Source organism: Lactuca serriola, chromosome 2, assembly GCF_051521515.1.
Source record: "Lactuca serriola cultivar US96UC23 chromosome 2, Lser_US96UC23_V15, whole genome shotgun sequence".
Taxonomy (NCBI): domain Eukaryota; kingdom Viridiplantae; phylum Streptophyta; class Magnoliopsida; order Asterales; family Asteraceae; genus Lactuca; species Lactuca serriola.
In genome coordinates this window covers 165,379,132-165,451,220 of record NC_136409.1, presented here as the reverse complement: position 1 = coordinate 165,451,220, position 72,089 = coordinate 165,379,132, and the positions used below count along the sequence as shown (strand labels likewise).

Here is a 72,089-nt window from a genome sequence, read left to right as displayed (position 1 = left end):
ATCGAATCGAGCTTTGTTAAACGATTTTGTGAACAAATCTGCCACATTATCAGAAGTGGGAACTTGTTCCAACCAAATGAGTGAACACTCATAAAAATATCTGATAAAATGCACCTTGATATCGATGTGCTTGGTTTTTGAGTGTTGGACAAGATTTTTGGCAATTTGAATTGCAGCCTCAATATCGCAAAAAATGGGGGTTTCTAGAAAATTCAAACCATAATCCGTGAGCTGATGTTGTATCCAGATAATTGAGAGCAACAAGCAGAAGCGGCTACGTATTCCGCTTCTGTTGTTGAGGTAGAGACGGTATGTTATTTCTTGCACTGCCACGACACCAGCCGATCACCAAGAAATTGACATCCTCCAGACGTTGATTTCCTATCAAGCTCACAGCCTCGATAATTACTGTCAGCAAAAGCATACAAATCAAATTCAGAATTTTTCGGATACCAAAGACCCAATTTTGGGGTGCCTTTGAGATACCAAAAGATTCTTTTGATAGAAATAAGATGTGAAAGTTTAGGATTAGACTGATATCGTGCGCATTGACAAATCGCGAACATGATGTCTGACCTACTTGCGGTTAAATACATCAACGATCCGATCATTGATCTGTAGTTAGTCTGATCTACAAATTCGCCTTCAATATCTGGAGTTAGCAATGGTCTCTCATCTATTGGCGTCAGTGCAGGTTTTGCATCTCGAAACCCGCACTTCTCTAGCATATCTTCAACATACTTGGCTTGATGTAACTGGATTCCGGTTGATTCTTGTTTGACCTGAAGCCCCAAAAACATGGTCATCTCCCCCAAAGAACTTATCTTGAACCTCTTCTTCATAACATTTTCGAACTCTTTGCACAGTTTTGAACTCTTTGACCCGAAAATGATATCATTGACATAGATTTGAACAAGAATTTGATCGGAACCAACATGATTAATGAATAAGGTTTGATCGATTGTCCACCGCGAATAGCCATGCTTGAGCAAATGCTTCATAAGAGTAGCATACCGAAACCTTGGAGTTTGGTGTAACCCATATAAAGCTTTGTCCAACTTGTAGATGTGATTCGGAAATTTTGAATTGACAAACCCAGGAGGTTGATCAACATAGATCTCTTCCTTCACAGCGCCATACAAGAAGGCAGTCTTGACATCCATCTGGTAAACCGTGAAGTTTATGTAAGAAGCATACGCAGGGAAGATGCGAATAGCCTCCAAGCGAGCACTGGAGATAAAACTTCGGTGTAGTCAAGACCCTCAATTTGACAAAATTCGCGTACAACCAATCGGACCTTATTTCGCACAATAAACCCTGAATCATCTTGCTTGTTTCGATAGACCCAACACGTGTCAAATGACTTCTAGCCCTTAGGTAATTCAACTAGCTTCCAAACCCCAAGCTTCTCAAATTGATTCAATTCCCCATGCATAGCATCCACCCAGCTAGGCTCATTCAAATCCATTTGAACATTCTTCGACTCTATTTGAGATATGAAGCAAGAATAGAAACATGTATTAATATCCCCACTCCGACTTCGCGTTCGAACACCATCACCCAGCTGGCCAATGACGTTTTCGATTGGGTGATCGCATTGAATTTTGGAAGGTAGCTCCTGGCTGATGTCATTATGCATTTCGGGAAGATTGTGAATATTAACAAATCCATCATCTGCTAATTGATCCACCTCAGACGTTCTAGAATCGTGAGATGGTCTTGCCATGAACTCGTTAGCAATTGGATCGGGAAAGAGAAGTTTCATAAACGTTTGAGTAGCAACGAAAGCATCTCTAGACATAAACTCTCTTTCATCAGGAGTAAGAGGAGTGACATCAACATCTGTATTGTTTTCTTTACTTTGAGAATCAGACAAATTACTTGGCACAGATGTATCCACTGGAGGAGTCTTAGAGGACACCACCGGTGGTCTGTAAATAACTTATTCATCCTCATCTTAAATCACAATCTTCGAGTTAGAACAGGAACCATATAGATCATTTGAAAACACATTGAGCGATTTGAACAAAGATGTATAGTCAAACAGCCAATCTGGACCGACTCTAGCATCCATCTCATTCTCTTCCAACCAGCGCACGTCGTAGGATTCCATAATTTACTTTGTCTTCTTATTATAGACCCTATACACCGTGTGGGCAGTATACCCCACAAAGTAATAGTCATTGGCTTTGGCATTGAATTTTAGGTTGGAATCCAGATGAAGGAGGGTGCATGGACAGCCAAAGATACGTAAGTGACTAACAGATGGTTTGTGACCATAGAGAATTTCGTACGGGGTCTTCATATGAGCTTTATTGATCAGTACACAATTTTGGACATAACACGCCGTATTGATCGCCTCAGCGCAAAAGAAAACTGGAAGTTTGGAGTCACATAACATCGTCCTCGAAGCGTCTTTTAATGTTCGATTTCGTCGCTCAGCAACACTATTTTGTTGCGGTGTGTGAGAAACACTATATTGATGCACGATCCCTTTTTTCGCACAAAAATGATCAAGGACAGCATTCTTGAATTCCATCCCGTTGTCAGTTGTGAGTGCTTTCACCCGTTGGTTGGTTTGGTTCTGTATCATCACAATAAACTTCTTAATCAAGTCAGCAACCCCAACTTTGTTGGACAGGAAGAAGGCCCACATGAAACACGAGAAATCATCGATCACAACCAGACAATATGAATTTTTGTTAATGTTGAGGATGTTGATCGGACCAAATAAGTACATATGTAACAGTTGGAGCACCTGGCTGATTGAATTGACCTGTTTAGGTAGGTGTGCCTTTCTGTGATGTTTTCCTTGGGCACATGCCACACATTTTTCAAATGTGATGAAATCTTTGATAGGAAGCCCACACACTATTTCATTTTTAGCAAGTTGATTCAAGTTCTTTGCATTGGCATGTCCGAGTCTTCGATGCCACAACATAGCATTGTGCTCTGCAACTTTTGAGAATAGACAAGTGACTTGTTCAGGAAGATAATTGTTCATGTCAATAATATATGTATTGATATCCTGTTTGATTTAACAAGAATCCACTCATCTGGGATAACAATGCCTGGCTTCAGAATCAGACATACTTTATCTGTGAAATGAATAGCCCTTATCACATATCTGAGAGACACTTAACAAACTGTGTTTTAACTCGGGCGCATAATTAACATTCTCAAAGCTCAGCACTCCATTTGAAACTGTTCCTTTCTGAGTGATTTGTCCTCCATCTCCTCCCGCAAAGGAAACGTATCACCCATTAAAATTATGAATGTTGTACAGTTGGGAGATGTCTCTTGTCATGTGCCTGGAAAAACCGTTGTCGACATACCAAGGTCTGGAGACATTGCTCCGCAGTTGTTCCTGCACAATGAGCGAGATTATTTAGTTTTGGGAACCGAGGTCATTATAGTCTTGGGTCTACCCTTGACGTTGACAGATTTATCTTTTTGAATTTTCAAATTTGCATCAGATACACTTTCAGAGGATGGAGATGATCATACAAGTGCGGATTTGGGCACCCATTTGTAGTGAGGTTTTAAAAAATTTACAGGTGAATTAGAAACATTTTTCTTCTTCTTTGGGTGTTTAGATTTTCGGCTACGAGTAGTCGAAGATCCAAATGCACCCTTTGACGAAATTGACCTTGGCTCAGCCATAGTCGATTTCAGCAAAGCACCTGTGACTGATTTATAGAAAACCTGTTTGTTTGGTTTAGGATCTGCCCTTTTCTTATTATTATGAATTTTACGATCATCCTCATGAAGATGAGATCTCAAGGACTTTCTAGTTAAAGACCTTCCTCAATATTCATTTTCTTTCCTCGGTGTTGAAAAATGCACAAACATTCGGTTGGAATAATTTCGAGCAATATGACCGGAAGTACCACAGTTAAAACAAATTTGTTTATTTTCACAAGACCTGGTACTGCCCTTAACAATTTTCACGCTCTTATTGACCATCCTACTATTTCCACTAGTGCAAGTGCATGATTCAGGTTGTGTGACAGGCGTGGATGAGGTGGATGTGCTAGTGACAAATTCAGTTTTAGTTGGATTCACAAAAACAACACCACAATTATTAGAAGTATTAATGTTTGACACCACATCATCACAAAAAAAAAACATCAGTCTTAATATCAAAAACAAGTTCATGATCTTTTGAAATAGGAACACCAAATTTTGACACAAAATTATTATCAGATTCAATTCTTCCATTCTCCTGCTTTTCTTAGCTTACTGATGAAACTGCATTGAAAGTAGAAATGTTAGTATCTAAATTCCTAGCACTACAATATGTTGCCTGTTCAGTAGCTAATTTACCATAAACCATAAATGGTTCACTGTCCATCTCATCTTGAGTTAATGGAGACGCAAAATAATTGTGATTAAATGGGGGAGGGACACTCTCATAACCTATTCATACATTTTTTTCGTCCTTCCATTTCATTTGGTGTTCAATCATTGTTGCAACCATTTCACTTGACACATCAAATTTTTTAAAATTAAATTCAGCATTTGCAAAACAATTCTTCAATGTGTCAAGCTCCGCAGTCACAACTTCAAGTTCTTTCTTAAGATATTTGTAGTTGACACATTTGTTGATGTACACTTCTTGCAATTTATCAAAATCACTAGTTTTGGCCTCTAGTTGTTCTTTTAAAGGTTTCTGACCTTTTCTAAGTTGGCACCCCTCATATTTCAAGTCCTTGTTCTCTGTCTTTATTATTTCAATTTAATCACACAAAAATTTGATGGTATTAATACAAGATTGAGAGCAAATATTTTCACTGACCTCTGGCTTTGCAGGCTCTAGGGTACTTTGAACCATGAAAGCAAACTGGAGTGCCATCGTTTCCTCTTCCGGATCCATCTCAACTTCTCTTTCTTCATTTTCATTGATCTGGGCAAGATGCGCATTTTCAGGTTCTGAGATGTTTAGAGCCTGAATTTGGTCATCCCAGTCAAATGACTGTGCTACCACAACAAGATTTGCAGTTTGATTGCTAGTTGTAGCTCCCCTGTTGTTACTTACTGGCACCATTGTTCCTTCGTTGCTCTCTCTTCTGTCGGGTTTTGGGCAATCTCTGGCAAAATGGCCAGGTTCATGGCAGTTAAAGCATTGGAGTTTTGCTTTGTTGAAACCCACTTTCTTTTCGGCATTCATACCCCAGTTATTTTTGCCAGTCTTTTTGGAGAATTGTTTTGCCAGGAACACTGCCATAGCAATTTGCCAAGTTATATCCATTTCCTCAACATCTTCAGGATGAATTTGATCAAAATCAGCAAAAGACAATTGAGGAGGTAGCTCACCTGCTACAAAAGCATTATAACAATTGACAAGACCGGTCGCAAGATCCAAATTTTCGTCATTCTCCTTGGGCGGAAGATTTGAAGCAGAGATTGGAGCAAAAACAGAAGCATATTCCTTTGATGAAGAAGCAAATTGTGGATAGGATACTGGACTTTGAGCACCTTGCATAACATATGATGATGATTGGGGAGCAACAACTGGTTGGGCTTGAGGAGATGTGAATGATGAGAAAGCATTATTGGATTGAATTCCAAGATTAGTAGTGGAGTACGCATTGACATGATTGATTTCTCTTTGCTTGTCATCCAAATCAAGAGCTTTAATTATTGCCATGGTTTCAGCTAGACTAAGACAATTGAGATCCTTTGTTTTCTTGATAACAACAACATTCATATCCCATGTTGTGACATCCCCAATTTCACGGCCAGAAAAGACCGATTTCGTTTATGCTTTTTAAAATAAAAACAGAGTATTTCATTAAAAGTGTTGCGGAATTTGTTCCCAAAGTCAAACATGATAAAAATTTATCAAAACCTTGCTTTAAGAAATATATATTTTTATTTCATAACAAAACCTCGGGATGTCATGTTCTGATACAGATCAAAAGCATAAACAAGACATTATAAGCCTTACAACAGTTATTTATAACTAATGGCCTATAATCCAAAATCACTCATCATCATCATCCGACTATGCTTGGGGTCCACTACCTGTAATCATAAAAAGCTGAGTGGGTCAGGCTTGGAAGCCTGGTGAGCATATAGGGTTTTCAACCCACAATACATAAATTTATTATGTTTAAACATCAATCAGTCAACCAAATTACCCCAATTACCCATTCCCGTTATCCTTACGTTACGTCCCTAAAACAACTATCACAAGGAACCTAGCCTAAGGATTTTCATTAGGGGTGACAACATTGCTTTCTCAGCAATTTATGTCAAATAAAACAAACACCGGGGTGACAACATTGTTTTCCTTCAACAATTTATGTCAAATAGGCACGAAGTCACATTGTCGCCAAGATTTATCTAATCGGCACGACGTCACATCGTCACCAAGATTTACTCAACAGGAACTAACAACATCGATCCCCACATACTAACTTTATACAATGATCTTACTAGATCTAACCTAAAGAATCGATATGAACAACTAACTAACTAAACTGCTTCAGAAATCCTCTAGCAGTAAACAAGGATCGATAAAGATATTGAATGAATGGACTAAGTTTAACTACGAACCTTTGTTCATAAAAGAAAGAACCACAAGACAATTAAGTCAGGGGTAGTTATCAATGCCTAGGCTGTGGTCTGAATATTGTGAGGTATATAACCCCCAGACGCACCCTATCCAGCATCGAACTTTGCCTAGGCTGTGGTCTGAATATCGTGAGGTATATAACCCCCAGACGCACCCTATCCGGCAATGGAAACACTAACTAATGCCTAGGTTGTGGTCTGAATATCGTGAGGTATATAACCCCCAGACTCACCCCTATCCGACATCGGAAATGAAAACACTAACTAATGCCTAGGCTGTGGTCTGAACCCCCAGACTCAGCCCTATCCGGCATCGGAAAGGAAAACACTGACTCATGAAGCTCGTCCGATCACTTCACAAAAGAAACGAAGACTCCAAATCTCTTCAAAATAAAAGCATAGGGAAAATACTAATAAAGTACTCCCGTACGCTCCCGTACCCCGACACGTAATAGTGTCAAAAAGAAGAATTAACGGATGAACACATAGTTCAAAAACACCTAAGGAACATATAGTTCAAGAACACCTTATGAACATATAGTTCAAACATATGTACCGATTACGAGTCTACTAACGTTCCACTGGACTATCTAAAATAGTCTGTGGCCGTTGTCTATACTCTGTTAGATGACTAGATCATCTTAAACATCGATACCTCTCATCACTTTATTTTATCACACACCAACTAACTACCCATGTTCTACCCAACATATTTGTAGATAAAAATATATATATACAGTTTAAAACTTGTATAGAATATCAACACAACAGTCACCTCAAATAAACAATTAACATATTTACACGTAACACGTATTTTAAGGTAAATACTTCATATCTATGTGTAAATTGAAAGTGAATATACACTCACTTGATTTGATGATAATCGGGCAGCAATTCGTTTCCTAAAACGATCGTTTTTAATAAAACCGGGAGTTTTATTAAGAAACCGGGCTCTGCGAAAGGTTGGGCTTCGAAACCGAAAAGATAAATTTTCCGGGCTTCTCGGGCACTTTGTGGAGTATTCCGGGCTTTACAATCGATACCGGGGCTTTGCGGGATGTTAAGGTGAAGAAAATATGAAGAAAGGGGTGAAAAATGGCAAATTTCCAAAGTTACCCGGGAAGGCTCGCAGCCTTCTATTTATAGGGAAGACCTTCTGATCGGACGGTCAGGAGTCTTCTGATCCAACGGCTGAGAAGGCTCGCAGAGGGGGAGGCTCGCATGAGGGTTGCGCGTGCGAAGGAGCTGTTGGCGGCCTGTGATTGGACCGAAGTTCGGATCCGATGAGGGAAGCACGTGGCTTCTGCGAGGGCTCGGACACGAGGGAGAAGGCACGCGTCGGATCTTCACTAGACCACTTCGGATAGGGCCATGTGCTCGGATGACTCAGCAGCTTCGTGACTCAGCAGCTTCAGTGACTCAGCAGGACACGTGTCACATGCGAGGCGAGGGTGACGTGGCAGAGTGTGACTATGCGAAATTTCTCGGTTTTCGCGCCAAAACTTCTAAAATCCATAACTTTCGCATACGAGCTCCGTTTTTGACGTTCTTTATATGCACGCGTAGCTAAAATTACGATCTACAACTTCTGTTTAGACTTCGTCAGCTAATTTTGACTTTAAATTTTATATTATTATTTTTAACAGACCGGGACAGGAAATCCGTTAAAAATTCATAACTTCTTCATCCGACGTTCGTTTTCGTCAGACTTTTTACCGTTGTGCTCCTAATGACGAGACCTTCCATTCTCGTTTAGGTTGTGTCGGCTAAAAATCGCTCGATCTAAAATTCAAGTTTTTAGCTGTCTACTGCTACGCTGAAACTTCGAAAAATCATAACTTCCTCATACGAAGTCAACTTCCTCATACGAAGTCAGATTTGGGCGTTCTTTTTATCGAACTTCTCGGTTTAATGAATACTACGACTTTCGTTTAGATTACTAAGGCTAAAAAGTAGTTTATCAAAAACTCACTTTTTACGACATTCAGCACCGTGCCGGTTTTGTCGCGGAACTTCGACAGGTCATAACTTCTTCGTTATAACTCGGATTTCGGCATTCCTTATATCCCCGAAATCCTTGTTTCGACCACTACAACTTTATGTAAAGATATCGGGCTTATCTCACACTTTAATTTTGACGCTTATTTTTATTTTTAATTAATTAAACCCTAATAATTAAGCATAAAACACATAATTCACATAAAATTCACATAATTCCTTTTCATTTCTTCTAAATGAGTTACAAAGGTTAACTTAGACCATTATGTCAATATTAATGCCTAGCCTAGAAACACGGGCGTTACACATGTCTTAGGCAAAGAATTGAGAAGCTTCTTGTTGATTTTGGATTTGGTAACCAATATTCTTGAATAATTCATCTCAGTTATGAGAGTAATGAACCTTTGCAGTTGAGCTTCAAGAGATTCTCCCAAGATATAATTAAACATATTGAACTCCTGTCTTAACATATCTCGTCGAATTTCTTTCATGTATTCATTTCCTTCATAGACTTCAATTAATGCTTCCCATAGAGCTTTGGCAGATGTATATTCCAGAAAACCCTAAGCAATATCTGGTGAAAGAGCCATAGTGATTGTAGCAAACGCTCTTTCTTGCTCTTCAACCTTCGCAAAATCTTGATCAGTATAGTCTTCAATATCTTTATCAACAACTGTTCCATTTTCTAGAGTTGTGGTGATCCTAACAGGTCCTTTTAGAATGCTTCGCCAAACCGTGAAGTCCTTCATTTTGGTATATTTTTCCATCCAATACTCCCATTCTGGGAAACCTTCAGTAGATAACAGAAGAGGAATACGAGTGGTTGTTCCCATTATTGAATCCAGTTCATGATGAATTGTTGAGGTTTGTGAGTCCATTTTATTTTTTCTTATTTTTTAATTAATTTTTATTATTAACTTGAAGAACCAAGAGTTAAACAAAAATTAATTCAAGAAGACTGTTTACGAACAAGAGTTTACGGCCGTAATTAGTGTATAACTGGGGTGTTTACGGTCGGAAGCTTGTTTACAGCCGTATATGAGTTTCTGGTCTTTGCAGTTTACGGTCTTAGAGGAGGAGCAGTTTTTGGTCTTTACAGATTTAATAGATTACGGCCATGAAAGGTGTTTACAGCTGTACTCTCTTCAACAATCTCGACCGTAAACGTCCAGATGTGATGAAAACACGAATCTTTCTAGAAGTTTTTATCCCTTTAGTTGTAAAATCGTAGAATCAAGCCTTGAATGATGAAGAACCTGAAAATCTTTTAACCATGACCACGACTAAGATTTGTTTTGATATCGGATTGCTCTGTTACCAATTGTAAGGTCCCTAAAACTGAGAATCCAAACCAGTGATCAAACAAATATCAATCGAACATATCAAGAATTGAGTAAAAGAAAGATTAATCAAAGCATGCACACATTTTATATCAAATAAACGTCAAATACAACTTGGTTACACACTCGAACCGTAAACTCTATAAGACACTTGCTGATTTGTCAACAACTCTGACACGACTCTGACAATCACTATATATAGGGGTAGTTGGTCGTAAACAGGTTTACAGCCGTAAACCTGTTTACGGCCGTACACACATACACAACCGTAAACACAATTAAAATACGCAGAACATGACCATGAACTTAATAAGACCTATACATATGATTTCCTAGCCCAAACCACAAGATAATGACCTATCACAGGATGTTATAGGAACCAAGTAACCAAACACCAAAATGAGCTCCCTCTTTCTTCATTCTTCATAAGAATGGCTTCACACACTCAAACACATATATGAAGTCTAGGTTTTGGAGGGAAATTGATCTCATAGAATGGACACTACCAAAATGAGAAACCCTTGGAGTTAATCCCCTTAAATAGGTCCCCAATCCCGAAATTAGGGTTTTGGCCCAAAACAGCCACCACGTCGTGTCGAGCTATATGTCACGTCATGGTGTTGCGCAGATGCACGTTCTTCCTCATCTAATGTCATGTCTTGGACCACCCAATTCCATGTGGTGGCCATACAAAATTCCATGTTTTAAAATTATTAACTTTATAAAAGAATTCCTACAAATTAGATGTTACACCAAAACATCTAGAAGAATTCCACACGAAATTACCACCTTTCATGGAACATTCGAAACTCACATCTACATCACAACCTCTTTCTAATTTCGTTTCATACGAGAAATTCTATAAGTGACATAGAGCTTTTCTCTTATCAATTACTACTCATGATGAACCCACAAATTTTGCTCAAGAAACTTCAAGTCCGAAATAGAGGGGGGCTATGAATAAAGAATACAAGATTTTGAAGAAAATGGGACATTAATCTCAACTGAATTTACACCCGGAAAGAAGACAATTGATTCAAAATGGGTATAAAAAATAAAGTACAAATCAAATGGAGAAATTGAACATTATAAAGCTCGTTTAGTTACAAAAGGTTTCATGCAAATTGAAGGAATTGGTTTTCATAAGACAATTGCATTGGTTGCCAAACTGGTTACTATTAGATGTGCTCTTCCATAGCATCAAAGAAAAATTAGGAAGTTCACCAATCGGATGGTAATAATGCTTTCATACATGAAGATCTTGACGAGGAGGTATATGTGAAGGTTCCACAAGATTTTGACAAGAGGCTTAAAAATCGAGTCTGCAAGTTACAAAAATCAATTTATGCATTGTGACAATCATCCACAAATTGGCATTAGAAATTCAATTAAGCTCTTGTAAGCAATGATTTTCATCAATCAAATGTTGATCACTCCATGTTCATATTTAAGAAGTGTGATGTTCATGCTGCGACTCTTATATATGTTGATGATGTTGTTTGGTGCATTTTATGAACCTATTTTGCATGTTCGTTTCTGTCTTTTTATTTCATTTTAGTTCTTAATCCTTGCATTTAGTTTATAAGTGGGGACTTGCATGTTTTATGCAGAATGACCGGTACTTCACTATTTTTGATTTATTTTGTAGGCATTAAGGAGCTTGGAATATTGTAGTTATGGAAGTGAGCACGAAGCATGGAGCCTGGATGATGGACCATGGATCATAGAGAGAAGATATATCAGATGTGTCATGAAAGAAAACTTGAAGACATAGCCCAAAATATTTCTGTTTTTCAAACATTTTATTTTTTCATTGAATTTCTAATTTACATTTTTTTTAACATTCATATGTGTCACGAGGCTTAGAGCGCTGGCAAGTTCTGGTCACCAAAAATTTCTATCCATTATATGTTTTCCTTGAATTTGGAATTTGATAGTAGTTGAGAAATTATGAAATATAGAACAAGATGTGAAGTGGAACCAACAAGCAGTCCTATTTCCTTTTAAGTATGATGCTTCGTGAAATAAGTTTTCAACCATAACTACGAGTCATTGCGTATTGACATCAGTTCCCCGAAAAATACCTTACAAGTATCTCACAGTTATAAGATGTGAGATTTCCCAGTGGTAGAAAAATTCAAGGACAAAAATATAAGAAAAATAGGCTGAGAAAATAACTTAAAGATGTAGATATGTACACTCCCTTTGCAATTGTACTCCTCTGTTTATGTCATAGTAGCACCCTCCTTGTGAGCATCATCATGGTATGTTGCAGCAAGCTGACATTTAAGCACATTTAAGCATGAGTATATCTTCGAAGACTTTGAAAGTGCGCCCTTGCGAACATAACTTCAATGGATTTGTGTATAGAAAAAAAGATATAAGAGTTAGGAAAAAAACAGTCAAGAAAAGAGTCAATAAATGAGCAATTCCACAACAACATGTGTTGCAAAAATAAATATGATTAGAAAAAGTGCTCGGCTATCAAAAGATTCCCTTGGATTTGGAGATGAACAAAAGACATTGAGGCTGATTGTTGATAACTAGGAGGAGTGTGGGTTGAGTGAAGTAAGTAACCAATCTGAGTAAATTTTGGATAAATTCTAAGAAATCCTTAAAAAATGACTTTTTTAAAAAGATTTTCGTAATTCGACAAAACAATTCGGTTTAGTCACCGTTATAGTTTGTGAAAATAAAATTTCATTGACACTTGGACACGACGAGTTGGAGGACCAACTCATCGAGTAGACTGGATATTGGATGCGGGTTTTAAGTAATCTACTCGACGAGTCAGGAGCCCGACTCGACAAGTAGGCCAGTCTGGATGAAACCCTAATTCTAAGGGTTTGCACCCTATTTAAACGACTTAACACCACCATTATGGCCTCCCTCATCGCCTCCCTTTGTCCTGCAAGCCCTAATTCGAAACCCTAACCTTGTTTGAGTGTTCTTGAGCCACTTTCGTGTATTTTTGGTGGTTGTGTGTAACGACGTAAATTTTCAAAATAATTTTACATTTTTAAAACATTCATTCATTCATAAATAATGTCAAACACAGTGTATCAAATGTTATTATCACAAAACATCTCCCCAGAAACTCTACAAAACTCCAATGCATGTGTGTACGAATCATGTCGGCGCCTTCTCGCGCTCATCACTAGAACCTGAAACACATAACACAACAACTCTAAGCATAAATGCTTAGTGAGTTCCCCAAAATACCACATACAGCACATACGCCACTCGAGGCTATAATACGACCCTCCGGTCGATGTGTCTCAGCGGGACCCTCCAGTCCCGTAGCTCGTTGGACCCTTAGGTCCGGTCATAGCTCGTTGGACCCTCTGGTCCGGTCTATATCATCATACAACATACAAATATCACATAGCACATAATCTCATACATAACACATAAGACCCTCTGGTCATCGCGTAGTACCACTCTAGGTAACATATAGTGAGAAGACTCACCTCGATGTCTCGGTAAATATCTGACTCGGAAGAAGTGTGATCTAGCCTCCGCCTAATCACATAAAGTAATACTCTCATAAATACAACTGTACTCAACCCTAAAAGTCAACAAGGTCAACGGTCAAACTTTGACCCGACTCGGCGAGTCTACACGTGTCCACTGACTCTCTTGGACCCTCTCTTGGTACGTCAAGTGCCTCCCTGACTCGACAAGTTCCACCTAGCATGAATCGCGGGGCCACCCCGACTCAACTCGCCGAGTCTCAAGAACAACTCGACGAGTTCCAACTTGAACTCAGTCCCCCTGACTCTCCCTGACTCACCGAGTCATTCCCCCAACTCGGCAAGTCCACTCACTGAGTGATTAACGGGCAACCTTCATGCTACTCACCGAGTCTGTTCTTCGGACTCGGCGAGTTCATGCCATGCACAAACTCAAAACAACTTCTGAGGTCAGATCTGTTCCATACAATCATAGATCTGGCCTCCCCAAGCATGATAATCATGTAAAGTTCGGACCTTGACACACATGGTCCAAGATGGTGATTTAGCCCCATAAATGACATTTCAAGACTCCCCAAATGACTCATAAAGCTCCAAAGGTTAAGGTCTCTGGACCTCTTTGGGTCCAGATCCATAACACAAACTCGAGAAGGGACCAAATACACCACTTAATCAACCTCTAAAAGGGTTAGAAAACCCTAACATTATGAATCAACACCAAAACTGAAGAAGGTCCAAGAATAATACCTCAATGCAATCTCTATGAGCTCAAAACCACCAAAAACGCTCCTCCTTCAGCCTCCTCTTGCCTTGAACACTTCCCTCTGGGAATCCGGGTGTTACATTGTGAAGCTTGATAAGGAAAAAGAAGCTTGGGAGTTCAAGATGAAGCAGGTAGATCCAGAAGTTGTGTTCTATTTCTAGCTCATTTGAGGTAAAAAAAACTTTAATCTTGACTCCCCATTTGTTAGATCCTCTTTAGGGCTTGAATCTTGTCATTTTTGGGATATTCTAAGTCACCTTCGGGTCTAGAGCATGTCATGGAGTAATGACTTCAGATCTTGAACCTAGGAGGGTTCTCATGACATAAAGGTGCCAACTTTACTGCCATGAGAGCCCCATGCATCTTGTAAACCCCATTTCAAGGCCTTTTGAGCTAAATGGCCCATACATGGACGTAAAGTTTGTAACTTTACGTGTATTATGGACCCTAGGAGGCCACATCTATGTTTTGGATGCAATAAGACCAACATAAATTGATTGTATGGTTTTGGATATAGAGGGACTCGGCAAGTCACTCATGTGACTCGGTGGGTCAGGTCGTAGTTCCCAACAAATCTCTCCTAACAATAGACAAGGTGTTAAGTTAGAAGAACATGCAATCAGTTGGACTCATTGTAGATCTGGAAATCATGGAACTCGGCGAGTTCAAGAACAGAACTCGGCTAGTTCAAGGCAAGTCCCAACTACATGAAGACGAACTCCACGAGTTCATAAGGAACTCGGTGAATCCAGGGCTAAATGTGCCTTCTTGCATGAAGGAGGACTTGACAAGTTCAAGGATGAACTCGGCGTTTCAGTTGAAGAATGTCCCAGCTTGGTATGAAGGAGATCTCAATGAGTTCATGCAAGGCTCGACGAGTAGGGTCGAGGTTTTATTGTTTTGAGGATTTGAGTACTCTGCGAGTTGTTGGGTCAACTCGGCGAGTCAAGTCAACCAGCGTTGACTTTGACCCAGAGTTGACTTTGACCAAGGTGTTGACCTTGACTTTGGCTTTGACCTGAGTAGCCCTTGTAAGGGTTAAGAGTGTGTATTGGTAAACTAAGGAAGGTTGTTACATGTAGGAATTGAGAGGAGTTGATCCCAATAGTGAGGATAGTTCAGACACTTCACGAAATTGAGGTGAGTTACCTTCCAGTAGAAGTGGGTCTAAGGCACCAAGGCTGGCCCATTAGTAAGAGATTGTAGTAAAGAGAATTGTCTTTGTGATAATTGTCTGGTATGTTGATATCTGTTATATTTATGTGCTAGGATGCTATGACATATGTGTTAGTAGTGGTAGGGGTGAAATAGTCCCTGGTTACCGGTTGAAAGATACCGAAGAGGTAGATAGTACCCATGCATGCCTAACAATATGATCATGATATATTATTATGTGATAGTGTTAGGGTGAAATAGTCCCTGGTTACCGCTTGAAAGACACCGAAGGGGAGGTTAGCTCCCAATGATCGGTTGAAAGATATCGAAGGGGAGGTTAGCTCTCGGTTACCGGTTGAAAGATATTGAATGGGAGGTTAGCTCCCGGTTACCGGTTGAAAGATACCGAAGGGGAGGTTAGCTCTTGGTTACTGGTTTAAAGATACCAAAGGGGAGGTTAGATTCTGATTACCGGTTAAAAGATACCAAAGGGGAGGTTAGTTCCCGGTTACCGGTTGAAAGATACCGAGGAATAGGCATTATATGGTATGTGGTATGATGGGGAAACTCACTAAGCTTTGTGCATACGGTTTTCAGTTTTGGTTTCAGGTACCTCTTCATCGAAGGGGAAGGAGCCGGCACGGCAGTAGCGCATCGCACACACATGATTCCGTATTTTGAGATCCATAGGATTGTACTCTGACATTATTACTATTGATGATATGATTTTTGAGACTTGTGATTATTATTTTATGGAGTGATATGATATTGAGGATGTTGTCACACCCCAAAACCAGAACAGCAGAAACGTTCTGGGGCGGAGGATGTCATGTACTGTATCATAAATATGCATAATAGTAAACAAGCAACAACATCATCCATTACATTAATAGTATAATGCAATACATGTGTTATGTGTTAATGATATAAGACACCAAAAATGAATAATCAAAATAAATATGTGTCTTGAATGTGCTCCGTCTTCTCAAAATGACTAGTTATCTGTACCTTTCTACTGGTGACCTGAGAATACAAGTTATTTTGAAAGAGTTGATCAGCATTTAAGCTGGTGAGTTCATAAGTACTTTAGTGTCATTTGTTTGTATATGTTTGAAGAAAATGTTTGTAAATGTGTAATGTAAATGTTTGTAAGTGTTTGTAGTAAATGTTTGTATCTCCTAGAAAATCCTAAATTTTCTACTGATATGTAGTCTTCTACCAAGACCCGACTGTTCTATATGTTTGTTCCTTTTTGTAAAAGTATGTGTTTTTCCCAAGTATAATTATCATTATAAAAATATAGTTTAAATTATTGTTTATGTGAGAAAATCATAAAGTGAATGCAAATGGGAAAATAATGAAGTACTGTAGTATTTGTATATAGTAACTACGGTTGTACTAATTACCTTAAACCTTATGTGAATTAAGGTATAATGTGATGAGCTTGTAACCATACTTCATCGACTAGTAAAAACACGACACATGAAGACGTCAAAATGGTACGACATTCATCACCCGTAGACCTGCAGGTCCAATTGTAACTAGTAGCAAGGTGTAGGATAGTCAGTCCAGTATAGATCTATACACAAATTCATGCTCTCCCTCCAGGAGACTCTGGTTACAAAACGTGACATAGCTATAGGTTACCATGCCATGTAGTAGTGGCTCACATTAGTGTTATAGTATTCTTGTATTTTTATAGTATGCTCTGGCTGTTCTAGTGTAATGTATGTTCTCTTTGTATAGTGTATAATATGCTCTTCCTTGCTTCTCATTATAGTATATTCTTCTGTTTCTCATTATAGTATGTTTGAACTGAATCATGTATGAACTGACTCCTGTATGTTTCATTGTACTAGAAATAGTAAGTAGTAGACCTCTAAACTATACCTATTATTGTTTACTAGTAATGTTGTTTGGATGACTGAGTATGTTTGTACACCTTTGCTACCCAAAGGTGTTGAACTGAGATAAAAGCTTTTATATCTACACACATATACACAATATATAACTAAGATTCAAACGACACTCAAACAAACAACAGGGTACTCTAAGTCCATAACCAAACAAGGAACAAGAAATAAAGTGAGTTATCAGTCCTAATTCCTTCCAACTTTGTTTATATAACTATATCTATATAGACATGGTTTCAATAATGTATAAGTTTAAAAGAGTTAAATGAAAGGTTTAGCATATAAAAGAGTTTGATAAAGATTTTAGCATGTAAAAGAGTTTGATACAATGTTTTGAAATATATTTGTTTGATAAAACATCTTGAAGTATAAGAAATCCATTTGTTTGATAGTTATTAATCACATGTGATTGATTCAATAACTATAATGTTCAACTTGTATCCCCCCCTATAATAGCATTTAAAATCATTTAAAAAGGTAGATTAAGGGGTATGAACTCACCTGATATGAATGATCTGAATGTAAGATCGGTTGTATGATCGCTAAGTGTCAAGTGAAGAATCGAGCACAATGGATCCTATTAAGCATATAATGATACATATATGGGTATAATTAGTGTTTATAACAACTAATCATGATAGGGAACCACCTTAGGGACTAGGAAACACTTATATTGAAGTGTTACAATCACATATGATTGCATACAAGGGTTGTACGGCTACACAAAGGTGTGTATGGCCAAAATGCATAAGTTTCATGTGTGTACGGCCAAGGTGTACGACCCAAGTGTGTGTAAGGCCGTACACTCACTAAGAAACATTCCAAAGTGTGTTTTGAGGTCCTATGAAGCTTCTAGGGAGTGTGTTCTGACCCATGCTTAGCCTTAAGGAGAGTATATTGCTACTTTAAACCTAAACAAAGGTGTGTACGGCCGTACACCCTTGATGTTCTTGATATAATGTCGATTTTTATGATGAACATCATGAGTTTCTAGTAGATAACAAGCTATAGAAGGAATACTTACTATATAGAAGCTTGAAGAGGTGCTTAAGGTCCAAAAACTAGTGTGTGTTCTTGGTGTTCTTGAAGATCTAATCCAAAAAAGATGAATTTCATAGATGAAATCAAAGGGTGATGCTAGATATAGCCATGAATCAACTAATCAAAGGATGAAACATTTACTTATTTGAAGATCCAAGTGAAAAACTTGATGATAGTTAAGAGAGAATCCAAGATTTTGGCTTGAATGTGTGAAAAGTGATTAAAAATGGCCAAGTCCCACTTAAATAGGAGAGAGTGTACGGCCATAAGGGGGTGTGCGGCCGTACACCCATGTGTATGGTCGTACACTCCTCTTGAAGGAGTGTTTGGCCAATATTGCATGCTATGACTTAGGGTAACTCATCCCCAAACTCAAACCTTGATTGTACTTGGCTTAGAACACCCAAACAGACCCTAAACAGTGCTAAAAGATAGTTGAAATGAGTCTGACTTTGATTGAAGTGAATGGTTTGTACAAGATAGATATTTTGGGTTATCACAGAGGTTTTTAAGTAAACTATTTTATGAGCAACTTAATTAAAAACAAAATTTTTGGACTCGAAAATTAGGATGTTACAAGTTGGTATCAAAGCCTTGGTTTGAGGGATTCGGACACATCTTCGGGGGTGTCTGGACTCAAATTGAGGACTTGAAGGTATTTTTTAGAAAATAAGTTTTTCTAAAAGTTATAGTAAAGAGTCTTTGAGAAAGAACAATGTGTGTGATGCGTGCAACCGGCCGAGCTCAAGTAAGTTCTCCCCAAGATGCACATACATGTTATGTTACGTTATGATTTGATTATGCGAACTGCATGCTAGATTAGGGCTAAGGATCTAGGAAGGATGCCTTTTATGCCTACTGTATGCGAACTGCATGCTAGAATAGGGCTAAGGATCTAGGAAGATGCGTGTTATACCTATTGTATATGCTTATTGAGTTGCATGATAGCCTGGATAGGATATGCTTGGTTTGGGTTGCTTAATGCCTGAATGCAAATTGATTTGTGCTAATAGGATTCCTAACTACCTTTAGCTAACTAATAAACAAATACATTACATTACATATTGCGAGGACCAACTAATTTCAGAAGGCTAGGTTTAGCCCTATTTCGCAGCTCTTGTTTGAGTCCAACCGTTGTAGGGCAGGACCTCTCATTCGAAGAATTATTTGGTCTTAGTGATATGTAATGGTATTCACGAGTTAGTTAGGTGAAGGTAGCAGGAACTTATTACGGAGCTGATGGCAGAGAGCGAGTTGGAGAGTTACCCTAAGGTAAGACTAGAATGAGATTAGCAAAGAGTGCAACAGTAGAAGAAGGGATTTGGTGAAGTCGAAGCAATCCTTGAGGAAAGTACGGATAGATGTGGAAGGTAGTATGGGCCCGTACTACTGAAAACAGAGGATCCGTACTCGATTCAAGGAAGGCCTAGATAGAACCAAGGAACTTGTAGTATGTGAGACCTCCTGAGGTTACGTATGACCCTGACGATTATATATTTTGTTTCAAAATGGTGATGATTACACGACACGGAGTAGGAGGATTGGGATCAGGATCAGGTTTGAGGTCAGGTGACGAGCTAGTTGATGAGGGACTACATGAGTTCATCGCGTCAGAGATTATAAGAGGTATCCTTGAGGCAACCCCGGTGATTTTCGGGTCAATCAAGGAAGGCATTATCGAGCTAATGGAGGATCGCCTCCGTGCGTTCAAGAGTGACTGGGCGTCTAGCCAGTTGGGGTCGTGCACACTATCTTTTAAGGACTTCAGGAGGAGTGGTGCACTGGATATCCGTGGGGCGAAAGAATCCATCGTGGCCAGGAGATGGATTGCAGACATCAATTCTGCACAGTTGACGAGCTCTTGCTTTGAGGGGTTGAAGGTTCGATATGTTGTAGGTTGCTTGAGGGACAGGGCTAGAGATTGTTGGGATTCTGTCGGTGACTCTGTAGGAGCATCAACTATTAAGGCTATGACCTGTTCAGAATTTGTGAATACGTTTAGGGCCGAGTTTGTGTCGGCTGTGGAGCTTCAACAGCTGGCCAGGGAGTTTCTCGACATGAGACAGACTACAGAGACAGTGGCGGAGATTACCGCCAAGTTCCGGGAGAGGGCCTTGTTGGTGCATTAGTATGCGGGGGATGAGGAGATGCAGAAGACCCGCTATCATGACATGTTGAGAGCTGACATTTGGGAGCATGTCAGCTACTCGGCATGCCCGACCCTGGATTCTATGATTGCCAGGGAAAGGGAGAGGGAGATTGACTTGGAGCACATCAAGAATATGAAAGCGGTGGAGGGGCAGGTGACAGGGGTTTCTAGGAAGAAACCTAAGGGATTCAAATCTTGGTCGAAGGGCCAGCAGGGACGGGGCCACTGGGGGAAATGCGGCAGGTCACATGAGGGAGTTTGTCGTATTGGGTCGGGATCAGGCTGCTATAAGTGCGGCAAGATTAGGCACTTCGGTAGGGATTGTACTTCCCTTACCACCACCATTCAGACATCAGACATGATTTGCTTTCATTGCAGTCAGAAGGGCCACAAGAAAGCCAACTGACCGAGATTGACAACAGCAGCGCAGATGGTGGCGCCAGCTCTAGTAACCCTGCGGATTACTGATGGCTGGCAGGGAAAGTCAGAGGCTCTACTAGTGAAGAGACGAGCCTTCCAGTTGACTACCGAAGAGGCACGAGCCGCAGCTGATGTGGTGACGGGCATGCTTTCTTCTCCCTATCTCTTATTATTTGTTGCTTATGATATTTATGTGCCATGTTCTATGTTTTGTTTAGGATTGTTCCATGTGAATGGTATTCCTGTTCAGGTGTTGTTCGAATCGAGGGCTACCCGATCATTTGTCTCTCTTGCCCTTATCAAGAGCTTCTTTGAGTCTTCGGGCATGTTGGATTGCCCTCTAGAGGTCGAGATTGTTGACGACCGATCACTGCGAGCATTAGAGGTTTTTAGAGATTGAGTCCTGAGGTTGTATGAGGAGCGCTATCTGGTGGACTTGGTTCCCATTCTGTTGCATGGGAACAAGGTTATTATAGGTATAGATTGGTTGAGCCCCAATAGGGCAGTGATGGACTTCGCGCAGCAGTTGGTCCAGGTCAGGAACCCAAGTGGGGAAGAGCTGGTGATTTAGGGCGAAAGGCCACAGTATGGGCCAACTTTATGTTCAGCAGCGATGGCTAGGTGCTATCTCCAGCAGGTATGCGCACAGTATGTCGCCAATGTCATGGATACTCAGGAGACGGGTAAGGCGACGGTGAGTGATGTACCTGTGGTGCGAGAGTACACGGATGTATTCCCGGAGGAGCTGCCTGGGATACCTCCAAAGAGACAGGTAGAGTTCAAGATCGACCCGGTCCCTGGTGTGGCTCCAATAACTAAGGCACCATATCGGTTGGCTCCTCCTGAGATGCAGGAGTTGTATACGCAGCTGCAAAAGTTGTTAGACAAGGGGTTTGTTAGACCGAGCAGTTCACCATGGGGAGCCATGATCCTATTTGTGAAAAAAAGGACGGGTCGCATCAGATGTGTATAGATTACCGGGAGCTGAACAAGGTGACGGTGAAGAAGCGTTAGCCACTCCCGAGGATTGATGATCTTTTCGACTAGCTTGAGGGGGCATCTTTATTTTCCATGATAGATTTGCGGTCAGGCTACCATCATATGAGGTCCAGATATGAGGGCATACAGAAGACTGCTTTTCGGACTCGCTATGGGCACTATGAGTTCATGATGATGCCCTTCGGGCTCACCAATGCTCCTGCCACATTCATGGATCTCATGAACCGTGTCTACAGACTGATGTTGGATCGGTGTGTGATAGTTTTCATTGATGACATCTTCGTTTATTCCAAGACGGAGGAGCAGCATGAGGAGCACTTGCAAGAGGTTTTGGATATCATGAGGAGGGAAAGCTTGTACACCAAGTTCTCCAAGTGTGAGTCCTAGTTGCGCGAGGTGCAGTTTCTTAGGCATCTTGTCAACCAAAATGGTATTTTGGTCGACCCAGCCAAAGTAGAGGTCGTGATGAGATGGGAGGTTCCAAGGTCGCCATCTGAGATTCAGAGTTTCCTGGGATTAGCTGGCTACTATTAGAGATTTATTCAGGACTTCTCCAAGATAGTCGTACCCTTGACCCGGTTGACGAAGAAAGTCGCGGTCTTTCACTGGGGTCCTAAGTAGCAGGAAACGTTCGATACATTGAGGCAGAGGCTATGAAAGGTGCTGATCCTTAACCTGCCAGAGGGCGTGGAGGATTTTGTGGTATACTATGATGTGTCCATCTTAGGTTTGGACACGGTACTGATGCAGAGAGGGCATGTTATCGCCTACACCTCGAGGCAGCTGCAACCTCACGAGCTGAACTACCCAACGCATGATCTAGACTTGGGGGCGGTTGTTTTCGCCCTCAAGATTTGGCGACACTACCTCTATGGGGTCCGATGTACCATTTACACAGACCACAAGAGTTTGAGGTACCTCATGGATCAGCCGAATAGGAACATGAGGCAGTGTCGGTGGCTAGATATGGTCAATGATTACGATTGTGAGATCCTCTACCACCCAGGGAAGGTCAACGTTGTGGCCAATGCGCTTAGTCGCAAGACAACCCCGATCAGAGACATTTTCTTGAGGATGATGGTAGTGACTCCACTGTTGGAGCAGATTTGAGAGGTGCAGGTCGAGGGTTTGAAGGAGGAACGTCGAAAGTGCGAATGGGTCATAGGCCAGGTGGCCTCGTTTGACTACGTTAGTCAAGGGCTGCTGACCCTGCACGGGAGGGTCTGGGTCCTGTAATGGGGAGGAGTACGACAGATTTTGATGGATGAGGCCCACAAATCCAGGTTTTCTATCCATCTCGGGGCGACAAAGATGTACAGAGATCTTCGTCCTGATTACTGGTGGCCCTGCATGAAACGGGATGTAGCCTGGTATGTAGAGAGATGCCTGACCTGCATGAAGGTCAAGGCAGAGCATCAGCAGCCTCACAACAAGAGGCAACCAATGGACATCCCCATGTGGAAATGGGAAGATATTACCATGGATTTCATCACCAAGCTTCCCAGGACCGCACGGGGAGTGGATTCCATACGGGTCATCGTGGATTGGTTGACCAAGAATGCCCATTTCATACCGATCCAGGAGAGCATTTCAGACGAGAAGTTGGCCGACATCTATATTTGAGAGGTTGTATCCCGACACGGAATGCCAGTCTCCGTGATTTCTAACAGCGACGTGCGGTTTACTTCCAGATTCTGGAAGAAATTTCATGACGAGTTGGGTACTTGTCTGCACTTTAACATTGCTTATCACCCGCATACAGAAGGTCAGAGCGAGCGGACCATCCAGACATTGGAGGATATGCTTCGGGCATGCTTATTAGACTTTGGTGGTAGTTGGGATACCTACCTTCCCTTGGCAGAGTTTTCCTAAAATAGTAGCTACCACGTGAGTATTCACTGCCCTCCCTTCGAGATGTTGTTTAGGAGGAAGTGTAGGGACCCGATATGTTGGGGTGAGGTTGGGCAGCGGGTAATGGGGAGTACCGAAGTGTTACTCAACAGTACGGAGAGAATCTAGCATGTCCAGAGTAGGCTTCAGATTGCTCAAAGTCGGCAGAAAAGTTATGCCGAAAAGCGTCGTTCGGACCTGGAGTTCCAGGTTGGGGATATGATCCTCCTGAAGGTGTCACCTTGGAAAGCTGTCATCCGTTTCAGGAAGCAGGGCAAGTTAGGCCCCAGATATATTGGGACTTTCAGGGTTGCAGCCCGGGTGGGTAAGGTGGCGTATAGGCTGGATCTGCGAGCCGAACTTAGCCAGATTCACAGTACCTTTCACGTCTCCCAGCTACGGAAGTGTCTGGTCGATGACTCCGCGGTGGTGCCTTTAGAAGACATTCAGGTGGACAACAGCCTGAACTACATTGAGCGACTAGTAGCTATCCTCGACAGGAATTCGAAGGACCTGGGGAACAAGCGGGTGGAGCTGGTAAAGGTGCAATGGCAGCACCACAAGGGCTCGGGATCGACTTAGGAGCCGGAGGATGAAATGATAGAGCACTACCCCGAGATTGTTCCGGATGCAGCAACAGACTTCGAGGACGAAATCCAAAATAAATGGGGGAGAGTTGTAATACTCAGTTCCGGGTACATATTTTCAATTTGAGTAATTGCATGTTTCATACTTGGACTCGACGAGTTAGAGCCTAACTCGTCGAGTAGACTGGATATTGGACGCGGGTTTTAAGTGATCTACTCGACAAGTCGGGAGCCCGACTCGATGAGTAGGCTAATCTGGATGAAACCCTAATTTTAAGGGTTTGCACCCTATTTAAGCGACTTAACACCCCCATTGTGGCCTCACTAAGCACGGTAGCAGTGCATCGCACACACATGATTCCGCATTTTGAGATCCATGGGATTGTACTCTGACATTATTACTATTGATGATATGATTTTTGAGACTTGTGATTATTATTCTATGGAGTGATATGATATCGAGGATGTTTTTAGTAAACTATTTTATGAGCAACGTAATTAAAAACAAAATGTTTGGTCTAAAAAATTGGGATGTTACAGACTTCTAGTTACATTCCTCTCTTTTCATCTTAGTTTTCTTTTAGTCACATATTGTCTTCTATAGCATTACTCTTCATTTTTTTTTCTTTCTTAAGGACAAGAAATGTCTAAGCTTAGGGATATTTGTTAGCTGCATTTTATGAACCTATTTTGCACGTCCATTTCTGTCTTTTTATTGCATTTTAGTTCTTAATCCTTGCATTTAGTTGATAACTAGGGCACTTGCGTGTTTTATTCAGAATGTCTGATACTTCACTGTTTTCAATTATTTTGTAGGCATTATAGAGCTATGGAGGAGAGCATGGAGTATGGAACTTGGATGATGGACCATGGATCATAGAGAGTAGATGGACCAGACATTTCACGAAAGAAAACTTGAAGACATAGTCGAAGTCATTACACATCATCATAGAAAATTATTATGTTTAAAACATAGTATGTGTTACCCTAACACGAGTCATGTTTGTCCTTTTCATCATATATTTGAGCAACACGACTTGGGTTGAAGTTAGAACGAAGACGAAGTCATGTTTGCAGGACTATTGAAGTTTAAGCAAAAAGCACAGTCAAAAGGCACAATCTAATAAAAAACTCACAGTCATTTGCCAAAAATCACGGTCAGAAAACAAAACTCATGGTCTAGTAGAAAAAGGCGCGGTCTGGAGCCTAACCATGCGTTTAAACCGAGAGTTGTTACTCTTTGAACTAAAATGGAGGAATTTTGGCTCAATATTGAGATGAACGGTTTTTGGAACTTCTTGAGGCAGTTTTGGGAAATTTTTGGAGGATTTTGAAGACTTTTAATCATTGAAAACACTTCTAATTTCAATTTGTAAGCATTAAACATTTCCAATTCCATCTTTTTATTTGATTTGTTTTTATCTACGTGTGGCTAAAAACCCTAGTTTCTAGTTCTTGTTCAAAACTTGTTGATTATTTGACTTGAAGCATATGTCTTGATGTTTGGTTTATGATTTTATTTTAGTGATTATGTTCCATTTTAAACTAGAATCCTTGTATTTGATTTTGTGTTTGATTGACCACTTATATGAATTGAATTCTTATGTAGTTAATTAACTTTTAGGACACCTAGTCATTCTATAAAGTTAATGTGAGGTAACAAGTAATATGATTTCTTATTGTAGATCATATATCACATGTTTTCACACTTCTAATCGTATGAGAAGAAATGAACATTGTTGGAAATCTTGTACAAAACTTAATGTGGGTTTTCAATACAATCTAAGACCGTGTCTAGGTTGAATTAATACAGCTAGGTCTAGTCAAAGAGCATGTGTTGACTAGATAATTTGGCAAGTGAGAGGTATTAAAGTGTGTTAGTATCTTTTAGTACCAACTTAGAATAGTAATAATGAATTGCCTCAAGGCATAATCAAGTTAAATGACAACATTAAGAACTGGAACTTGAACCGTTTAATTCATTGTTTACAACTCTATTTCAATTTATGCATGTTTTCAAAGTATATTGTTATTTACATTACTTAACATTTTGAATACAAAACTCTCGTTGTGACCAAAGTACCTTACGCAAAGAGGTATATAGATTAGCCATGAGTCTCGATGGATCGACCTTGCTTGTCGTGTACTACTTTTTAGTGCATTATAGTAGTGTATTTGGAATATATTTGTTGGGTTTATATTCAAAAACTAGCTTCAAAAACATGATTGTTAGCAACAGAAGACTTGCTAATTTTTTGAATAACATAAACAAGTCAAACCCACCAAGGATTATCTTGCAAATTATAGAAATATTAAACACCAACCAAAGGAGAATATGATGAAATAACAACCTTTGTAGTTCTTTGGATCCTCTTGGGAGTCTTAGAAGTTGATGAACAATGATGAACTTAAGATACACCAAGAATGACTCAACTTAATGTAGAATACTAGTTATTTTGTATAATACTCTTATATGACTTTTAAGCTTTGAACCAAACCCAAGAATGGTTTAAAGAGGGCATAATATAAGCAACAAATCTTAAAATGTTCAAAGCAAAATAAGAGAGAAGGGCGGAGAAGAGAGCTCACGACTTTTCTTCACTCTTACAAGAGTGACCAGAAAATGCAAGCAACTAACTAATTTATAGCATACACTTAATCTAAAGGTCCTTAACCATTAAGACGTTTAAGCAAGCTTGTCCCCCATGCTTTCTCCCATGCCTCTACTTTTGAATAAACTAATTGAAAGACCATCCCTTCTTAGATATCTCCAAATTTTGGCAATGGTGATGAAAAAGAGAAGAAGAGTTTAAATTTTATAAACTCAAGGTTTATAAAATATAAACATTGTCTTTAGGAAAAAGACAAATGATTTCAACTAGTCCAAAAGTTTTTGCATGACTTATTAATTCATACCATATGAAATAATATGTTACTTATATTTGTAAAATAAGTACTTCCAGGAAATAAATATTTTTCCAAGTAATCATAAGAGTTTTTTGAATATTTATTAGAACCAAATTCTAATAGATAATCAATTGTATCAAGTTGTTATTAGTGTGACCCATTAGTATCATATGTTAAATAGCAATATCACTTTAATATGATTCTTGAGCATACTAGATCTTTCAAAATTGTATCCTGATTATTTGTTGGGTTTGACATCCTAACAAATTAGCACTGTTTTCAATGACACGATGTTGCTAATTATGTATGTCAAGATAGTTTTGTTAGATTAAGGTGTCTATGGTATTAACTAAATTGGTGTATTCTTATGAATAAGAGCAAAGTCCTTTTTAGGTTTCCCTTATATCCAAAAATAGTTAGGAATAATATTAGAAGAGAGAGTAAATGATTAATTAATTTATTATACGATTTATAATTTAATAACAAAATGATTAGAATTAATTTGAAATTAATTATGGGTTAATTTAAGTTAATTAGAGGTGCAAGGGTTATGTTGCAATTTCTTACAAGTTGAGAAAATGAGAGATTCTAGAACCTCATTAGCCTGTACGGTTTTTAGAGGCTTTCTAAGGAGTTCTGGAAGCCTCCAAATGCATATAAGGAAACTATTTTGAATAAAGATTAAAATGAATTATTTTAATATTCAAATTAGGGTTTATCTTTGGACATCTGGCAACTATATAAAGACCCATAAGGTTGTAATTTTTTACCATCTGTCTCTTGAAAATCCAAGGCCAAAAACTCTATTCCCTATCTTTCTCTCCCCCCCCCCTTCTTTCTCCAAATCGATTCAATAGTTTCTAAGGTTTAGGTGTATGACATTAGAGGCATCCATAGTTTTAGAGCTAGCTTTTTGAAGACCAATTGAGGATCAAGAGTGATACATACAATTGAGAATTTCGAGTATACCTAGGGTTTCTAGTAATTTTAATAGTATGTTGCTATAATGTGCAAAGACATAGATCTATAGGTTGCATATGCCCATAATTAGATTATGTGTTAATTCCGCTATAAAAGTATGTTTAATGTAACCTATAAAACCCAACACTTTTCACATTGTTTCTTTTTTGCCAGTTGATACATAAATTGAGAAAACATTAAAAATGATAAATAAGCAAGCCAAACTTCCAAAGAACAACCAGATTTTGAGACTTCTTCTTCATATCCTTCTTCATCTATACCTTCGATGATCAACATTTGGGAGGAAGTTCCTTTCTTAAGTGATTAAGAGATAGAAACCCCCTCATCACCACCTCAACCATCCTCACTATAACATCCCAAAAATGTAGGCCAAAAATTTCATTTTTAAATATGTCATTATAAAACCAACAGTGTAATAAAACATCTGTAATATTATGTCATGTCAAAACCAAAGTAGAAATAATCAAACATGTTATCATAAAACAATATCAGAGTGTAATCCCAAAGATCTCATGTGCGGAAAACCATAGTGTGATGCGCTGCGATCAAGCCGACTCCTTTCCTTTAAACACGAAGTACCTGAAACCAAAATTGAAAACCGTAAGCGCGAAGCTTAGTGAGTTCCCCCATCATACCACATACCATACAAGCACATAACATATATACTGCCGGACAATTTTGGGGTGCCCGACTTACTCGGTACAACTGTTCTGGGGTGCCGACTTACCCGTACGACCATTCTGGGGTGCCGACCTACCCGTGTCAAGCCATTCTGGGGTGCCGACCTACCCGTGTCAAGCCATTCTGGGGTGCTGACCTACCCATGTCAAGCCATTCTGGGGTGCTGACCTACCCGTCGGTCCTAACAACCGACCCTCGGGGACTATTCCACTCCTACTGCTACTATCACACATATCATAACATAAACATACTATCAGACATATCTGGGGTGTCTGAACTACCCTTCGGTCCTAACAACCGAACTTGGGGACCATTCCTCTCCTACTACCACTATCACATATAACACACCATGCCAGCATATAAACATATCATCTCATACTGTCAGACATATCTGGGGTGTCTGGCCTACCCTTCGATCCTAACAACCGAACTCTACTACTATCACATATAACATATCATGCCAGCATATAACATATCAGGTAGTAGCAAACATAGATGATATCACAAAGACAATCATCTAACATACAACTCCTACTGGTGGGCTGGCATTGTGGCCGTAGACCCACCGCTACTGGAAGGTAAGTCACCTCACATTGCTGAAGTCCCGTAGACACAATCCCACACTTGCTAAAGTCCCGCAGACTCAACCCCAGCTGTTGGATGACAGATTCCCGAACTATCAACACCAAAACAACACCCAATTAATAATTGGGTCCCAACAGATAACCATAATACATACTTGTATAATTACTTCATTACCCCAGGCTTGGCTTATATAAGCCCAAGGCCCAATCCATAGGCCTGAAGCGAACTAGGAATCAAAGCCCAACATATGGCTCGATTTTCCAAATTGGGCCCAGGCCTATATGTGGTCTTATTCTAAGGCCCAACATCATATAATCGTTAAGGCCCAACTATGGCCCAATTTTCCAAATTGGGCCCAACCCTTACATGGGACTTACCCTGGGGCCATTAAATTATTTTAGTCCATATAATTATTCTTGGATGGCCCATTAATAATCCAATCATCAAGGCCCAATAGAAAGGCCCAACAATAAACCCAAGTGAAGTTAGGGTTTCACATAAAATGCTGATTAGGGTTAAGTTTCCTACTTAACCCATTAATGACTTAATCCATTAAGTCCAATATCACTTAGATTAATCTTTACCAATGATTATTATTTAATATCTCAAGTTATTAAATAATTCCCGTGTGTCCCGATTAATTCCCAAAATTAAGATTTACTGGCATTAGGGTTTTTCCAACTCAAATACTAGCCCATTATTAATTTGTTGGACATTTAGGTTATTTAGGGCTTTATTGGGCCTATCAAGCCCACTAGAATGTCATCAAGCCCATCAGGGTTTTATTGGGTCCATTAGAGTTCATTAAGCTTCATTGGGCCCATTAGAGCTCCTTTGAGCCCATTAGGGTTTCACTAAGCCCATTAGGGTTTCTAGCACCCCAAACGGATCAATCACAAGAGGCAAAACGCACCGCCACCCGACACGGCGGCCGGTGGCGGCAGCTACCACCCTACGGTGGTGGTTTTGAGATTTCATTTCATTATTCAGACACTATTACAGTTACAAAGTAAAATATCCAATACCACACACTCACACTAATGCTAACATACACCCAAAAACACAGTGGTTCATGGTGGCAACCACCACCTCACGGTGGTGGCGGTGGTTGTTCTTGGTATTCCAACTAGACAAAGCACACGCACATAAACTTCAGATTGCATCCAACACTCCAGCCACCCACCTGGTGGCTCAGGCGGTGGCAACAACACCAAAATGGCAGTAACAACAGCGGTTATGACGGTAGCCACCACCTCACGGTGGTGGAGGTGGTTTCTTCTTTGTCCCCAGCCAAGCAAACATACACATGCACTCGTAATCAAGAACTGGACACCAAATTACTCCCAACCCAGCCACTACGGTGGCAGGTATCGATCGAAAACACCAACAACGGTGATCTAAAACCACTGGCAGCCCCTGCCGACATAAACTATTCCAAATCACAGAAAGAACGAAGAGAAAGGAGTAGATGAATGGGTACAATCATTACCGAGAACTTCGTATCCACACACACGCCTTGCATAGTGGCGAACATTGCTCGTTTCACCGGAGGAGGGCGGCGACAGCCCGCTGCTGGCATCCTCATGCTGCTCTTCGTCGCTGGCAGCAGCTTCGCCGACAATCTTGGGTGCGGTGGACTCCAGCTTCAACGTCAAGGAGGCGGCGGTCGGACTCAACAAGGCAGGTAGCGGTCGAACTTGTCTTCATCAATGGTGGCGGCTAGTGAAGCATTAGGGTTAGGCGTGTTTAGAGAAAAACGAGAAGGAAGGGAATGACGAGTTTAAGTCCCGTGTTCCTTTCAAACTTTCATCCTTTTGACAAGTTTAGTCCCTCCCCCACATAGCCTTTCCAACTTGAGTCCAATATTTACCCTTTCTACCCTGGCTTTGGAATGCTTCTTCAAATTAAATCCGATAATTACCATCTAGACCCTCAGCATTAAAATCATTTACACCTTAGGTACAAAATTTACCAAACAGCCCCCAATATCATAATTATGACATAATCAACCATTCCACCTCATTTCCTTTTAAATTAAATCCAAATAGTTACCACGGAACCCTTGTCTTCATAAATATTTACAAACTGAGTCCGGAACTCACACTTTTAACCCCTGACTTCTAAAACTGTGCCAATTAACTCCTCGAAACCAACACCCTGCATATATAATTATTTGTTTTAGGGCTACGAGCCATTCATTAATTTATTTATTTATTTATTAAATAAACGGGATTTTACACTCACTCATAAATCCCACACCACCTTCCTCCCCCTCCTTCAATACTTCTATGAGAGCATGTTACCATGCGAAAGGAAGCTCCTTAATTATTCAAGTGGAGGATCTATTGGTGACAAGACCCTAACATAAATTAAGGCATTGATAAAAAAAAAACATGGATAAAGATTTGAATCACACTTCTCAAGAAGATTGTTGGTATACTGATGCACCATGAGGTGTAAAAGAGGTGAACACCCCCTCCCAAATCAAAGCCTAACTATCCAAATTAACGAAGGTGGTCATGATGCTCACAAAGGAAAAATGTGTACAACCCACACCCCGTCCTTGTGGTATTTTCACTCAAGTGGGACATCCAACCAATATGTGCCCACAACCACAAGAAGACATGGAATAAGTGCAAGCAAGGGGAGGTTACACCGGGCCAAATCAAAGGAACTAAGATCATCCCTGAAGAAACCAAGGGTTGAATAACAACCAAAATATGGGCTATCAACCAAGTCAACTACCTCAATACCAACCAAGATCACCTTTTCCACCACAAAACTTTCAGCCAAGGTAATTGCAACACACTCCTCAACAAGCGGGATCATCAAGTATGTCCTTGGCGTACACAATGAAGGATATAGCCCAAACCTTCCAACAAGAGACAAAAGAAAGCATCAAGAACATAGTGCAACAAATTTCACAGCTTGCTACTTCAATTAGTAGGTTGGAATCTCAAGGTAAACTACATGCTCAACCCGAAAGTACCTGAAACATAATGTTTGTGCAATTAGCCCGAGGAGTGGAAAAAAGTATGATGGTCCAAAGTTGTTCGAAGACGAAGAAGAAGAAATAATTTTGGAAGAAGCACCAAAGAAATATGAAAAAAAAAAACTATGAAGCAAGAGAAGCTTGCCACCACTAAAGTCAAATATAGTTGCTTATTATGATCCCAGCTGGTTAAGATGTCTTTTTTGAATCATGTGCTATCTTAAATCCAAGCCAAGTTAAGGATATTTTTGCTAGCTACATGAGATCTTGAATTAGTTGCTTATATTGATGCCATATGGTTAAGCTGTCCTTCCACCAGAAGATCATGTATTGGTTACTCATTAGCTTAGGTAGGGCTTCAATATCTTGGCATACTAAAAAATAGAGTGTAGTGGCAAGATCATTTGCTGAAGCAAAATACAGGGCGATGGCCTGTATTGTTTGTGAAGTTCTATGGATTTGATGGCGTTTACAAAATCTAGATGCAGTACAACTAAGTGGGAATATTTTGGTTTGTGATAATGAGGCAGGTAGACACATAGTTGTCAATATGCTCTATCATGAAAGAAAAAAACATGTTGATGTGGATTGTTATTTTGTTCGGGAAAGTGTAAACAATGTTGATGTGATACCATGTCCTATTTGGTCCGAGTTTCAATCTGCATATATATTTACAAAGGCATTAGGGGATGATTGTGTTAAATTTATGTGCAACAAGTTGGGTGTTCGTGATCTTCACATTCCAACTTGAGAGGGAGTGTTGAGATACTTCTGATTTCTTTTTCTTTTAGTTTCCTTATTTACCAAGTATTCTTGCTCCATATGTAATGTATTTAGCAATAAATTAGGAGTCTTATGTCTTTCCTTTTTCTAGTAATATCCTTGGCTATATATAACAAGATGTATTTATGTTTTTATCAATAAGAAAGGAAAAAAATCATTCAAATTTTATAATGTTAAGCATCCATGATTTCCTATATGAGGTCATAGCCTTAAACAAATCCATTTACAAATACAAACAACATTATAACTTAGATCTGTTGAATTTTATTCATGAAACATACTTTGAATACAAGATGTGACACATGATATAAATTAATGATCCTTTCATCTCTTTTGGTCATATTTCTAAACATCAAGCCCTTTTCAAAGTGCTAAAATTTATTGGAGTCACAAATTTCGGATCTTCACCAAAGACCAACTCACGAGCCGCTAGTTTGACAGCCGCCTGAGAAGGGTGATATGCATCCCAGAACAAGTATTCATCCCTATTTGGACACACGTAGCCTCCTTTTTTGCAGTCACTTATTCCTTGTTGTGTGTGATTCCCACAACATGCTGTTTTAACATCTTTAAACCCTATCAAACAAGCTACTTTAGAACCCCAAATATGTAAGCATTTGCATGCAAATAAAAACTTAGGGACTAGTTGTTGGTATGATGGAGTGAAATCAAAATGATAAGTAATGAACAAAGCTTAGGCTCTAGTTGGTATGATGAAGTGGAATCACAATGGAAAGGAATGGACGATGTAATGAAATGAGCAAAGTAATTGAATAGATCATAAGCCTGAAGGAATGGAATGAACTATTAAAATATTTGGTTTGTTATGCACAATTTTAGAAAAAAAAAAAAAGATTGATAAATTAAAGAAATTAATCTTATTTTATGAAAATAAAATGTAATCAAAGAAAAATAAAAATCTAAATAAATTGCATATAAACACATCTTATGCTCGTTTGATATATTATTTGTGCTTTAAATAGTAAAAGACTTTATTTATCACTTTGAAAATTGTTTACAAAATAAAAAAAAATACCATGAAATTTTAAAACATATCTACAATAAAAATATAAGAAAAAATAATTTAATAGAAGCATTGAAATTTTCTTTATATATTATTGTTATTTTATATATATATATATATATATATATATATATATATATATATATATATATATAGAGAGAGAGAGAGAGAGAGAGAGTTAAGTTCATGTGAGAGAATGAGACTCACTTGTGGCCAAAGGATGCCAAAAAAATAAAATAAAAACCGAAGAAGAATTAAATAAAGGAAAAAAAAATATTTTTTTGAAACTTTTTGCTTAAAAAAACTAATAATAATAATAATAAAATCTTCGTCCATATATAATATTTTAACATCATGTGTGTAGAATATTACTTATAAAAATTTATTTTGCATAATATTTTATTAGAATATTACATATGATATTACACATGATATATTTGTATGATATTCTGCACACATGATGTTAGAAAATTAAGCATGGACAATGATTATTTTATTTTATTTTTTTGAAATAAAAGTTTGGAAAAATATATATATATATATATATATATATATATATATATATATATATATATATATATATATATATATATATATATATATATATATATATATATATATATATATATATATAGGAATGAATAAAAACACACCTCCCCTACAAAATGAAGATCAACCAAAGACAAGTAATCACATTACCATTATATTTCAATATGACAAACAAACATAATATTTTCATTCCACCCTACTGCTCCATTCTATTCCATTTTCGATTAGTGCACACCAAAGACTAAGTTATGCTTACCAATTGGTTTTTCAATGATATTCATAGTCATATTGTATGCATTCCCAAGAGAATACTTGAATCCTTCAACTGTAGAGCTCAAGTTTTTCAAAAGGGATTCAAGTGGTGTATAGAACGCAATAGCCAAGTCGTTAGGCTCCTTTGCACAATCACCAACGGGAGAGAATGAGCGGGCAATTGGGCAACATCCAATTGGTGGAACACTTATTACTCCAAACTTTCTTGCCCCTAGGCTATATAAGTTCTGTTATTTTAAAAATAAAATAATATAATATGAGTAAAAAGTTTAAAATCAAAATCTCCAGATGGTTTTGACAAATATCATGGAACCTTTAGATGAATGGCATATGTGGCTGTAAGGTTGGCGATGAAAAGCTCAGGAGTTACAGGATGAGTGAATATGTAGGACATGATGTCGTTACTTCCAATACTCATGATGTACATTGAACCTTGAAGCAAAAGTTGACCATTTGACTCACCTAGTATTGCGGTTATGTTTCCTTTAACAGTTGCAAATTGTTGGATTTGCTCTTCCAAAGATACAACTACCCCCTGTATTAGCATCGTACTTTTGTCATGGACATCAAATAGTAGTTGTAAACAAAGCCCAAATGATAGTATATGATAGAACAAGACGTATTGTATTATGTTTGGTATGCATTAGAATAAGAACGATCGATGTTAATAGGGTAAAAATTGCAATTTTCTTAAGAACCCTCTAATTAGTTGTATTCCCTATTAATAGAGGAAAGACTTACATAAGGATCTTTCCCTGTTTCTTTATCAAGGCCACAACCTCCCGAAGCAAAGTTCACCCCATGAAGAATTTTTCCCGTAAAGCTGGAACTATTTTTAAGGAGTGCAAGAAATGGAGGCGGGCTATGTTTGTAGCCACCCAAAAGTGTCACTGCACATTCAAGTAATAATTATATTGAATTTGCACATTAATAAGTTATATAAGAAAACGTGAAAAATATCCTCTACACGGCCCACACCAAACCTCTTCCAAGGCCCATTGTGGGGGGTAAATTGTTGTTATCACAACTTTTAAACACTTTTTGACAGGAAAGATATTTTACACCCTTATAAGGAATCCTTTGTTATCACCTCCGACTGATGTAACACTAGTTTGTACTATATATAGAAATTGATTATGTACCTATAGTGTCAGCAGCATTTTGTCCATTGCTAAACCTTCCAGTTGGTTTCGACTGTAGATAATCGATCCCATAATATGGGTGATTGGCTCTTGCGGTGCAGTTTTTGAGGTGCTTGTTTGTGCCAACATCTACTGTTGAATCACCAAATATGAAAACGGGTTGCATGGGTTTACTCGCTGCCTTGTTTGTGGGTATTGTTGACACACTAAAAAGGATTAGGCATGCAGTGAGTAGCACTGTTTTTTGAATTGTTAATGGCTTCATAGCCATGTTTGTTTGGTTAGTTTGTGAGAGAAGAGGGCAAGTACTTGTAGGAGATGGGGCCTTTTGGATCTTGAATGTACAAGAGGAAAAGTTTGAGATTAATGAAAGTATAATCCTTGGCTTACATCAATTACTATGATCGTCATCCTAGTTTATGACCAAAATATACCATGAAAAAAATGGGATTCTCGTTTTCTTATTATTATTTTTATTTTTATTTGTAATATAATGGGATTTGGGAGATATTGCGTTTGGTTTTGGACTTGAACTTGCAGAAGTTCGGATTGGTCCTGGCTTGAACAGCTTGATTTTTGGCTGATTATTAATTGTAGTGTTTTCTACCTGAACAATAAACTTAATACACAATGCAAGTAATTTACAACTTTTTAAGACATAAGTTTATGTAATTCTTATAATATTATTCTGGAGAATGATTCTTTAATTTGCAGAAAAATAAACTTGGTAATATATGTAGTGCTCAAAACAGAGCCACAGGTGCATACGAAGAAGTTGCGGAAAAGTTGCAACAAAACTATTAGTTAATTAATGTAAAACTACACATTTTTTTTCAACTTTAATCGCTTTTCTGACTATCTAATTTGAAAAGTTACAATAATGATCTTATAAACACATCCAAACACCTTAAAAAGAGTATACTTCCAACTCAGGCCATTATCATGTGGTGCATGCTAACGAGTTGATAGAAGTAGCAGTAATCACGATTTTTGGAACAGTCTAACAAAAAAAAAAGTAGTTTTATTTGATAATATTGTCTTCTTTTGGCATTTCAAAAAAGCACTAAGTTGAAATTAATCTGATTGGTTAACTAAAAAAACTTATTATTGCTATTTTCTACTTATAATGGTACCTAATATCTTTTTAGTGCATTGCAATAATAAGTTGTAACAAAATTCATGGTTATTTCACAAAATGGTTAAGGTCGAAATTAATTAGACACTAAACTATTGAATTTGTGTCAATTTAGTCACTAAATTTTGTTTAAGTGTGAAATGTCACTTGGACTTGTTATTTTTAATTAATAGTGATCCTTAAGACCGGTGACAACAATTCGGTAACAATACATATACAAGATTCAAAGTCCTTTTCTTTTTAAATATATAAATTATAAAATATAGAAATTTCTCATTTAAACATAAGACCATCTCCAATGCATTGAACTCATATGAGTTCAATGGATTGACACATATACATTCCACTCACTATACAATTTTATTCATTAAACTCTACACTCCATTAAACTCTATACAATTTAATAGATTGTCACATCATTTATCATTTTCTTTTTATTTATTATTATTTTTAAAAAATTAATTAGCATGAAATTAAAAATTAAAAACTACAATTAAAATTAACATTAATTAAAAAATTAACATAAAAAATAATATATATATATATATATATATATATATATATATATATATATATATATATATGTGTGTGTGTGTGTGTGTGTGTGTGAGAGAGAGAGAGAGAGGAGAGAGAATATAAAGTTCAATGGGGATTGAACTCCTCATTCCATTGAATCCTAGTCATTTTCCCACAATGGGGATTTTGAGTTTAATGATATTAAACTCCCCATTAAACCCTCCATTGAACTCCCATTGGAGATGGCCTAATTCACAAATCCTGTAAAAAAAATACAACTTTTTGCTAATATATAAGAAATTAATTATAGTGAACCTCAAAAATTATATCTACATCAATATATGACAGTATCTTGCATTTTGCCCATCCAATTGGCATGGAAGTCTAACTTTTAACCAATCACACTTCTATAATTAGTATTCATGATTCATCATCACCTCAATCCTAATAAACATACACAAAATAATCCGTTATTCACACTCCATCACATTTTTATTAAACTTTAACCGTACATCTCTACTATTAAACTGTAACTTTTTTGTTTAATTAGATATGCCAATGTTATGTATACACGTTAAACTAATGTGATTCTTGACTATCAATGTGATGTGCAATGTATTAAAAAAAACTAAAACAAATCAAACAAAGAAAAAAGGGTTAATGTCGAACTTAGATACCAAACTATTGAATTTGTGTTCATTTAATCACTCAACTTTGTTTAAGTCGTAAAATGTCATTAAACCTTTTTTTTATTCAGGGTGGTCATAATGGTCCTTATGACCGATGACAACAGGTTTTAGTAAAAACTTTAAATAAATAAATAACAAGTTCAATGACTTTTTACCACTTAAACAAAGTTTAGTGATTAAATGAACACAAATCTTATTTGGTGCTTAATTTCGATATGAACCCCTTACAATGTTTATGACTTGAATAAGACACCCTTATATTTTCCTTATAATTTAATCATCGAAACATACTATTATATGTGGTTATCTGGAAATGAAACTCAGTTACAAATAATAACTGGTTCCAATGCAATTAAAAAAAAACAACCTTTTTTATCGATAGAGTCAAAATATAAGTATTTTTATATGTAGATTTTCCTTATTTTTAATCACTAAACGAAGAGTCCTGCTACAAAAGCTTAGAAAGATTGTGAAATGTTTCTTTTGGGAAATTGAATTTTTTGGAGAGAATTTGATTTTGTTTTATAATTTTGGTAGGGACTCTTCTTAAAGCGTATTGGCAAAAATAATAATTTTAAAAAATAGATGTTTGTTCTTTGATTAAATTTCAAAATGTGATTGTTTGATATTATAACACTTTCCATTTTCGTCATTTTAGTGATTAACCCTTTTTTTTTTAACTTTCATCATTTTGTTATAAATGACCATCTAACTTTGACTCTTAGGAGCACACCCCAAACATAAGATCTCACTGCTAGTTTCTAAAAACAGATTAGAGAAGCTATAGATCTACAAGAGGTGGTTCATCTAAAACCATTATTTAAGAAGAAAAACGGATAAATTCAATCTCTCATTTCCATTTCTTACATTCAAACTAAAGTTGTTTCGTGGCTTCACTGTTTGTAGCACGATAAGGAAAAGAAAATATGCAAACCCATCTACCAATTCCTTTCCTTTCCTTACCAACTACATACTACACAAAATCTATATACACCACAACAACATGGCAAAAGATTCTCCTTCAACCTTACAAAACCCAACCACTATCGCAAAGCTTCTATGGTTGAACTTCTGAGAATCTACTAGTTCATGTTCATTCCTTACTTCAAGGACATTCTCATTGATTTATCTTCACATGTTACCAAATTCATCTATGTTGTTGAACAACTAAAACTGAACCACTGATATCAAATTCACTAGAAGCCAAAAAATCACCAACTACACCAAGCTCCGGACATTCTTCCCAGTCACTAATTCCCGTAGTTAAAAGCGAGTCACCTCTCCCACCTTTCCCCACCACAAACATGGAGTATGTCTCTGCCATGTCCCTCAATATCATCCCTGTTTGTACCCCATTTTCCACATACTTCTCAACAAATCTCACTTTCCCAGATGTTACATACCTGAAAAATGTAAATAAAAAAACAAGGTTGGACCAAATTCGTTATAAAATTTGAAGTTTTGACGGAATTTATAACAAGATTTAAATCTTGGCTAAAAGTGTAAATATAAAAAATTGACCTGTTAATTCTTATTTTATCATATCATACCTATGATAAAAATTGGCTAAAGCAGAACTATCCGCCTCCTCGACCTCCGATTCATTATCAATCGCCACCAAAACATTATCTTCCTTCTGGGAAACATCAATTCCAACATTAGGATCTTTAGCAGACGTCGGCAAAAACCTAACAATCGTAAGACTCGTATGATGATGTGTACTAAGCCGTTTACTAAACCCCAACGCCTCTCGATCATCGGGCCCACCAAAAAACAAAGTCGCAATCTGCTGTAACGATTCAGACCCCGCAGCTTGTGTCCCTGTAGTCGTATGCCCCCTATCCACCAAAATCGCAACCGAACATTGAGCGTTTCTCAACACTTTCTGATTCGTAGTCCGAATTCCATCCTTATCTTTCTCAAATTTCCCATCGATTCTTTGATGTTTATGAAACGGAAGAACAATAAACGAAGCCCTAATATCATCAGCGAAATCACAGACATCTTCATACATACTCATAAAAGGTGAGACTGTTTGGACTTGATGAATCATCATATTTGTTTCTTCAATGAAGATGTCAACAGCTTCGTTTATTTCCACGACGTCGTTTTTGTTGTAGTTGTACTCTTCGTCATCACTGGATTCATCGTCTTTTAATTGTTCGTATGATGCTGAAGTTTTTTTAATCTTTTCTGGAAGCTCGATTAAGTGCATTAAGTAGGGGGAAATTGGAACGTTGTCGGATCCTCTTAGGGATACGATGAGGCGTACCATGGTGTTCACAGGGTGGCGACTGTGAACACATGCGAGGAGTTTTAGTTCTTTATCGGGTCTGTGATATTCCATTGGTATGTGTTTGATGCCAATTGTGTCGCTTTCTCGTCTTACTAAGAAGCCGATTAAGGCTGCTGAGATTACTGAACTAATTACCACTGCTGAAACCATTAAGTTGTAAAATATCGAACTTGTCAACACCTGTTTTAACACAAAAAGGGCAAATTAGGTTGCTAAACAGAAGTACTACATCACGATAATGAAGGAAGAAGGACTTACTTTATTTTGCATAGCTGTTGTCAAGGTTAAAATATCCACATGCCCTTTCATGTTCATTAAAACAGCAAGAAGGACTCCTTCGTTTAATGGCGTCTTCAAGTACTTACATGCAGCAAGCGTACCAAAGATCTTTCCACCAATACTCAACACGATAACCATAAGAACAATCGCGACTCTTTTCAGTTCATTTAAATAACTTGTATCTGCTTTAAACCCAGTGTACCCAAAGTAAATAGGGAAGATAAAGTTATGAACTGTATATGTAAGAATAGCCAACAATGTTCTTGCTGATTTCCCACCCCTTGGGAACATCGACCCCATGAGGAAACAAGCTATTAAGCTGCTAAATCCCATAGTTTCAAAAGTCATGGCTGCAACAAGAACGACTGAACAAATCAACATTACCTCAACAGCTTGGAGGTTTTTATGGTTCCTGTTTCTGCGATTCAACCAGTTAACTAAATGTGTGGTGAAAATGATAATACCCACAAGAAGTAACAGTGAACAAAACGCCATTAATGCCCATCCGTTAACTGTTCGTTTATGTTTCTCACCGGAGATTATAACCAAAATAAACACAGCGTACATGTCACCGATTAAAGAAGAAGATATAGCGAGTCTGCCAATATCAGATGTTGCAAACTTCAAATCAGCTGCTAATCGGAAAACAATGGGGGACGCTGTGTTGGCTAAGATCACAGTGATGACTAGAGCTAAAGTGAAACGTGATCCACGAGATCCAGTTTCTTCATACACGAAGAAGGAGATGGCTGCTGCAAATAATGAACACATTAAGCAACCACCGCAGGCGATGATGCTTGCTGGACGTATGTTTCGCATTAGATAAGGAATGTCCATTTCGAGGCCCATGAGAAACATGATGCTAATTCTACAGTATAACGCCATGCTTTCGTAGAAATCAACAGCGAAATTTTGGAAGAAGAAGACGTGGATTGCTGGTGATCTCGATAAGCCTGATGGACCTAGCACGAATCCCGCCTGTGGTTCCAACAAAAAATTCGTAAATAGAATCAGCATACATGAATTCATGGTTTCCCTTTTGCAATTGGAAATGGAACAAATTAATGATAAAAAATAAAACAAATTAGAAACAAAAGATGCAATTGGATAGACGAAGGATGTCAGATGGAGGATGTGACATACTTACGAGGATCTGAGCAAGTGGGGCAGGTTGGCCCAAGGGTTTGAGGAAAATCTGAAAAACATGAGATAGAACCAGAATGGCGGAGACCTGTGTGGTCATCGTCAAGGCTGGGTTCATCGTATCGTTTTCAGGGCATAATAATTCCGTTGTATCTTCCATGATTGCTGGATTGAAGCTTTTGTTTACCTTTTTTTTCTTATGGAAAAGATGAAGAAAAGAAGGGGAAATGATTTGCAGATGTTGTTGAAGAAAAAATTGGAAGGGAAACGAAGGGGGAGATAGATCATCCTACAAATTTGCCAAATTTCCGTTCATGGTGTGGTGTTATTGAGAGAGAGAACTTTTATTAAAGATAAAATGAAAAACATAGACAAAACTATAAAAATGGTACTAGGTTTTGCATTTTTTTTTTTACAAAAATCCAAGCATTTCAAAACATTTCCGTTAAACCTGAAATGATGTGCCTTTCAATTTAATTTTCTATTTTTATTTATTATTTATTTAAAAAAATATAATTATGAGAAATTGAGTATTTATCTCATGAATAATTTGATAACAATAATCAACATTTTATAAAGACAAAATTGCAAAAATGGTCCATATGCTTAGCAAAATTATGTGATTTTGGTACAAAAAGTTTTAATGGTGTACCAATCGTCCAAAATTAGATTTTTTTTTATTGGTTTTGGACACTATCAACATGAAAATACCATTATACCCCTTATATTTATTTTTAATTATTTTGTATTTATTTTATTGTTTTAATTAAATAAAAATAGAAAAGGCGCCACCCCTCCCTCTCTCTTTATATGACCCTTTCTACCAACTATTCCCATTCATGTAGATTGATTTGTAACAACTTGTTCCGGGTCATTTCATAATTCGAGATCGTGACTCGAGGATCAAGTATCGTAAGGTTTCGGGCCTTGGGAATGAGAGGTTTAGCCCCATTTTTTTTTTTTTTTTTTGGGGGGGGGGGGGGGGTGGATAATGTAGGTTACGGGTACTGACTGTTTAGTTTGTGTTTTGGAGCCTAGGGGTATAACAAAAAAAGGGATGTTGTGGGCTTTTATGAATTTTTATTTAAGTCCGGAAGGTTTTGAGGCAAATGAGATTTGACAAGATTATAGAGCTTCTCGTTACCTTTCTGTGGATCTAAAGAACGTCGAAATCGGAGTTGGAACGAAGAAGTTATGACCGTTTGAAGTTGCAAGGATTTAGGCTTAAGTCGAGTACGCTAGACTTACGGGGAGTACGTTGAGCATACGAGTCTCAGATGATCGCAAGGGACCACTCTCGTACGCTGGGCGTACGATCTGTACGTTGGGCGTACGTCAAACAGACCAAAACCCTAGTTTTGGGTCTTGGACCCTATTTAAACACCTTAATTTTCCCTTATACCTTCTTATGACCAACCTCCACCTCTCCAAACCCTGAGAACAAAACCCTAATTGCTTTTTGAATGTTTTGAGCATAGAAGTGATATTTGAGAGGGTTTTTTGGTGATCTTGAAAGAAGAAGAGCTCTTGGAAGTTGCATTGGTGTGGTTAAAGCTTGTGGATCCAGAATCACCACCAACTTGGAAAGCTTTTGGAGGTATAAAGCTCTCAACTTGATGGTTCATTTTGATAGATTTGGTTAGGGCTTGTTTTTGTGCTTTTATGATCCTTTAAGTCATTCATGGGAATATGAGCTACTCTAGAAGTTAGGTATGGTAGATCTTAGCATTTTTGAGGTCCCTTGTTCATAAAAATGCAATCTTGGTGGGTTATGTTGGACCATGAATGACTTAGGGTTCTTATTATGGGTTTTATTGAGTATTGGGTCCCATTAAACCATGTAAAGGAGTAAAGTTGTCAACTTTACGTGTTAAGACATCATTTAGGATCATATCTGAGAAGTGGACTTAGTGGCTTAACCAATTAACCACTTAATGGCAAGTTGGGCTTGTTGTGGAGTACGTTGGGTGTACGCAGCACTCATAAGCCAATTGTTGTGTACGCAGGACGTAAGTATGAGTATGCAGGGCATACTCAGCAGCCTTGACTTTTATAAACTTTTGTGTTTTGGGTAATATTTGGATTATTAGGGTATTTGGGCCTTGTTGGGCCACCAATCTTTCTGAATTTGGACCATTGTTAGGCTTTAGGAGTTCTTGGATTTGGGCCCATAATGGGCTTTGGGTATCATTAGGAATTTGGGCCATGTTGGGCTTTTGATGTCATTGGGTTGGGCCTTAATTATTGGGCCAAGTGAGGAAATGGTAAAATGATCTTTTACCTTGGGTGTTAGACAAATGAACTAGATTCTCAGTTATGGTTTATTGCCCAATTATTAATTGGGGTTTTATTTGATTGGTTAGCGCGGGTATTTTCTGGTTCAGCAACCCGAGCGTCTATTTGACTGACAATAGACTGAGGTGAGTTTGCTCACTATACTGTACGACGCTAGGATATGTTACGTGTTTGTAGTCTTTGTGACTCCTATTGTATGTGTTATATACATGTGTGTCTGTTTTCTATATGTATGTGGGGTGAAATAGACCCAATATAGCCTTGAACTGACATATGAGTTGAAATAGACTCGGGGGTGAAATAGACTCAGTGGTGAAATAGACTCGACACAGCTTTGAGCTAGCAGATATGTATGGTATGCACTATTTTGGGGAACTCACTAAGCTTCGTGCTTACGGTTTATGTTTAAAAATGTTTTTCAGGTAATCCCGGTTCGCGAGGGAAGGACCCAACTTGATCGCAACACATCCACCCATGTTCCGCACTTTATGATTTTGGGAATTTTACTTTGATAACTATTTTTACTTTGATATACCTTTGAATGATTAGAATGATTAAATGGTGTTTATGGTTGATTTAAAATTCAAGAATTTTACCTTATAAATTTTTGAGACGTTTCAAGTTGGTATCAGAGCCTTGGTTTCAGGGATTCATGCATACTCTCATGTGTCTGAACTCAAACTGAGGATTTGGTAGATTTTTCATAAAAGAAATGTTTTACAAAAAAAAAAAGTTTTCTAACAAAAGAAAAGGATGTGGTGCATGCAATCAACCGAGCTCAATGAAGTTTTCCCAAATACCCATATATATGTTTTATGTTATGCTTTGAATTGTGAAATTGTGAATCGCATGCTAGATTATGGCTAGGATCTACTCAAGATTTCATGCTAGGAGGGATGAATTTATATGTCTGATTGTTTGAAGCTTTTTAGAATTACATGCTAGTATGAATTTCAGATTATTGGATGGATTGGCCTGATATGTGATGCCTTGTAGCCTAAGAGGAGTTGGATGTTATACTAGATTTGGAATCTTTATGGGGAGGAAGTGAGCTTGAGATGTCCTCTATTGGGCTTGTATTTTGGAGTGTTATTGCTCGAATGATGATTGCTTGTGCTTTGTGGAACTCTTAGTGATGTTAGTTAATTATTAAGTGAATATGTTAAGTCACATGTTGCAAAGGTTAAATAATCTCAGAGTGATCGATTTGACCCTATTATGCAATTCTTATTTGAGTCTAACCGTTGTAGAGACGAGCCTTTTACTCGAAGGATTATCTAAGATTTGTTGCATGTGATTGTATTTATGAAGTAGTTAACCGATTTTATTGGGAGTTCTTCAGCAACTGATGGCAGGGTGAGGTCGGGAACCTAGGAAAACCTAGGAAGTGCTTTAGTGGGTTGGTTGCGTTGCTTAGCGGGTATTTGGAGTATCTGTTTGAGAATGTGACTTTGAGGATTCATGATGATTCTGGAGAAAAGTATGGATAAGTGTGAAAGGTATTATTGAGCCCGTACTACTAAAATAACAGGATCCATACTTGACTCGAGGAGAGTCATGAAGAATCTAGGAAGCTGGTAGGATGAGGATTATTTTGGTATGTTTTGATCATGTGTATGATTGCTTTTCAGAATGGTGATGAGCATGCATGGAGAAGGTTCAGGTTTTGGTTTAGGCTCGGGTGATGAGCCAATTGGTGGGAGGACTTCCAGGGTTCTAAGTTCACGTTGGATTAAGGAGATGGAAGGTGTATTCCGCACTCGTCCCTACCCCATAAGAGCCAAGGTTTGGTTTGCCATGGATCTCTTGCATTATGTGGCAAGGAGTTGTTGGGAATTGATTCCACAATCTATTACGCTTACCGAGTTGGAGACTATGTCTTAGGAAGAGTTTGTGACTCGGTCTAGGGCGGAGGTTGCACCAACTATCTTAGTGCATCCATTGGCAAGGGAGTTTGTGAGCATGTCAGGGTGCGAGGCCCTAAATGATGTGATTGCTGGAGCCCGTGAGCGGGAGATTGATTTGGGGCACCTCGGGAAGAGGAAAATATAGTAGGTTTAGACAGTAGTGGGCCAGGCGAAGAGGCCCATGACTCAGATTCATATTTGGGAGGCCAGCAGGGTTGGGGCCGTTGTGCCAAGTATGGAAGGACCCATGTGGGAGGCTATTGGGTGACAAGGAGGGGATGTTTCAGTTGCGGACATATGGGACATTTCGGTAGGGATTTCCCTCGAGAATTGGTTTCAATATGTTTTCATTGCAACCAAGTGGGCCACAAGAGAGCCGATTGTCCAAAGTTGATGAGAGGAGTAGTGGGGACACCTGCTCTAGCCATTATAAATATATATATATATATATATATATATATATATATATATATATATATATATAACTGAAAATGTTTATATTCGCAAAGTTTATACAAATCAATTTTGTTAAATCTACTTAACAAATCTCCTTCATTAGCTAAAGCATGAAAGTCAAGTTGGTGCTATAGTGCCTTATTGATATAAGTAGATGTATTGGATTGAAATTTAGTATTTGGATATTGGAACAGTACAAGTAGCATATATTGTAATGATTTGATATATTGGATATAGTCTTTCATTAAATAATTGTTGTGTTTGATGGGTTTTGAGCAATACATCATTCCTATGGTGTACATGCAAACCCTAATAGCTTTTGGATCTAGTTTGTCTAATGAACATGCAATTGAATATCCAAAGCTATAAACCCTAGATCTAACATATTATAATCTGAATTAGAGTTTAGAGAATACCTTTTATTGTTATATAGCAATAACAATCAATTCCTTGGCTTCAGAAAGCTTAGTGCCTCAAGTGTTGCACCTCTAATGGAGTCACAAACACCAGTAAGCAACTTGGATGAAGAGGGAGGAGAGAGGAGGCACCAAAAACGGCTGGAAACCCTAAAGGAACACTTAGCCACGTTTTTGGGTCTCAAGGGTTCTTTAAATAGGTAGGCAATTAGGGTTATCTAACAAGGAATCCCTAATTTGACTGCTTAAGCCTTAAGCAGCCCATGGAGCCCTTCTGGAACATGCCTTGGATGATTTCTAATGGGCTTCCCCATAGAATTCATCCAACCTATTATTCCAAGGTGATCCATAGCCCAATTGCAATTATCTTATAATTACAATTCTAGTCCCCTAAGTTTAATTAATCTATTTTAGCCACAAAATTAATTCTTTATTAATTCTTGACTAATATTAATTAAACAATATGATTTCTCCTTTAATATATTATTCTCATAATATATTAATAAATCATAATTAAACCTTTCTCTCCTTAATTCATCATACATATTGCTATGGTGAAGGCAACTCAAAAGGACCATGCTCATAATCGGGTCAAGTACATATCAAAATAGTTATGGACTTAGACACTAATCCAACAGTCTCCCACTTGGATAAGTCTAATAACTATTTTGCATAACTTCAGAACCTGATCAACAATCGTAGCTTTCAAAAGCCGCTGTCAACTCTAATCTTATCAGATACGTGTGTCCTTTAGATAAGGGATTATATACTCCTCCATTATCAAGATATCATATAGACACGAGACATGCATGGATTCAAATCATTCTCTCTGTCTATGTATTGTTTCCTGACATCTGACTTATGACGGCTGACAACAGACTACAATTGAACACATCAACTTAGTCCCAGCTTGGCCAAGCGCTTAGGGTGTCATCACTAAATCATCGAGGGGCCCACATATACCGCTTTTATCCCACTTTGGGTAAACGGAATGGATAAACTTTGTTATCGTCTCGGTTTCAAGAATATACAATGTTATCGTCTCACTAATCACCCATGATAAATCCATGAAGTGATTCAAGTGAGCGTGAGTTTAATCCAATACTTTAATCTTATCAAAGCACTCATGAACTCTACAGCAAACCTGTGCTATGTCTAAACACTTTAGACAATCTACAGAGAGATTCATGACAGTCTTCCTTCATACCTACTTCCAACGTATGACCGACTGTGGAGGTTCGAATAACTCAATTATTCTGGAAGTCAAAACATGCAAAATGAAACACAACGATAATATTTAATCCTATATGGCCCCAAAACTTTTGAGCGTAAATAAAACACTTTTATTTAAACACCATATTGACTACTCATTATTCACTGTTTAATGTTTCGGATAATCAACTTATTACTTGAATTACAACAATAGATGTCCCATGCTCCGAGCATGCACACTATGTTACCTATGATCCTTACTTTATGAAATAAATCAATTGAAAACTTTTCCAATGAAACTCATTTAACAATTCCCAATCCTCATCATTAGTGTAATAATACCAACTTCTTGCCACTTTTGGAATATATCAGATTCTAACATTTTATGCAACGATCCTTTCGTAATGTCATGGCACAAAAGTCACCAAGACTTGGCTAATGAAATTCCAAGGTATTCTATCGTAAATTGTTACAATACAATTCCATAGACGCGAAGTCTCACATTCAAAGTACATTCCTTTGAACATCCTTCTTGCATAAAAGTTTCTAATCTAGCCATGGACTCTCAATATCCAACTCCCAATGTGGAAACATTTCCATATTTGCCATATGACAATCATTCTAAATAGAGTCTTATTTATTCAAAATAATGTCAACATGGTCCATCCAATACTATACTTCCAACTACTCACAAGCAACAAATCATTGGCGAACCTTAGATCGTCCTTTGATAGTTGTTTAATTATTTTAGCCAAAACCGTTCTAGTCCCTTTTCCCTCTTAATGCGCTAAGCATTTGGAAAATTTGAGAATGATCAAACATTATAGCATATGCAATCGATCCTATCCCGAAGCGTATGGAACACGATCCATAATGTCTCACATGAAGACGTGATACTTTACCAGTCTTCTGCTATAATATTTCTAATTGCCATGTTCTCATAATTTTGATTATGAAAAGGGATGCCGTAATCATAACCAAATTTTGAGAATGCAATTATCCTTTCCATATATAGAATTTCCTCATGTTGAACCATTCCAACACAACATTTATATATATTTGACTAAATTTGATTAAAATTCCATAATCTAAGCCTTTAGATTTGAAATGAAGTATAATATTCTCTCCCTTAATTATAGCAAAACAATTTTTCAACCCCTGCAACTTGGCAAAGTGAATCTTTGTTTTCTATAATTAATATTGCTAACTTGCAATACTTGAAATAATAATCATGCTCCCACTAACACGATGATTATTACCATACAAGTATAACACTTATGCTCCCACTAGCTTTGAGATATATTCAAAAACATTTGAACTTCCAGAAAACAATGTTTATTGAATTTCTTAAGTTCATATTTCTAAATACATGATGCTTTGATAAGCCTTTATCTAAGCTTCTTAACCTCATACACATTTGCCTTAGAAAGCTCACATGTGTGTCTAAAGAAATTCAGAACTTATGTTACTAAGTCCCAAATGTTCAGACTAATTGCCAAATCTCACAATTCGAACTATGAAGAGGGATGTCGTAATCATAATCGAATTTGAGAATACAATTTTCACAATTGAAATCTTCTTAAAATCTTTCTTAGTGAAAGCATTTCTGTAACATCCCAAAAATACAGGCCAAAATTTTCATTTTTATATACGTCATTATAAAACCAACAGTGTAATAAAACATCTATAATATGATGTCATGTCAAAACCAAAGTAGAAATAATCAAACGTGCTATCATAAACAACATCAGAGTGTAATCCCAAAGATCTCATGTGCGGAAAACCATAGTGTGATGAGCTGTGATCAAGCCGACTCCTTTCCTTTAAACGCGAAGTACCTGAAACCAAAACTGGAAACCGTAAGCACGAAGCTTAGTGAGTTACCCCATCATACCACATACCATACGATCATATAACATACATATACTGTCAGGCATATCTGGGTGCCCGACCTACCCTTCGGTCCTCTCGACCGGATACAGCCTAGCATATCTGGGTGCTAGCCTCCCCTTCGGTCCTCTTGACCGGATACTGCCTAGCATACCTGGGTGCTGACCTCCCCTACGGTCCTCTCGACCGGATGCTGCCTAGCATATCTGGGTGCTGGCCTCCCCTTCGGTATCTTTCAACTGGTAACCGGGGACTATTTCACCCCCTAACACTACCACATAATAGCATAGCATAAACACATAAGTCATATACTGCCTAGCATATCTGGGTGCTAGCGTACCCCTTCGGTCCTGTGGACCGGTAAGTGGGGACTATTTCACCCCCTACTACTACCACATAATATCATATCACATATATCATAATCTGTCTAGCATAGTTGGGTACTAATCTACCCCTTCGGCCCTATCGACCGGTAACCGGGGACTATTTCACCCCTTACTACCACTATCACATAACATTATATCATGCTAGCACATAAACATAACAGGTAGTAGCAAACATAGACAATTATCACAAAGACAATCATCTAACAATAACTCCTATTGGTGGGCCGGCATTGTGGCCGTAGACCCACCGCTACTGGAAGGTAACTCACCTCACACTGTTGAAGTCCCATAGACACAATCCCACCCTGCTGAAGTCTCGCAGACTCAACCCCAGCTGCTGGCTGACAGATTCCCGAACTGTCAACACCAAAATAACACCCAATTAATAATTGGGTCCCACTACATAACCATAAGTACATTATTTGGGTAATTACTACATTACCCTTAGCTTGGCTTATTCAAGCCCAAGGCCCAATCCATAGGCCCAAAGTCAATTAGGAATCAAAGCCCAACATATGGCCCAATTTTCCAAATTGGGCCTAGGCCTATACATGGTCTCGTTCTAAGGCCCAAACTATGGCCCATCTATGGCCCAATTTTCCAAATTGGGCCTAAAAACCTTACATGGGCCTTACCCTAGGCCCATTAAATTATTCTAGTTCAATTGCTTGCTCTTGGATGGTCAATTATTATCTTAATCATTTAGGCCCAACATAAAGGCCCAATAATAAACCCAACTGACATCAGGGTTTCACATAAAGTGACGATTAGGGTTAAGTTTCCTACTTAACCCATTAAGGACTTAATCCTCTAAGGACTTAATCCATTAAGTCCACTATCGCTTAGATTAATCTTGCCAATGATTATTATTTATTATTCCAAGTTATTAATAATTCCCGTGTGTTCCGATTATTTCCCCAAAGCTAAGGTTTCATGGCATTAGGGTTTCCAACCCATCTTAGCCCAATAGGCCCATTAGCTAAGTCCTTGGATCCATTATGGTCCATTAAGCCCATTAGACACATGCTTGGGCTTTTATGTCCATTAAGCCTCATTGGGCCCATTAGGGTTTTAGTCCCTTGACCAAACATCCCCAAACTGGCAATCCCAACACAACTAAGCACAACGCCACCTGACATGGCGGCCGGTGGCGGCAGCCACCACCCTACGGTGGTGGTTTGAGTTCCATTTCATTACTCCAATTTTTACAATTACAATGCACTCACGAAATAACACACACACACACTATACTAAAAATAACACACACCCACAACTACCCTTGTGGTGGTCGGTGGTGGTACATGGTGGCAGCCACCACCTCACGGTGGTGGTGGTGGCCTTGTCTCAATTTTCCGGCCAATGAAACTGCATAGAACACACACACATACCTAAACACATGGTAGCACACGCACACAACCACCTTCCACGACGGCTGGTTGCGGCCATGGAAGTTCTTCGTTGTTGTCGACCATCAAACACCCCACTATATGCACAATAACGCAAAAACGCACCCCCCTTCGTCTTTTGCTCGTAAAAGAAACCCACACCCACCTGAACTCATGAAAAGTTGAAGCAACAATTCACGGTGATGGCTCGACTGGTCTCGATGGTTTTGGCTAGAGCGAGTCGCCGGCGAGACATCGACCAAGAGCAATGGTGGCGCAACATCGGAAAGAAACAGAGACAGAGGAGATTGGCGACCCAAATAGCAAACCGCAGCAGCACAATCCTTGATCTCCTGACCAACCCACATCAACTCGTGGCTCCTTTGTCTTCAACGGCGGCGGTGGTGATCGAACTCGAACTCACAGCGGCGGTAGCTCCGTTCTGCGAAGTAGCGAGTGGGCGAAGCCTCAACTGACAGCGACTGAAGAAGGAGAATGGGGGAAAAAGAACGGCCGTCTGGTGTAGGGCTGTTAATCGGGTCAACCCGATCGGGTTTCGGGTTAATCGGGTCGGGTTAGTCGGGTTTTCACAAAAAATAATTTAACCCGACACCCGACCCTATTAAGGTATGGGTTGGTCGGGTCCGGGTTAATCGGGTTTCGGGTTAATAGGGTCGGGTTTATTGAGTTAATAGACTAAACACTTGATTTAAACATAATATATATGGTTTTTTCAAGAGTGCAATATGATATAAACTCAAACCATTTTTTTTACTCTTTTCTTAACATCAAGAATGCATACGAATTGAAATAAATTAAAAATAAAAGATCATGGTCCTCATGGTTATTACAACATATGAGAAAGCATGCATACCACAATAGCTAAAAGAGTTTTCCCATTATAAATATTAAATATATGAACTTTTAATCTCTAGTTAACGATCAACACCATGTAGTTTATTCATGTTTATAGTTAGTTTAAAGTAGAAATAACCATCAAATAAAATCTTTACTTTCTCAGTTGCTCCAGTACTTTTGAGATTTTATATCTTTTTGCACTTCAACTTCACCAATGGGAGTTACTTGACCCTCGTATGCTTCTAGAGTCACAAAAACTTAAATTTTCAAAGGGTTTGTAGTCTTTTGTATTGTTCAAGTAGAGAGCGATGGAATATGTAAAGGTTGTGAATTACTAACCGGGTTATTCGGGTTGACCCAAAACCCGATTTTTTTGTAAAAATCAACCCTAAACCCGACCCTAACTACAAATCGGGTTTGTCGGGTTAACCCGAATAACCCGATTTGGAATTCTAACCCTATTGAACCCGACCCTAATTACCTTATTCGGGTTAGGGTCGGGTTGGGTTAATCGGGTTCGGGTTTTTTTAACACCCCTAGTCTGGTGGTCGTTGGCTGATCGGGAACGTGGTGGTGGCGGCGGCTCCGGTGAGGGGGCATAAAGGGGATGACGGCTGCTACATACGAGAGGGTTTAGGGTTTTGGTAGCGATGCTTTAAACGGGAATGAAGGAGTCATCGGGTTTAAATCCCGCTCCACTCAAAACTTTGCTTATTAAACAAGTTTAGTCCCTCCCCATAAGATCCTTTTCCAATCAAATCCTATATTTACCCATTAAACCCCAACATTAAAAATCCATTACAACTTAGGTACGAAATGTACCCAACGGCCCCTATCCCCATAATCTCTTCAATTGAAGTCCCATAAATTCCTAATAATTACCACGGAGCCCCTGTCTTCATAAATATTTACAAATTAAGTCCGGGTTTACACTTTTAACCCCCAATCTCTAAAAGTGTGACAAATAGCTCATCAAGATCGACACCTTGCTAAATAATTATTGATTTTAGGGCTACTATCCGATCATTTATTTATTTATTTAACTAATAAATAAACGGGTGTTACAATTTCCTTACAATCATTTTCATGAAGGAGGGAAACCTCGTGACACTTTGATTTTAAAGTGTATGTGTTCCTATCAAAACCAAAGTTTGCGACAAATCCAAACTCATATGGACCGAACGTGCTCAATCTCGATTTATTACCTCATGGTAACATGAATGCCCACCATGTCTTCCAAGCAACTCACCCTTTCATATCAATGTACTTTCCATTGATCAAGGTGCTTTGTCTTTATGCATTCAAATGAGAACTCATAGAACTTACATGCATAATTAACTCAATTGGAATGGCACAGAAAAAGAGTATGTCATCCATGATAGGCTTTAAACCTCAAGTCGTGTGCTAGTGATGATCAACTAGGTTTAACTCTTGATTTGTTCTTGAAACCTTTCAAGACCATTAAGACTCCCACTGACTCCTTGACATATAAGATTCTCTTGTCAAGAAACTTCCTTGACAAAACAAATATTCAAGAGTTAGTGTAGTTTTTATCAAAACTATCACTTCACATAATTGTTTCTAGTTGGTCTTTGTCTTATCCAAGATATCACAACTTACCAATGTCAAATGTGTAGGAACAAGAAGACTTTTTCCAATTCCACATTTGTTGAGGGTTTGTTATAAACCTACTAAAGACGTGCCACTCAATTCACAATCTTGGAGTATAACTCTAAGACTTGATATTGGAATGAAGTATGATTGACTTCTTGATTTAACCATTTCCACAATTCTCGATTCCTCGTCTTAGACATACAAATGTACTAAGACTCACTTAGAGGATCAATTGAGATATGGTTCTTAATCATTAAGACTTATCATTAAACACAATAAAAGGTACTCTCCCTTCTTCTTAGAATGGATAAACTTTTATCTTTCTGCCTACTTGATTCTTCTTTATTCGTTCTGCTATTCATTGAAACTCTTTCAACCAACTCAGAATTACACTTAATCTTATAAGTATAATCATAATTACTAAACTTTAGTAAATCATGACAAATATCTTTATCACTCTTGTGGTGGACTTGATCAACGTACAACCTAGTATACTCGATCCCTTAGTTCTTCACTTGACACTTTGCCAAAGATTTAGTCTAATTCCTAAATATGAAGTTTCTCATTCATCACGCAATGCATGTTGCACGATTCCAAGTTTCTGTCCAATTGAAACTTGGGCGATGAGAAACTCTCCCTATTTGGCAAATTCTCGACATTTCAAAAATAACATAATCAAGAATCACATCCAATTCAACATTGCTAAAATTAGAAATACATAAACATCCATTTTCACATATGCCATTGCAATGATAAATAAATAAGACGAAATCAAAATTCATTTTATTGCGGAAAAACTTGTCCTTACAATGCAATTCAAATAAAAACTATGTTATTTCAATTTCTAAGCAATATATTCTAAGTCTAAAGTAGTAGCTCAAAAATCCGATCTTCAAGCAATGCGATCGAAATCCATTTCTTCACGATCAAATTCAGCTTACCTCTTCCCTTAAGCTTCTTCTCTTTTCTTCGATCCTACAAAACATCAAAATGTAATCTTATCACATCATGTATTGAAAATCAAAGAATAGGAACTTATAGAGTTGGTTATTGGATTTTACCTGAAGTAGAGCCATACATCTTGACTCTCCCATCTCTTAGATCTCTCAGGTAGTTTGGGCAACTTCGTCTCTAATGCCCCTTCTCTTGGCAATAAAAGCAAATGGACTCCTTTGGCACAACACATTGGATAATCACAGACTTAGTCTTTTCTGGACTTCCAATGTTGTTAGTGTCCATTGAAGTTTGGGAGTTTGATTCACCAGACAAATTTGCTTGACCAACACGCCAAATCATTGATGATTCAGCAACTATAAGCAAATAGGTGAGATCAATGAGGGTCATGTCGTGGTCCATCATATGGTACTCTCTAACGAGTTCACTATATGATTCAGGAAGCGACTGAAGAACCCAGTCAACAGCCAACATCTCTGAGATATCGACACCCATCATCCTTAACCTATCAATGTGTGACTTCATCTCTAAGATGTATGCACTCACAGGTTTCCCATCTTCGTGTTTACTTGCCAAAAGCGCTTGAGTGAGCTTGAACTTTTCAAGCCTTCAAACTTGTGGGTCAGGGAGAATAATTGGAGGAGGGGAAGGAAGTGAAGCATGATCTCTGGTTCCTCGATCATATCGTGGAATATCATCTCCATTTGGAAAACTTGTTCCATGGGATTTGGGAAGACCATTGTAAGATTCAAACATCTACAAAATGGGAGAAATTCAAGTCAAGTTGATTAGAATCCTTGATGTAACACCCAAATGAAACATCAAGGCTAGGATCCAACACAATACTCTACAACCTAGAAGAGAGATGTCGTAATTTAGTTGTAGAATATTTGAAGGTAGGTAAATGACGATTTACCAATTTCCACCATGAAAAACGAAAAAGAAAATTTAAGTTTTAAATGAATTGAAACTCCTAGATCTTTTGAGATTCAATGAACTTTTCAATGGCATGTTTAATCTCGATTATACCCTTTATTTGTGACTGGGATGCCGAGGATCACACATAAGGTGTGAATAACCATGCGAATCACGTGGTGCACTCAATGCTACTATCACCTAATCAATGTGTCGGTTAGCCATACACGCTCCATTGATCTATGATAATCATCGAGTCACCCTTCGCTACCAATGCCAAACCCAAATTAGTGTGCCGATTAACCACACACGCTCCACTAACGTCTCGGCAAGAGTACAAAGTGTCATTCCATGGATTAGCATACAATTTTACATTTTGCCTAAAGTAACTATCATTTGGGAATTTGAAAAACATTTAGTTACTTTGTACTTCATTATACTTATAATGGAAGGTTTCTGTCCTATCCTACCCGTTCGGCTAACGAACCTCCACTAGTCAAGAGTGCGATGGGTAAGAGTGGATACTCATTCAATCGCCATTTTATAGGCAATTTTCTTAAACACCCCTTATAGACCAACTTCGTGAATGAGGCCTACTAACGGTAAGACTGACTATTTACTCATATATATAATATTAGACTTTTAATGTTACATATATATAGTATAGGGTGTATTTTACACTTTTAAAATAGTATGTGGTTTTATTAACTTTCTCTTTTAATTAACTTTTAATTAACTTAACAAAACCATGTGGATGTAATTTGAACTTTTCAAAATATTGGGGTTTTAGAATTTAAATATCACACAAGTAAATTATTAATCAAAATTTTAAATTCCAAAACTTGAGGGCAAGTTTTGAAACATTTCAAAACATTAGGGTTTAGAATTTAAATATTTCAAAATTAAACTTTTAATCAAAAATTTAAATTCCGAAACTTGAGGGCAAGTTTTGAAACTTTTCAAAACATTAGGGTTTAACTATTTAAAATTCAAAACCAAAACTTTTAAGTTCAAATTTAAACTATAAAACCTAAAGGGGAAAATTGAAACTTTTTCACAAGATAATTCAAATCTAAATTACAAATAATCAATCTTTATCTAATAAAACAAAAGATTATCTAAATTTTGACAATTATCTTCTATTTTGGCAAGGATAATCACCCAATATCAATAAAAATCGGATTTTATGAATTAAAAACGTTTATCGTAAGTATCCCAAGCTAAAACAACAAGAAAATCGTCAAAAAATGTTGCCAGACTCTTGGACTCGCCGAGTCAACCTAACTCGCCGAGTTCATCTACTGACTCGCCGAGTCAGTCAAGCAGAAGGTGCAAAAAACGATTTTTTACCCAATAAACTATCAAATAAGTATCAATTCACTAACAAACAAACCTAGGCTCTGATACCATGGATGGGTTTTAAGCAATATATCATTCCTATGGTGTACATGCAAACCCTAATAGCTTTTGGATCTAGTGCCTCAAGTGTTGAACCTCTAATGGAGTCACAAACACCACTAAGCAACTTGGATGAAGAGGGAGGAGAGAGGAGGCACCAAAAACGGCTGGAAAACCCTAAAGGAACACTAAGCCACGTTTTTCAGTCTCAAGGGTTCTTTAAATAGGTAGGCAATTAGGTTATCTAACAAGGAAACCCTAATTTGACTGCTTAAGCCCTAAGCAACCCATGGACCCCTTCTGGAACATGCCTTGGATGATTTTTAATGAGCTTCCCCATAGAATTCGTCCAACCTATTATTCCAAGGTGATCCATAGCCCAATTGCAATTATCTTATAATTACAATTCCAGTCCCCTAAGTTTAATTAATCTATTTTTGCCACAAAATTAATTCTTTATTAATTCTTGACTAATATTAATTAAACAATATGATTTCTCCTTTAATATATTATTCTCATAATATATTAATAAATCATAATTAAAACTTTCTCTCCTTAATTCATCCTACATATTGCTATGGTGAAGACAACTCAAAAGGACCATGCTAATAATCGGGTCAAGTACATACCAAAATAGTTATGGATTTAGACACTAATCCAACAGTGTTCTATATTAACATGTTTAATCCTTGAATAACTAGGTTATTCTAAATGTCCATAGTCGTTGATAGTTGTGGGTGCATCTATGAGGTAATACTAATAGAAGTGGATTGGTTGATTTTCATGGAGATGAAAATAACAAGAGCTACTACCAACTTCATAGGTACTTTATTAGGAGAATAAGTATTGGACCTGACCCGCATCAAAATCAATTTATGGATCATAGTTATGAGTGATGTTTTGATCAAGGTTGTATCTTTGTATTCTTAATCCTGAGATACATATTTGGGACTTGAAGTGTAGGAATTGTTGTGTTTTGACATGGTTTAACTTTGTTCTGTAAAATGAAGACATAAGTGTCGTCGTTGGGTATGACATGAACTACATGATGGGCATATGTAGTTAAGATGGGATTTGTTCCTCTTATTCTTTGAGAGTTAGACATCTAAGGCCCTACTGAAAGTTGAACACTAATGAGATTGATGGCGATCCATATCTCATGTTCAACAAGATGTCTGAGACAAAGGAATAACGGATGTCACACATTTAGTAACAATTAGAGCTTAGAGCTCCCGTAGTTGGCTGTTGATAAGATGACGCCCTTTATATGTTGTTAGGGTAGTAGCCCATTGTAGACGCCAACTATTGTCTATGTCAGTCTGTAATGAATATTGTGCAAGTGGAAGATTGTTGAATCTATATGACCAAGAATCATTATTTAGTGATATTGCTAATAACATATGATCCTATAAGGTCACACCTTTATCAAGTTAGCACATTTTTTATATTTATTATTAATAAGATTATTAATAAATAATATCATTTCTTGTATTTAATTAGGGAATAACTATTGCTTTGTGAAAATAATAATTAAAGAGAGTATAACTAGTTATTATATCATATGGTATGTTCTAATAAGTCATGTACAAAGTTTTGGATACTTTGGTTAACCACGATTAAGTTAATTAACTAGTGTTTATACATAAAGAAGTTAGGAGACAAGTTTTGTCTCTTTCTTTCATTCATGCCCGAAAATAATGGGAGGCATGGGAGGTTGCTTGTCAACCTCTCTCCCATGCTCCCCATGATTACTTTACTAGGTAATACTTTATAATATTATATAGAGTAACTTTTGACCATTGATGGTGGTATATAAAGGAGTGAAGTGACTTGCAAAGTGGCTAGTTTTTTCTATGTATCTATTATCCATTTCTCTCTTCATGGCTGAGAGTAGTTTACTCTTCCATCTCCTCTCTAATGCAATGTTGTTGCTTGGTTTTGGAGCTTCCCTTTGTGTCTTACTTTAGTGCTTATTTTATTAAGCACTTAAAGGCTTAAAGAAAAAAGTATTACAATAAGGAACTAGCAGGTCAAGTGTCTTATTCTTGACGGTGGATACTTGTAGAGAAACTCTTGATCTTTGATTTTTCTATCTTCATCAACACCCCAAAACCATGTGATTTCAAATGCTCCAAAGATTGTCATTCTAAAATACACTACGGTTGTTTTTAATATAATTCTAACATCTATAAACTAGGCGAATCTCCGCGCGTTGCGCGAGAATAGAATTATATAGTTAAAATAATAACTTTTACCAAATTATTATTTAATATTTCTACTTTGAAACAAAATGTTAGTAGTAAAGCAAACATATAGTTAACATATTAGTTTTATTAAACATTATAGTTTAATTTTTAAGTCATTGTGATATATACACAATTATTTGATATTTTTACAAACCGTTTAAAATTGTGTAAATTATATATCAAATGAATGATAATATAATGACTAACAAAACATATGAACAAAAATATGAACTGCAACTTTTAGTAACATAAAAATAGAAAAACATCTATTATAACATTTGTATTAAAAAAGATATATGTACAACGAATAATAAAAAATATGAAAAATAAACACTATAACTTTTAATAACATAAAAACATTAAAACATCTATTATAACATTTATATTAAATCTTCATATTTAAATCACAAATATCTTAAAATACATTAATGTTTTTAATGAGAAAAACTTTACAACCTTATAAAAGAAAGGAAAATAAAAAGTTATTAGTGATTACTAATTAATAACAAGAAAATTTAATTAATACCACTCAAAAGACTTTTTAATAATAATTATTAATTATTAATTGGTTCTTTAATGTAAAAATAACATGAACAACATCAAACATAACAAGACCAAGTATAAATATGATGAATAATAGGAACATCTTTGTCATATTTTGCAAGGATTAAGGACCTTTAAAGAAGGAAAAAAAGACTTTTATGTGTGTATTGCTTTTCATACAAATTTCAAATAATATCTTTACTAATACTTATAAAGTTATGATTTTTAACTTTTAACATATTATACTTAATTTATTAGTTTTAATATATTGTTGTTTGTAAACCATTATCATTTTAAAGATACAATTTTGTAACAATTTGTATGAAATACTTAAATTATTAATTTAAATATAGCATTACATGGTCAATTTAAATATAAAATCTTGTTTAACTTAAACAACTCAAAGAATATTTTGTAAATAGTTAAAAGTGATAAACTATAATGTCTTTCTAATAATGATTACAAGTTGATTAATAAGTTTAAATAAATATCAATTCTAAAATGTAATCATAAATAAACTAAATTTTAATTTTAAAATAATATCTTTACTTCTACATATAAAGTTATGTTTTTAACTTTTAACATATTATACTTAATTTATTAGATTAATATATTGTTATATGTAAACCATTATCAATTTAAAGCTACAAATTTTGAACAGTTTTGACAAAATACTTAAATTGTTAACTTAAATATAACGTTATAATGTCAACTTAAATATAAATTTCTGTTCCACTTAAAAAACCAAAGAATATTTTGTAAATAGGTAAAAGTGATAAATGAAAAAACTAAATTGTAATTTCAGTTAAGCTAAAATACTTCCTAAAGATATTTTATAATGGTTAAAAGTTTCAAATAAGTAACTTAAGTAACTTACAATAACAATGGTTAAAAATAACTCTATATTAATGATTATATTGTTACCTTTAAAATCAAAAAACAATGTTTGATGTTTTAAATAATTATAATGATAGAAATTAAAACATTAAGCAAATAAATTTTTAAAAAAATTAATTAACAACAACAACAACTATAAATAATATTAAACCATATATTATATTTAATTTTATTAATATGTAACTGGCGGGTAGAAATCATTTAATCGATTTAAATTATCCAGTTATAATAGATGTATATATTATCATATAATTCAAAATGATTATATTGTTACCTTTAAAATCAAAAAACAATATTTGATGTTTTAAATAATTATAATTATAGAAATTAAAACATTAAGCAAATAAATTTTAAAAAATTAATTAATAACAACAACAAGTATAAATAATATTAAACCATATATTATATTTAAATGTATTATTATTATTATTATTATTGTTGTTGTTGTTGTTGTTGTTGTTGTTATTATTATTATTATTATATTCGTCTAAATAATTGCTTTTGATGCATCATTTTAATCCCTTCAATTATTAAACATAAAGATATTTAATTATAAATTTATAACATACATAGGTGCATATACATGTTAAACAAATCACATATAAGATATATATATATATATATATATATATATATATATATATATATATATATATTCGTAAATGTCATATGTAATTATTCTCGTAGTAATATAGATAAATTACTTTCATAGGAAGAAAATATCATGATAAGTCTATCATAATTACATATCAAATGTTCAAAATTATGTTATCTTTTAAATATGTTATGTAGGATAACCCAACAAAAAAATAATAGAAAATAAACATAATCAAAATAGAAAAACTATAATCAAATAAATAAGAGCATTAGGTGGTTGAACATATAAATAAAGATGTTATATAAACATACATTTAAATCAAAAGAAAAAACTAACATTCGTCAACTTTGCTCAAATAAAAAAATCTATATCCATTTTATGAATCTTCTTTCTTCATTTAACACCATTCAACCATAGAAACTTGATGACAATTCTTCACTAACCTGCAATCAAAATATTTTTCTTGAAGAAGAAGAATCAGAAAGATGTTCCAAGCAAAACATTGATGTTTGGAGAGTCACATTCAAGATTGAGTAATACACACAAATCACATATAAAGATTAAATGAGAAACTGAATATAAAGAAAGAATGGAAAAGCTTCATTTGTTTTGGTTGAAAGAAAAAATCATATTACAATTACCATCGATGCGGCATAACCCATTTCTTCAAATCATCGTATTTCGATCATGAATGCTTCAACTATATGAAAACTTTTGAATCACAATATCTTCAAATTCTTCTTACATGTAAGATTTTATATAACACAAAAGACACAAAAGATTGGCCTTTTTATAGTAAACTTTTCACTAAATGCTAATTAAACATAATATAAGTTATAAAACTTTTGAGTGTTAAATCATAATTAAGAAAACTTTTGAGTTGCATTAGTTAAAAATGGGGGTTTCAAATGAATGTGGTTTGAGAAAGTTAAAAAAAGGGGGTTTCAAATGCATGGGATTCAAGAAAAAATGCTAGCTTTATAAGTATGTATGATGGATCCTAGATGGTTTGGTTTTATTATAAACTTGAAAATAATATTATTATTTTTAAGCTTTCATTGCTCGGTTTTTATGAAAAACACTCTTATATTTTGTATCAAAACTCATAAAAAAGGAACATGATCTTTGACACCAAATGAGAGAAATTGAACCAAGATTTCAATCAACGCATTAGCAATTGAAGTAGAATTACATCAAGAATTAAGAATCAAGAAGTTACCAAGATTGTTGATAAATTTCCAGCCTTAATTGAACTCCCCAACACAATCCCTTCGACCCCCACACTTCACAACCTTGTGATCGGTCCTCCTCCCTCCTCTCCACGATCATTTTTTTTTCCTTCTTGTTGATCGACATGACATTAGGAGTCCAAGAGCAATTTGGATTCATTTTCATTTCTTTTGGTTGCTTCTCGGTCGACGAATCCTTGCTCCACTTGCCGCTCACGATCAGACCCTCTTATTCTCTCCTCTCTGATCAATGGTTGCAGCCCAAAAATGATCGCTTCCTTTTTTTGCCTATTAATCGACGCACAACATCAACAATCCATAAACGGATTGAAGGTGATATGAATGCGAACGTAAAGTCCCTTTACGACTCCCTTAGAAACGTAAATGTATAAGAAAAATAAACATATGAGAAGTAGGGCAAGATTGAGGCACATAGGGTTTACTTCGAATTTATGATTTTGGTCCCTAAATTTTAAGCCTTATGCAATTTCTACTCCCATTCATCCCTTCCTTTAAATTCAAGTTACCTAAAATTACCTTTCAACCCTTCAATAACATTGATGCTTTTAAAATATATTTTGATAATTCTTTTAGGTATAACTTCACACCCTTTTATTTAATTTATTAAGTTTAATAACTTATTTTTACAACAAAACCATTTAATTTAATTATATACCTTTTGAATATCAACCCCTTCTTTTAGATATTAATTAATATCATTTTTTTAAAATTTATTTCAATTCATACGCGAAATAACTTTACAACCACAAATATTCGAGTAACGGACATCTAACATTGTTACCGGAAGGATTTTCGGGTCATTACAGTGATGAAGAAGAAGATGGGAAAGAGAGTCAAATAAAGAGGGATGAGAGAAGGCAGGCAACAATGGAGAGGGGTGGGTGAGATTTTATTTTCTATTTTTTTTGTAATTATTTAAATATTAAAATAAATAAAGAAAAAGTAAAAAATAAATGACAAGGGTTAAATAGTCATTTCAAATCCATCAAGGACCAAATCCACGTGAAATTCTTGATTTTGGACCTTCCATGCAAGTCGGAAACTTTAGGACCTATCCACAATTTTTACAAAACCACAATGACCAATGTTGTAGTTTAGTCTAAAACGTATTGTTGTTTTACATTTGAATAACATAAAAATATAATTCATTTTTTTAATAACAACACAACCTATATATCTACACTTCTTACAAATTGCAAGAAGGAAAAATTACACAAGAGTTTTTAGCCAATCATTCTAAGAGACAAGGTTAGAACTTAGGACATCTAAACTTAAACCAAGTAAAGGAAAAAGAGTTATATTGTCGAAATGTATGTCCTTTTACATATTGTAGGAATCAAATACATTATTATTCCTAAAACCTCCATATGATCCACCACATTGTAAGTATCACCACTTCTACCCTTTTTTCGTTCTCATGTGACATACGTACACTATTAACCGAAGACAACCATTCTCGAATTGCAACAGAACTTGGCAGTGTTATACCACACCATAAAGAAATCAACCTCTACAAACTAAAGGTAACTTCACAACTGAAGAAAACATGCTCTAAAGACTCATATCCCATATTACATACCGAGGAAACGATTGAATTCAAATCAAGGCTTTTTTTAAAGGTTTAAATGACTTAAAAGCCTATCATGTATGTATTTCCAAATGGAAACATTCACCTTTCTCAGCACACCAGAAGACTAATGTTTAGCCACTCCTACTTCTGGTAACACCAATTATCTATATGTCTTCTAGTAATTCCGATGGAAAACTCACCCATACCACTCAAATCCCACCAACAAGCATCTAGATTCGAGTTGACATTAACTAAACTCAAAGCCGAAATGTAACATCCCAAAATATGAAGGTAAAAATTTCATTTTTAAAACAACCGAAACAATCATTTATCATTTATTCAAACTCTTAAAGGTATTTTATAATAAAAGAAATTATCATAGTACAATCCCAAAATCTCAAGGTTGCAGAAAATATGGGTGTATGCGTTGTGATCAAGTCGGGCCCTCTTTTTTCGAACCGAAAGTACCTGAAACCATAAACAACAACTGTAAGCACAAAGCTTAGTGAGTTCCCCAAAATACCACATACCAATCATACAAATGGGCCCAGCCCTGGGGTTCATCCCAACCCAAAAACAAGTATGGGCCCCGCCCTGGGGCCTCGCCCCAGGGTATATTTCAACCCAAGCATATCACAGTGGGCCCCACCCTGGGGTATATTTCAACCCGAACATATCACAGTGGGCCCCAACCTGGGGTATATTTCAACTCGAACATATCATAGTGGGTCCCTCCCTAGGGTATATTTCAACTCGAACACAACACGTATCACACAACGACTAGCTTAATACATAACCAGATAATGGGTCGGCCTTGGTGCCTTCGACCTGTGGATATGGTGAGAAGACTCACCTCAACAGCTAAGCCCACAAATAAATCTCTGACTACAGATCCGTTGGAATCCTCACACTATCAAGCATAAATAACATTCATTTAACATTTGGATTCCAATCCATATCCAACAATCCATATATGGGGTAAAAAGACCATTTTACCCCTCACCTAGTTTGGTCCAAGAGTAAGGCCCAAACTTACTATCAAAAAGGCCCACAAACCAAATAATCACCTAAAGCCTAATTATGGCCCAATTTTCTAAATTGGGCCCAAACCATTACATGGGACTTACTCTAAATCCCATTAACTTTTCCCTAATCCAAAACACTTGTTCTCAGATGTTCCAACAATGCCCCAAGTAACCAAGCCCAAAAGATAGCCCAAACTCGAAATGACACCACAAGGCCCAATAAGACCCAGATATCCAAATTGGGACCAAACCCATTATGGGCCTACCCGAGGAGGCCCAATATCCTAAAAGGTTCAAAATAACCAATGGTCAACCCTAGTTAAACTTCTGGTAAACGATCCATGGACAACAAGTCAACAAAACAAGAAAAGTCAAACAGACCAAGTACGTCCTGTAGAAAAGTCAAACTTTGGGTCCAGTACGCGTAGCGTACCAGATGGGTACCCCCAGCGTACTCCCCTGAACCCCATTTTGGTAACGCCCGCAGATCCGGGCTAGCCAATTTAGAGGCAATAAGGGTCGAAAACGATTTTTCGACAAAAGATTATTTAGAATAAATAATTTTAACCAAGTTGTAGAATATGTCTCAAGGTTTCCGTACATATAAAGAACGCCGAAATCCGAGTTATAACGAAGAAGTTATAGCCCGTCGAAGTTTTACGGCAAAACCGACACGACACCGGGAAGCGTAAAAAGTGAATTGACGATAGAGCGCGATTTAGCCTTAGTGATCTAAATGAAAGTCGTACAATATGTTAAACCGAGAAAATCCATAAAAAGAACGCCCAAATCTGACTTCGTATGAGGAAGTTATGATTTTTCTAACATTCGGCTTAGCAGTGCACAGCCCGAAACTTGAATTTTAGTTAGAGCGGTTTTTGGCTTATGCGACCTAAATGAGAGTTGAAGATCTCATTAATAGGAACTCAACGGTAAAAATATAGACGAAAACGGAGTCCGTATGAAGGAGTTACGAATTCTTCGCGGTCATTTAACAGTCTAAACGCCTCCTACTGTTAAATTTGAGATCAGTAGAGAATTAGCCGATGAGGTCTAAATGAAAGTTGTAGATCTTGTTTTTACCTACGCGTGGAAAAAAAGAACGTCAAAAACGGAGCTCGTATGCGAAAGTTACGGGGTTTAGAAGTCAGCAGGGTGCTGTTGCAAAAAGGGTGACGTGGCTGAATATGGGCCAAGGCTTTCTCCCCAAGGAAAGCCATCAGGTGATGACATGTGGCACTGACTCGGCGAGTTAGTAAACCGACTCGGCGAGTCCGTCAGGATTTCACCCTATAAATAGAAGTGTCGGGTTCTCTCATTTCTCACACCTTTCCCCACTTCTTTCTCTCTCTATACTCTCTCTCTCTAGCCTATCCTAACCCCCCTAAAGCCTAGGTAAACCCCCTAGCACCCGAAGGAAGCCCCAAGGCTCCCGGAGTCCCGAAAAAAGAGCCTTTCGGCTCGGGAACGCTGCTCCAGTGAAACCCGGTTTTCGAGAAAACTAGCTGTAAGTGAGCTATGCCTACCCTATCTTTAGTATAGCTTATGTTTTAATATAATAACGTTATTAGGAACTTATAATAAGTATTTGGGCTATTATTATTAGTTATATTGAGTGTTATTTAACGCTTATATAATAATAATAATAGCTAGACTATTAATTTGTCGCGGTTAACGTCAGACTAAACCCTAGTCATATTGATACTAGGTTTGTCGAGGAAATCGTTTTAAGAGTAACGAAGTGCTGTCCGAGTGATGAGTCACCACCTTCCTAGGTGAGTGCATAGTTACTTTCATATTACACATAGATATGAAATATTTTATATAAATTACGTTCTATGCGTGCATATTATCTGAATACTTGTTGTCTATGCTGGATGAACGATTTTATACATGTTTTAAATTATTTAAACTGTATATATATTTTATAGCTACGATAATGTTGGGGTAAAACTTGGGTAGATGTAATAGATGGAATATGAGTTGGATGATGAGTTGAGAGGTGTTATAGACCACGAGGTGAGGGTGAAAGGTGGACGATGTGAGAAGCCTTTTCCCCAAACGATGTCCCCATCATTCAGCAGAGTATGGATGACAACCACGGACTATTCTAGACAATCCAGTGGAACACTAGCAGGCTCGCAACCTGTAGGTGTTGTGAACGATGTGTTCACCCGGTGTACTCTAAACCTTGGTGACCATGCAGACTTGGTGCCAAAACCTTGGTGATCATGCAGACTTGATGCCAAAACCCTGGCGACTATGCATACTTAGTGCCTAAACCCTGGCGACTATGCAGACTTAGTGCCTGTTGTGTAGACCATGGCAACGATGGACTTCATGCCGATTCCTTAGGATGATCCTTAGGAATGAATGAACGAGGAATATCTGATTCTTAGGGTAAGTCCTTAAGAATAGAAATATAATGGGGATGGGTAATGGGGTTTAATTGCTTGATTGTTTAAACATAATAATTATATTATTGTGGGTTGAAAACCCTATGTACTCACCAGGTTTCCCAACCTGACCCACTCAGTTTATTTATATCACAGGTGTCGATATGAAGTGACATTACACTGAGAGATTAAAGAGATGTAGATCACTAGTGTAAATAAATGTAAGTTTCGTTTATGCTTATGTTCCTGTATTGACGATGACATCCCAAACATTTTAAAATGAATAAAATACGTTTCTTCGAAAATGTTTTAATAATGTATTTATCATGTTTTTCTGGGGACAAATTCCGCAACATTTTTATTAAAAGAAGTACTCTGATTTTTATAAAGCATAAACAAAATCGGTCTTTTCTAGCCGTGAAAATGGGGATGTCACAATTTTTCTCCATTAAGCACTTAACCACTTAAGTCTTTACTCCAAACTCTCAGATCTGATTTTTATGGAGGACTTATCACGTAAAGTTGGCAACTTTACTTGCATCCATGGCTTAATGGGGGATCTAGAGCTCAAAAGAGCTTAATGAAGGTTCTTAACACATGCATGACTCCAAATAAACCATAAAGATCACATTTTTATGGCTTTGGGACACCTAAAACGTCCAAATCTACAAGATTAAGCCTATGAAACAACCTTAGATCATAAGGACCAACCAAAAGAGGCTAAAATGACCATAAACAACCCCAAAAGAAGATCTATGCAATGAGTAGACAAGATAGGGACTTTATACCTCCAAAGTCACGAAACAAAGATGCCGACACTGGATCTCTAAGCTCTTCTCCAAGAAATGAGTCTTCAACCTTCTTCTTCTCTTACACAAACCACCATAAACACTCTCCCAAGCTCTAAAGCTCACTCAAGGCACTTTAGGGTTTCAATGTATGCTAAAGGGGATGGAGGCTGACCTAAAATGTCCAGAGGAATGATATAATGTTGCTTATATAGGGGTAAAACCCCAAAATTAGGGTTTTGTGCTGAAGGGAGTACGCCCCGCGTACCCCTTAGTACGCTCGGCGTACTCAAAGACCACCCGCAACCAACTCAGCCATTACGCCTCGTGTACACAATGAGAATGCCTCGCGTACTCATTGAAACTTTAAAAACCCAAAACTTTATTTGGCCCTAACTCCTTCGTTCTAAGTTTGTTTCCGGCAAACTTTATATCCACAGAAAGGTGACAAGAAGCCCTATACTTCTAAAAACTCACCTTAACCTTAAAACTTCCTGAACCAAAACCCAAAATTCATAAAGGATTGAGTTATCAAATTACGATTATACTCTTGGGCTCTGAAACACCATCGAACACTCGGATCACTTAGACTATAACACCCACATCCGAAAAGGGCCAAATCCTTTCTTCCCCAAGGACCTAAGCCTTATGATAACTAATAATCAGGCCACCGTCCCGAATAATGAAGCGATTCGAAACCGAGTGTTACACGAAAGTAAGTAGTAGAATTTCTCTTCAATTATACGACTCATCCAAGGACGAATCCAACTCCAAAACCACATATCATTCCGCCACCGATCTCTAACTTTTCACATCGAACTCGAGTCCTTTCTAAATAACCAATAAAACTGATCTTTCAAAGGTTGATCTCCCAAGAAAGCTTCCCGTTGAATTTCTTTGTAATTGAATTCCATAGTTCATCTCTTTATCTTCCCATTATACCAAAATAAACCAAGGATCGATCCAAAAGTGTTCCTTATCTCCCATTCCAACTTTGTATTATAGGGTCGAGATAGGAATAATGTTACCATCATGTAGCAGGTTAATCTAACTTATAATACGTGACCACACACCTTAAATCTTGACCGGTTTACCCAATTACACAAACCCGACTTCATTACCATGTATAACCTTTATCACTTTAACCCAAAGAGCATTTTCATCATTCATAAACCTCCATCTCCATTTTGTAATAATGCAACCTCCATCTTCATTTTTGTAATAATGCTTGATTGAAAGCTTTTAAACTGCCTATAATCAACCCTCTATTCTCCCCACATGTCAAAAGTGATTCCCATCTAATCCATGCCAACTTCTTATTCTCATCATTACCTCCCTAGAAAAAGTTTTCCCTTAATATTTTGAAAGTCTTAAAAATCGTTTATGGTATATAGAAATAATAAATTTCAAGGCTTTTCAACACTGATTTAATGAGAGTCAGGCGACCACCTATAGAAAGAAGATTAACCTTCCAAGGAGACAACCGTTTGTTGAATCGATCTGACACCACAATCTAAATAGTTTTTTCAACCATATTCGATCCAACAGGAAGATCACGGTACTTAAATGGAAGCATTTCCTTCGTATAACCTGTCAACATAGCCATATCCTCCAACTCATTCACAATACCAAACAAATTCGAATTATTTATATTTAGCTTAAGACCCGAAGCTAAATAAAAATATTTTAAAACATTGATGATGTTATTCATATCTTGCTGACCCCATTATGATATCAATATGATATTATCAACTTAAACAAATGAGACAATCTTATCTCTAAATTTTCAACACAAACCCCTCTTATTAACTTTGACTCCACACCATATTTAATTGTAATATTAAGATCTTCCATTGCAAATATAAAGATAAAAGGAGATAAATTTGTTGGATTAGTGTCTAAGTCCATAACTATTTTGGTATGTACTTGACCCGATTATGAGCATGGTCCTTTTGGGTTACCTTCACCATAGCAATATGTAGGATGATTTAAGGAGAGAAAGGTTTAAAATATGATTTATTAATATATTATGAGAATAATATATTAAAGGAGAAATCATATTGTTTAATTAATATTAGTCAAGAATTAATTGTTAATTAATTTTATGGCTAAAAGAGATTAATTAAACTTAGGGGACTGAAGTTGTAATTATAAGATAATTATAATTGGGCTATGGATCACCTAATAATATATAGGTTGGACGAATTCTATGGGAAGCCCATTAGAAATCGTCCAAGGGATATGTTTAAGGAGTCCATGGGCTGCTTAGGGCCTAAGCAGTCAAATTAGGGTTTCCTAGTTGTAAACCCTAATAGCCTACATGTATATAAAGGGCCCCTATGCCCCAAAAACGTGGACAAGTCTTCCATTAGGGTTTCCAGCCGTTTTTGGTGCCTCCCCTCTCTTCTCCTCTTTATCCAAGTTGCATAAGGTGTTTGTGACTCCATTAGAGGTGCAACACTTGAGGCACTAAGCTTTCTAAGGCCTATTCAAGCAAGGAATTAATTGTTATTACTATATAACAATTAAAGGTAATTCTATAAACCCTAATTTAGTTTATAATATGTTAGATCTAAGGTTATTAGTCTTGGATTCAAAGCATGTACAATAGAGAAACCTAGATCCAAGCATTAGGGTTTGTATGAGCACATAGGATTGTTCTTATGCATAAAATCCATCAGTGGTATCAGAGCCTTGATTGGTTTCAGTTGTATTTGATGCTTATATGTTTTATGAATTTGACATATTAGGGTTTATGGCTAATAAACCCTAAAGGCTAGGTAATTTTCGCAATTAGGGTTGCAAAAC

General features: G+C 37.1%; 2 protein-coding genes across 2 annotated transcripts; both read right to left on the bottom strand.

Moving 5' to 3' along the window:
* Positions 1-33,588: 33,588 nt before the first annotated feature.
* LOC145089747 (GDSL esterase/lipase At4g16230-like) lies at positions 33,589-36,495 on the bottom strand. Its single transcript, XM_079028143.1, has 5 exons — positions 36,225-36,495; positions 35,824-35,972; positions 35,396-35,617; positions 35,066-35,309; positions 33,589-33,812 (listed from the first exon to the last, which is right to left on the bottom strand). The coding sequence occupies exons 1-5, from the start codon at positions 36,493-36,495 to the stop codon at positions 33,589-33,591; spliced, it is 1,110 nt and encodes a 369-aa protein (XP_078884269.1).
* Positions 36,496-39,403: 2,908 nt separating this feature from the next.
* Positions 39,404-42,604, bottom strand: LOC145087277 (cation/H(+) antiporter 1-like). The gene is made up of 4 exons (XM_079025212.1): positions 42,287-42,604; positions 41,119-42,117; positions 40,115-41,040; positions 39,404-39,967 (listed from the first exon to the last, which is right to left on the bottom strand). The coding sequence occupies exons 1-4, from the start codon at positions 42,440-42,442 to the stop codon at positions 39,712-39,714; spliced, it is 2,337 nt and encodes a 778-aa protein (XP_078881338.1). The 5' UTR covers positions 42,443-42,604; the 3' UTR covers positions 39,404-39,711.
* Positions 42,605-72,089: the final 29,485 nt, after the last annotated feature.

Bases quoted from the DNA above. Each gene is read 5' to 3' on its own strand.
- LOC145089747 (XM_079028143.1), bottom strand. From the start codon at position 36,495: ATGGCTATGAAGCCATTAACAATTCAAAAAACAGTGCTACTCACTGCA. The intron at 35,310-35,395 runs GTTCCATGATAT...TTAAAATAACAG, and splicing joins CATATGCCATTCATCTAAAG to AACTTATATAGCCTAGGGGC. The intron at 33,813-35,065 runs GTAAGCATAACT...CTTGTTTGATAG, and splicing joins TATCATTGAAAAACCAATTG to GGTTTAAAGATGTTAAAACA.
- LOC145087277 (XM_079025212.1), bottom strand. From the start codon at position 42,442: ATGGAAGATACAACGGAATTATTATGCCCTGAAAACGATACGATGAAC. The intron at 42,118-42,286 runs GTAAGTATGTCA...TTGGAACCACAG, and splicing joins CCCCACTTGCTCAGATCCTC to GCGGGATTCGTGCTAGGTCC. The intron at 39,968-40,114 runs GTATGATATGAT...TACATTTTTCAG, and splicing joins TTAGCCAATTTTTATCATAG to GTATGTAACATCTGGGAAAG.